Source organism: Nerophis ophidion, linkage group LG12 (assembly GCF_033978795.1).
Source record: "Nerophis ophidion isolate RoL-2023_Sa linkage group LG12, RoL_Noph_v1.0, whole genome shotgun sequence".
Classification (NCBI taxonomy): domain Eukaryota; kingdom Metazoa; phylum Chordata; class Actinopteri; order Syngnathiformes; family Syngnathidae; genus Nerophis; species Nerophis ophidion.
In genome coordinates this window covers 23,604,644-23,676,732 of record NC_084622.1, presented here as the reverse complement: position 1 = coordinate 23,676,732, position 72,089 = coordinate 23,604,644, and the positions used below count along the sequence as shown (strand labels likewise).

The window sequence follows — 72,089 nt, the reverse complement described above, 5'->3', positions numbered from 1 at the left end:
ACGTATTGAGACAGGGGCCTAGTTACTACATGACAGTGAAATTCATGTTATGTAAAGTGTTGCACAGCAATAAGTGTTTTATTCATTATTCCTTTAATATAGCAAAAATATGATGGAGTCCCACACCATGTCGAGGACCTGTTTTATCCTGAAAATCTTGTAACTGTTAAAAAATGAAAACATCTGTCAGCCCCTGAGTATAGAGATCCTACAAACCCTTTATTTATTAAATCACAATTATTTAAATTCAACGATTTGGTGCATTTGCAAACAGCTAAAATGATGTACAAAGCAAATTATAACCTGCTACCCAAGAATGTACAACAATTCTTCTCAACAAAAGAGGAGAAATATAACCTTAGAGGAAAATCTAATTGTAAACATTTTGTATGCTCGTACAACACTTAAAACCTTGAATATATCAGTAAAGTATGTCTGATTCTGATGTGGAATTATATTATGGAACGGTTAAACAAAAAAAAAACAAAGGACCAATATGATGTAGTTTAAGAGACAGTTCTAACTAAAAGTTCACAAAGTATAGAACAAGAATTATGATGAACATCTTGAGCCCTTTTTTTATTGAGACAAAGATTATGTATATATTTAATGTGTATGCTTACATCCATTTTCTACGACTTATTCCCTATGCGTTCGCTGGTGCCTATCTCAGCTACAATCGGGCGGAAGGCGGAGTATACCCTAGACAAGTCGCCCTCTCATTGCCCCCTCATCGCAGGGCCAACACAGATAGACAGACAACATTCACACTCACACACTAGGGACAATTTAGTGTTGCCAATCAACCGATCTCCAGGTGTATGTCTTTGGAAGTGGGAGAACATGCAAACTCCACACAGAAAGATCCCGAGCCCGGGATTGAACCCCAGACTACTCAGGCCCTTCGTATTGTGAGGCAGACGCACTAACCCCTCTCACACCGTGAAGCCCACTTACTATGGTATATTATTGTACTTATTTGTTCATTGTTCTGTTGCAGAGAACAAGACAATTGGAAAACATTTCTATGGTATGAAAAGGGGTAGGATTAAATAAACTCTGCTTTTTCCTACTCCATTTCGGACGTGCTGTAATGAAACAACTGGGATTGTGTGTGCATTACATTTAAAAGAAATAAACTGAAACTGGACTGAACTAAACAGGGGAATATTATAAAAGCTTATCAAAGTAAATGGCCTAGCATATAGTGCTCGACTAATTCGATGACCAAGCTTTTCGTCAAGTGGTAAAATGAGACTGTCGGCGTTGTAATTAACTAACTATGCGTTATTCACAGCAAGGTTGTAGGCTTGGCAGACAGTAATGTAGTGTATTTAGTTTTTCGTGAATCGTTATTTTTATTCAATTGATAAACTAGTTGGGAGTTAGCTATTTAGCAAGGTGGCTAACTGTGAGCTAGCATTAGCTTGGCAACTTCTCAATAGGGATTAGACTACTTCCTGGACCGACATCAGAAAGGAAGTGGTTATGTGCATATATGTTGACATTTACAACATAAAAGAGTGAACTGAATGAAGCAATCGTCAATAACTTGAAGTCCGCGTTCTTGGCTATTCGTTAGTGAACCTGTCAACTTCCAGCAAGTAAACTACACCTAGTAAGCTAAGGGCTAAGCTAACATCCATGGCCTGTTTAGGGTTCACCGGAGCCTGGACTTCGGTGTTTCCTGAACGTGACGTCAAAGGAATGTTAAATACATACCTGGATGATCTCGTTGACCTCCTTGATACACTCCACCATATGTTGGAGGATCTGCTCAGCAGTCAAAACCTCGAAGCTGTAGTCCTCCTCCTCTTCGTCGCCGGGGCCTTGGCCGCCTCCGACGGTATCGCCGCACTCATCTCGTTCCCCGCCGGCCACCACCGGATCGACCAGCTCCACCTCGCCGAGCTCCAGGGTGTCGTCCTCGGGCTCCTCTTCGCCGCTGTCCTCGCTACATTCCTCCTCTTCGTCGTCGTATTCATAGTTATAACCCTCGTCTGAGTCCATTCCTAGGGTGGTTATCAACTTGTGACAAACTCACCTATGGTGGTTAACGCACAGTGTGAAAAAGCGGCTGATGGCGGAATAAGACGAGGAGCGAAGTGATCCCAGCTTGTTTTTCCGGCAGCTGCGAAAATAACAACAAAACGTCGCCGCTGTTAAGCCAACAAAGAGAGACGGCGTCACAAATTGACGACGCGCTGACGTCACACGGACTGTACAGGAACCCACGAAGCGGATTGTATTCAAAATTAAAGCCGCCTGGACGTGACGATACATGTCCTGCTTCCACAAAACGTTTCCAAGTATTTCATATTTTTGCTGACTAAATTAGAGTAAAATTAAGCAAAACGTCAACCCTTTATTTAAGAAGTGCGGTGGTTTCAAATTGTACCTGCATTTAATCGCAGTAACACTAAAATAATGCTATTCGGAAACAACAAAAGAGAAAGAAAAACACAAATGCAAATTGACGGAGTTAAAATTAAAATAGTAAAATAAATCACATTTTGTGTTTAATAATAGATGATACAAATAACTGAAAAACTCATAAAATATGCAACATCCATCCATTTACTACCGCTTGTCCTTTTCGGGGTTGCAAGGGGGTGCAGGAGCATATCTCAGCTGCATTCGGGCGGGAGGCGGGTACACCCTGGACAAGTCGCCACAAAATCGCATGGCGGCAAAAAAATATTTCTAAATGGAATAGAATAGAATAGAAAGTACTTTATTGATCCCTGGAGGAAATTCAGCACCACAGTTCGCTCAAAATAAACAATAAACATGTAGGTATTTTTTACAAGTGAAGGTATTTTTTACATGTAAATAATATAAATACAGTCAATTATACATCCCTATTCACATGTAAATACTATACATAGTCTATTATACAGCCTTATTCACATGTGAATAATATAAACAGAGTCTATTATACAACATCATTCACATGTGAATAATATAAATAGTCTATTATACAGCATTGTTCACATGTGAATAATATAAATACAGTCTATCATACAGCCGTATTCACATGTGAATAATATAAATAGTCTATTATAGAGCCTTATTCACATGTGAATAATAGTGGGTTCCCTCCGGGTACTCCGGCTTCCTCCCACCACCAAAGACATGCACCTGGGGATAGGTTGATTGGCAACACAAAATTGGCCCTAGTGTGTGAATGTGAGTGTGAATAGACATAGATATAGAACCGTTATTTAACCAGATAAGAAACCCATTGAGATCAAAATCTCTTTCACAAGGGTGACCTGGCCAAGAGGTCAACGGCACATGTCACAGAGCAGTTTCAAAAAAGTAATACAAGACATACATTTTTCAAAATAAATAAAATAGAACTGTAAAACAATAAAGATTTACACCTTTTAAATACACAGGCGCTGTGCAAAAGTCTCTTGCTCCACTGTCCCTCAGGACAGAAAGGAAGTAGTTAAGTGAGTTTCAGTTTCATCTGCAATGCATTCCATGCCATAGGGGCAGCAATGCCAAAAGCTCTTTTGCCAAATTCAGACCATACATGGGGAACAGTTAAAACATACAAATTGTTAGAGCGTAACGCATAAGAGCTGTTTTTTCTTTGTAACAAAGTACAGAAGTATGGAGGTATTAAACTTAAATGATGGTCAGCCAATGTGTGTATCTGCATGCACTCAATGAAGATAAGTCTGACTTCATATACAGTTGAGAGTGGTGGGTGAGACTACGACAGCCAGTAACAAATCTTAGTGCTGAGTGAAAAACAGTGTCCAAGGACTGGAGGCATTTAGATGAAGCACTAAAATAAAGCACGTCTCCATAATCAATTACGGGCAAGATAGACTCTGTCACCAATCTTTTTCTGACTTTAAGAGAGAAGCAGTTTTTATTTCTAAAAAGGAAACCAAGCTTTACACTAAGCTTAGAGACCAAGTTGTTAAAGGCCTACTGAAATGAGATTTTTCTTATTTAAACGGGGATAGCAGGTCCATTCTTTGTGTCATACTTGATCATATCGCGATATTGCCATATTTTTGATGAAAGGATTTAGTAGAGAACATCCACAATAAAGTTCGCAACTTTCGGTGCTAAGAGAAATGCCCTGCCTCTACCGGAAGTCGCAGACGATGACGTCACCCGTGTGATGGCTCCTCACATATTCACATTGTTTTTAATGGGAGCCTCCAACAAAAAGTGCTATTCGAACCGAGAAAACGACAATTTCCCCATTAATTTGAGCGACGATGAAAGATTCATGTTTAAGGATATTGACAGCGGCGGACTAGAAGAAAAAAAAAACACGATTGCATTGGGACAGATTCCGATGTTATTAGACACATTTATTAGGTTAATTCTGTGAAATCCCTTATCTTTCTATTGTGTTGTTAGTGTTTTAGTGAGTTTAATATTACCTGATAGTCGGAAGGGTGTCTCCACGGGTTTCTTGACGGGCAGTGTCTCAGGGGAGTCGACGGCAGCTATGGACGGCACAAGCTCAGCTTTTCTCCGGTAAGGACTGACTTTTTAACCACAATTTTCTGTCAACCTGCTGGTTGACATTTGGATAGGATCCATGTTGGCTTGACCACGCTCTGATCCATAGGAGAGTCACCTCCAGGAATTTTAAACAAGGAATCACCATATGTTTGTGTGGCTAAAGGCTAAAGCTTACCAACTCCATATTTCTACTTTGACTTCTCCAATATTAATTTAACAAATTGCAAAAGATTCAGCAACACAGATGTCCAAACTACTGTATAATTATGCCATTAAAGCAGACGACTTTTAGCTGTGTGTGTGCGCAGCGCTCATACTTCCTAAAAACCCGTGACGTCTTGCGTCCACGTCATCATTACACGACGTTTCGAACACGAAACTCCCAGGAAATTTCAAATTGTAATTTAGTAAACTAAACCGGCCTTATTGGCATGTGTTGCAATGTTAATATTTCATCATTGTTATATAAACTATCAGACTGCGTGGTGGGTTTCAGTAGGCCTTTAATATGGGCTTTAAATGAAAGTTCCTGATCAAGAGTAAAACCCAAGTACTTGCAATTTAAGACCTGCTCTATAGGGTTTCTATTTGATGTTACTATTATAGTAACAAATATAGTATATTTGGAATATTTTCCAGTAGCACCCTTGAATGAGAGAAAACCATAACCTTGAATGTTGTCTGTTTATCTGTGTTGGCCCTGCGACTTGTCCAGGGTGTACCCCGCCTTCCCCCTGATTGTAGCTGAGATAGGCACCAGCGCCCCCCACGACCCCAAAGGGAATAAACGGTAGAAAATGGATGGATGGACAGTCTATTGTACAGCATTATTCACATATGATTAATATAAATACAGTCCATTATACAGCCTTATTTACATGTGAATAATGTAAATACAGTCTATTAAAAACTAAAGAAAATAATGTTTGAAACCAGGGTCTGCAACCTCCATGCACCTCCCCTGGCTCCTTGTTGTGACTCCCTCATATTTAATTTGCCCGGAAAGAGAAAAGTTAGCTGTGACGGACTTCCTGCCATCCGTGTGTGGGTTGCAGTGACGATGGACACATGACGCATCATAGCAGGTTTGACCCATGTTTATTATTTCAATCCCCATGATGTCTTCTTGCCTGTCTGTCGCGCCACTTTTCAGTGCGCAGGCTCTTCCTGCTGGTCGTGGCGGCGCACCTTTCGGTGGCCGCTGGGTGCGTCTGTTGCGGGGGCTCATCGTCTTCCGGGTCTCGTTCGTCGTGCTCGTGGTCGGTCTTGTCAGGTGGTTCCTTCTCCTACTAGTGCCACGATTGTTCCTCCCTCGCCCTTTTTATGCTGCAGCACAAGATGCAGGTATTGAGCACAGGTGTGTTGTGTATGCACCTGACCCTGATTGCTGCTGCAGCGTCCCTCCGAGTGCGTCACGCCTCTCCTCTCTGCTGCATTCCCCGCCTCCTGGCCTCCATATTGGTCAGGACCGCTGCTCCTCTCAGCCCGCTGTCGGATCGTCAGCTCCGTCTCTCCACATTAGCTTTTTTTTTTTTTTATTCTATAATCTCCTACTGTCCGTGAGGCTGTGAATGCACCAATGCCGAGTCCTGAGACGCAAGGAAGGCATGTAAAGGACACTGTAAGCCTGCGTGTTGAGTTCAGCTTCTTCACTGTGCAAGCCCTTGGATAAAATAACCATGAATACTTGCCAAAATAGTACGGAGTATATGAAAAATAGTTTAATTCTACATGCAAAGATTGCTTTTCCTGTAAAATAAAATAAAAAAACATAAAAACTTTTAAAAGTTGTTATGTTTTGCAGCTCTATACTATATTTATTTAGTGGAAGAGGTGGCAAAATATATTTTCTTATAGTAAAGGTTGCACTCCCCTGTTCTAGACCAAAAATCACTACACATTCTTTATTGCTAGTGTTACCATATCAGAGTTATTGTGTGGAAAAGTTCCCAAATGTTTTTCACCAAGAAAACACTTGGCCCTCCAAGTACCACCATAATGACCAACAATAAAATACCGTAGAATAGTAGGCTTAAGTATTCATGAAAAACAAAGCAAATTCATTTTTAAGCACTATTTTTATATTTTTGGCCACTGTAACATAAAACACAGTTGTTTGAATATGAATAAAGTGATTATTTGGTGTACTGCTAGATGGAGCCCCAGTACCACAATTTGAGAATCACTGGTGTATAGAAATATAGGGATGTAACTCAAATAACAATAGGTAGTAATTGGATGGATACATTGAACTACAAAAATATATTCACTAATTGTGTTACAAAAAAGATTAGTTATACAAAACGTTTCCAAGTATTTCATATATTTGCTGACAAAATTAGAGTAAAATTAAGCAAAACGTCAACCTTTATTTAAGAAGTACAGTGGTTTCAATGTGTACCTGCATTTACTTCACTCTTCATTACATTTAAGACTGCTTTTGCTATGCTTGAATCACAGTAACACGAAAATAATGCTTTTCGGCAACAGCAGGAGAGAAAGAAAAACACAAATACAAATTCACGGAGTTGGAATTGAAAGAGTAAAATAAATCCCATTTTTGTGCGTTATGATAGATGATAAAAAATAATTGAAAAACTCCTATAAAATATGCAACATATGGCGGCAAAAAATATTTCTATATGGAATAAAGCAAATTGTGTTCGAAAACAGGGTCTGCAACCTCCATGCACCCCTTCTGGCTCCTTGTTGTGGCTCCCTCATATTTATTTTACCCGCAGTGAAAAAAGTTAGAATTTTTTAAAAAGAGTTCTGTAATTTTTGACTGTCCGTGAGACTGTGAATGCACACACGCTGAGTCCTGAGGCACAGGGAGGCATGTAGGTTAGCTGGACTGGTCACTTTGGGACCTGTTTTTTCCGCCAGGTGACGCGCCATTGTGACAGACCTTTCTTGCAGCCAACAAGAATGTGTTTGACGTTAGCTAGAAATGGACACAGGGAGCATGTGGGGTCTTCTATGTACCACTGTTTGAGGTAAGTGGGGGAGGGAAGGACATCATAAGTGGTCCGTAAGATGAAGCTGATGAGAACTGTTTTTTACCTTTCTCCTCTGTTTTTTGATTGATTGATACTTTTATTAGTAGATTGCACAGTACAGTACATATTCCGTACAATTGACCACTAAATGGTAACACCCGAAAAGGTTTTTCAACTTGTTTAAGTCGGGGTCCACGTTAATCAATTCATGGTAACTCCTTCCCAGCACCTCCACTGTCCTTGCTTGGCTTTTGAGAAAGCCTTTGCACATATTGCTTCCTGCTTGTGGCGACGTACCTCCTCCACAACCAGCCGGCGTTGCTAAGCTGGAGCAGACGTATGCCACAACGGTCTGCTCTCACCAAGGCCCAGGCCTTCTCTCCCCTGAGTAGTTGCCGCTGCAGTCCATTTCTTTCCATTCAACAGGGTAGGAGCTGTTTGGGAAACGCATGGGTCACAACACTACCTTTGCACACTTAAACTCCTCTACTAGGCTGAAAACAGTAAGCTCCAGAACACCTTTTCCATACAGTCTGATGTTACTGAAGCATTTGGGAAGACCCAGCCACTTCCTGGCAAATAAGCTAACCACCCTCTCCAACTTTTTTGCCTTTGTGTTTGGTACGTCATAGATGGTAAGAGGCCACTTTAGCCTGGGTAGCAACCCAAATTGGAGGCACCACAGCTTCAACCGGCCAGAAAGCATGGTTTAATCGATGTTTTCAAGGCCAGTTATGGTATCCTGCTTGAGCTAGTCCACCTGCTCTGTGTCTTTGAGGGTGTCATGATAGTAACATCCAAGACCTTTGACAGGCTTTTCAGACACTGTTGGTATAGCCTCCTCACCCACACAGAATTGATGTTCCATCAGCTTACCTCTCACAACCGAGAGGCTTCTGGACTTGCTTGGCTTTATTTTCATCCGGGCCCTCTGGATGTTTTCTTGCAGCTTGTTCAGCATCCGCCCCGCACGCACCTTAGTTGTGGCAAGGATGGTCATATCATCCATGTAGGCTCTGATGGCCAGGAGACGAAGAACTGATTTAATCTTCTGACCTTCTATCACCCACCTAGAGGCTTGGATGATAACCTCCATAACCATTGTGAGCGCAAGAGGTGAGATGGTACACCCTGCCCTTATTCCTATTTGAAGTCGCTGCCATGCTGTGGGAGATTTACAGGCAATGCTGTAGGTCCCAGAAATAGGCTTTGACGAGGCCAGTTATGGCATCGGTACACTGAAATAATGGAATGCCACCCAGAGGAGATCATGAGGAACTGACCCAAAGGCATTTGTTAGGTCCAGGAACAAAACATGGCGATCTCTTCCACCCTTTTTGGCAGCTTGAATTTGACTCCATATCATGTTCGTGTGCTCCGGGCACCTCGAGAAGCCTGGTATCCCTGCATTTTGCACCAAACTATCAATGTATTAGTTATTTTCCAGGTAGGTGGCCGCCTGCGAACCACTACACTGAAGAAGATTTTTCCTTTAACATTGAGAAGGTCAATTTGGCGAAACTGGCTGATGTTCACAGAGCTATTAAAAATATACAGGGTAGTGCGAAAGAGTCAGACAATCTGGTTTTGTAGAACATGCAGAGTTGTTTACCTACTCGCGTGAGTTTTTACATGATACTTTGGTTTCCTCCCATATTCCCAATATATGCATGCTAGGTCAGTGGACACTCTAATGAAGGGGAGACCAAGGTAAAAAATTGTCAATAGGCCGCGGGCCAAATAGTAGCAGGAGTTAAGTTCCATACCACCACACATAAGAGAGTGGAGATCATTATTTTGACAAACTGACAAATGATATTTTTCAAGTCATTGAACTATTAACCTTCTTGTCATGATTGTGTGAGCTTGAAAGACCATTAAATTGTCACATCAATTGTTTGTGTGGTTAACTGGTGATCACTCCAGGGTGAATCCTGACATGGAAGGATACAGCCCTAATAAGGACATTTGGGTATAGAAAATAGGTTAATTAAAGTAGTAAATGTATTAATTGTACACCCTCGATTTTTCCGGGAGACTCCCAATTTTTAGTGCCCCTCCAGGGATAATCATTCTCCGAAATTTCACCCAAACAACAATATTAAGGGGACACCGTGGAGGCACTGCCTTTAGCGTCCTCTACAACCTGTACAAACAGCGTGCCAGCCTAGCCACATGTTGTATTTGGCCTCTGTAGACGCACTAAGCGACTGCAAGACATAGTTGATCAACAGCCACACAGGTCACACTGAGGGTGGCCGTATAAACAACTTTAACACTGTTACAAATATGTGCCACACTGTGAACCCACACCAAACAAGAATGACAAACACATTTTGGGAGAACATCCGCACCCTAACACAACATAAACACAACATAACAAATACCCAGAATCCCATGCAGCCCTAACTCTTCCGGGCTACAGTATGCACCCATGCCCTCCAACCCCGTCCCCCACGGTAGCCCGGAAGAGTTAGGGCTGCATTGGATTCTAGGTATTTGTCTGTTGTGTTTATGTTGTGTTACGGTGCGGATTTTCTCCCAAAATGTGTTTGTCAATCTTGTTTGATGTGGGTTCACAGTGTGGCACATACATGTAACAGTGATAAAGTTGTTTATACGGCCACCCTCAGTGTGACCTGTATGGCTGTTGATCAAGTATGTCTTGCAGTCACCTCCGTGGGTCTGCAGAAGCCTCATACAATATGTGACTGGGCCGGCACACTGATTGTATGGTGGAGGAGCGGACGAGACGGCAGGTTGCAGAGGACGCGAAAGGCAGTGCCATCACGTCACGCCCTTGATATTGTTGTCCGTGTGAAAACCGTGAGAATGAATGCCCCGGGAGATTGTCGGGAGGGGCATTGATATTCGGGTGCTTCCTGGAAAGATCGCGAGAGTTGGCAAGTGTTGCTAGGGCGGGAAAGCCATTCAAAGAAGGTGAATTCATTAAAAAGTGGTTGCTAGATTTTTTAAATAAATATTTTCTTGCGGCCCAGCCTCACCCAGTTTCTGCATCCAGTGGCCCCCAGGTAAATTGAGTTTGAGACCCCTGATACAAACGTAATGCATATGAAATGTAAAAACATGGTTTGGTTTGGAAAAGTGAGGTGAATCTGCTCTAAAATGCGCAAAATCGTTCAAAACAAGATTTTGCAGCCTTATTTTAAAGAATCTGAAATTAAAGTCTGACTATGTATCTGCAATGGAATAGCTTCACATAATTTCCCACAAGCTCGTCACAACATTTCCTATGTTATTAACGTGTTCCTTGCTATTAAACAGGGCTGACATGACTTTGTTCTGAAGCGAGACAAGTGAATTACTCCTTGTGTGGATTACATTAGTGCCTGCAGAAGGCAAGGTAGGGCAATCATCGCTGTAGTATAGTGCTGACACCTCAGTCCTCTTCTTCATCTTGGTCAACCATTCCCTGTCACTGCCTGGGATCAACTGCTGAGCGATGCACAAGAGAAGATTATTAAATTAATAGTGGGGATCAATGTTCTGTCTTAGCTGTAGAGTTTCAAAACAATACTTTTTAGGGTAAACAAGGTTGTTTTATGCTAAATAATAACCCATAATGTCATTCATGGCAAGAACTTTTTGAACAATGTTGTGAGATCCATTTGGCGGACGCATGCTTGCTCAGTTTGGTGTGAACTCAAACTAAATTATTTGACCTATTTGTCATCTTTGAGGTTTAAAGTCTATGGTCTCAGTCACCATAAAGTATACACTCAACATCTATAGTGCATCGTAACCACATCTTGATCTGCATCTGCAGGAGCATCACAGAGGCTGCTATTTCATCTTTCAGGAGGTATAGCAGCCTCTGTCACCAATCAAATTGTGAGGTTAAAGGCCCCCAAAACCAGTGAAGTTGGCATGTTGTGTAATTTGTAAATAAAAACAGAATACAATTATTTGCAAATCCTTTTCGACTTATATTCAATTAAATAGACTGCAAATACAATATATTTAATGTTCAAACTGAGAAACTTATTTTTTCTTTTTCAAATAATTATCAACTTAGAATTTAATGGCAGCAACACATTGCAAAAAAGTTTGCACAGGGGCATTTTTACCACTGTGTTACATGGCCTTCCCTTTTAACAACACTCAGTGAATGTTTTGGAAATGTAGGAGACCAATTTTTGAAGATTTTCAAGTAGAATTCTTTCCCATTCTTGAGTAAGCTTAAGTTGTTCAACAGTCCGTCTCCGATCTGGTATTTTACGCTTCATAAGGCGCCACAAATTTTCGATGGGAGACAGGTCTGGACTACAGGCAGGCCAGTCTAGTACCCGCACTCTTTTACTATGAAGCCACGCTGTTGTAACACGTGGCTTGGCATTGTCTTGCTGAAATAAGCAGGAGCGGCCATGATAAAGATGCTTGGATGGGAACATATGTTGCTCTAAAACCTGTATGTGCCTATCAGCATTAATGGTGCCTTCACAGATGTGTAAGTTATCATGCTTTGGGCACTAATGCACCCCAATACCATCACAGATGTTGGCTTTTGAACTTTGCGCCTAAAACAATCCGGATGGTTCTTTTCCTCTTTGTTCCGGAGGACACGACGTGCGCAGTCTCCAAAAACAATTTGAAATTTGGACTTGTCATACCACAGAACACTTTTATACTTGGCATCAGTCCATCTTAGATGAGCTCTGGCCCAACGAAGCCGGCGGCGTTTCTTGGTGTTGATAAATGGCTTTGATTGATTGAAACTTTTATTAGTAGATTGCACAGTACAGTACATATTCTGTACAATTGACCACTAAATGGTAACACCCAAATAGGTTTATCAACTTGTCCACGCTTTCGCTTTGCATAGTAGAGTTTTATCTTGCACTTGCAGATGTAGCGACCAACAGTAGTAACTTACAGTGGCTTTCTGAAGTGTTCCTGAGCCCATGTGGTGATATCCTTTACACACTGATGTCACTTTCTGATGCAGTACCGCCAGAGGGCTCAAAGGTCTGTATTATCATTGGTTACGTGCAGTGAGTTCTCCAGATTCTCTGAACCTTTTGATGATATTACAGACCTTAGATGGTGAAATCCCAAAATCCCTTGCAATAGCTCGTTGAGAAATGTTGTTCTTAAACTGTTCGAGAATTTGCTCACACATTTGTTCACAAAGTGGTGAACCTCGGGCCATCCATGTTTGTGAATGACTGAGCATTTCATAGAAGCTGCTTTTATACCCAATCATGGCACCCACCTGTTCCCAATTAGCCTGTTCACTTGTTGGATGTTCCAAATAAGTGTTTGATGAACATTCCTCAACTTTGTCAGTCTTTTTTGCCAGTTGTGCCAGGTTTTTTTTAAACATGTTGCAGGCATCAAATTCCAAATGAGCTAATATTTGCAAAAAATAACCATGTTTTCCAGTTCGAATGTTAAATATTTGGTCTTTGCAGTCTATTTGAAAAAAGGATCAGCAAATTATTGTATTCTGTTTTTATTTACAATTTACACAACGTGCTGACTTCACTGGTTTTGGGTTTCGTATTCTCCACCACATATTTAAGTTTGGGGTTCACAGGTAAGCTGGAGCCCATCTCAGCTGACAGGGCAAGAGGCTTGGTTCACTCTAAAGTCTCAATTACAAAATTTCACAGTTACGGACAATTTACTGTGTAGTGTCCTGGGCATTATGTTAAAGTGCATCCGACAGTGGAGGCTCCTCTATGGGGTCTTAGGGCACTAGGAGGTTAACTCCTTTACTTCTGTTACCCCAGGTGGCCCTTGGAAAAGACCTAGTACCTGACTACACCCTAGCCAGGGATACGGCGGAGCAGGCGGAAGATGGTAGATTTAAGAACTGCACAACGGCTGCGATGGCGGAAGAAGGCTGCCTCAGAAAAGGGTCCCCAGTCGTCATTGGACTCTATGCCACTGGACCCTGACCCGATTCGGTCAAGGGTCGTGTGGTCACTGTCTGTGCACCAGTCTCCCCACATTAAACAAAGTCACGCACAGGCATCCTCCATAAAGGGATACACCCCTACCAGGAGGATTGTCATACTTGTTCGAGTGACCGCCGATGATGATGACTGTATAGTCTGAAATAAACCTGATTTGTATTTTATTGCTTGCATAGTTTCCAGAACCACCTATAAGTGAGGCAAACCACCGCGCTTTCTAATATCAAGCATCTGGAAAATGTTTTGCGACTCATACAAGACCCATTTCTTTATGCCCTTCCAAAAAGTTTGGTGGCAGGTTAGGCTGCTTTGCTGGTTTGGGGTGCAGTCTTTTTACCTTAGGTGGTTAGTTTCCCTGACAGGGCAAACTGAACATGTTTCTGCATACCATGTTATTACACACATAAAACTCTGCTTTGGATAGGTTCAGTGTTCTGTACAGAATTGTCAGTGAAAGGTACACATATGTAACAATATCATTTAAATATACATTAGTGTATTTACTCTCATTCATGTTCATAAATGGCTAATTGGATAGCTGTGGACGTGCAACCTTAAATAAATCAAACTGTTAGGGAACAAATTATAGGCAGGGTTCAAAAAAGCACTAAGTAAAGTAATTTAATACCTAAACGTACGATCTTGATTGGTTCTGTAATGGAGCTCTTAACACATTGAAATTAATTGGAATAAATTTAGTTGGTGCTTGTCCCTCCCCTGACAAAACAGCAACATTTTAACATGTAACAGGCTTTTGAAAAAGAAAAACTTTTAGATCAGCAGTATTGTATAAAACAATAAAATAGAATGCACTACTAACAACTACAGTAGTTTTATGAAGTAGTGTACTAATCATGTACATTATCCACCATGGAGAGTCATTTTTCATTCAGCATGATGCAGACCAGCAGTGATATGCTTTTGATGATTTCTTTTTTTAACTCAATGAGTATAATCCACTGCTTTCCAGCAATGTCCTTCACACCCACTTTCTTTCTTTCCACGGTTGGAAAACAAAGTCTTGTCCATCTCCAGCTGTAAGCTAATGCCAGTCAGTAAGACCAGATTTAGGTGGATTTTACGGGCTTCACTGTGACATTTGCTACACCAAATAAGTGAAGTGAATTATATTTATATAGCGCTTTTCTCTAGTGACTCAAAGCGCTTTACATAGTGAAACCCACTTTCTAAGTTGCATTTAAACCAGTGTGGGTGGCACTGTTAGCACATGGGTAAAGTGTCTTGCCCAAGGACACAACGGCAGTGACTAAGACGGCGGAAGCGGGAATCGAACCTGCAACCCTCCAGTTGCTGGCACGGCCACTCTACCAACCGAGCTATACCGCCCCATAAATAATGGACAGAATGCTTGTAACTCAGGCTTTTGCTTGCAATTTAAAGCATAACAATTCGTCGAGAAACAGCTTTTATCTCAGAACACTCTTAAGTTGGGGCACTCCTTTTACTGTACAGTGAAAATCACAAAGATGGATATGTTGCATATTAAATGTGGTGTCTAGGGTTTGTATGGTATAGTACCGCGATACCATATTCGGTACTATACCGCCTCTGAAAAGTACCGTTCCTCCACACCCCCGCGCGACAAGGAAAGCCGGTAGAGCACAATCACGGCGTACTTACAAAGAGAGAATGGGCCCCATTCAGAAGCTGTTCTTAAGAACAGATTTTGTTCTTAGGCCCACTTATGAAGTTTTTAAGGAGATTTTTGTATTCACCAATGTTTTCTTAGCTGGGATTTGTTCGTAGGTAAGAACAAAATCTACAAGTGCTCCGGAGCACTTTTAGGGTGTCCTATTGGTTCTTAAGTATGACAAGTTCCCTTCTATTGTCCATTGTTAAATTAATATCATAGATAGATAGATAGATAGATAGATAGATAGACAGATAAGATAGAGTTTGATGCATAGATAAATAGATACAGATAGATAGAGATATCTATAAATATATAGAGATAGATAGATAGATAGATAGATAGATAGATAGATAGATAGATAGATAGATAGATAGATAGATAGATAGATAGATAGATAGATAGATAGATGGATACATAGCAAAATGAACAATGGATATTTCAAAATAGTGTGTGCGTGCGCACACACGCACACACACACACACACACACACACACACACACACACACACACACACACACACACACACACACACACACACACACACACACACACACACACAATGGCAATGCTTTTGCTGCTACTGCAATATACTGCTACAGCAAGACGGCACGGATCGTGCCCCGGGGAAGGAGCACATACTTCACGACCATGTCGACCTATTTGCCCGAAGTGACAAATATTCATTTGATCGCTGCAGTCCCCCCTTTCTTAAACTTATGTTTTGACAATTTGTATATCCCCCACGGAGATACAAATTTCTCCTCTGGAATCTGTGTTTTCTCTATGTATTTGATGTTTGGCTATTCCGCCGGAATTATGCCCTTATATGGGGAATTAAGGGTGTTTACCTATGTAAATTACGGAGTTAAGGGCGTTTACCTATGCATATTGGGGAAATAAGGGCGTGTTTAATTGCTAATTATGACAGACACGCACGCGCTAACCATTTGGCATTCAGCAACTTAAGAACAGCAGGTGGGAACAATTGGGCGGTTTAAGAACACGTCAGGGCTTCACGGTGGCAGAGGGGTTAGTGCGTCTGCCTCACAATACGAAGGTCCTGCAGTCCTGGGTTCAAATCCAGGCTTGGGATCTTTCTGTGTGGAGTTTGCATGTTCTCCCCGTGAATGCGTGGGTTCCCTCCGGGCACTCCGGCTTCCTCACACTTCCAAAGACATGCACCTGGGGATAGGTTGATTGGCAACACTAAATTGGCCCTAGTGTGTGAATGTGAGTGTGAATGTTGTCTGTCTATCTGTGTTGGCCCTGCTATGAGGTGGCGACTTGTCCAGGGTGTACCCCGCCCTCAGCCCGATTGTAGCTGAGATAGGCGCCAGCGCCCCCCCGCGACCCCAAAAAGGGAATAAGCGGTAGAAAAAGAATGGAAGAACACGTCATGAATTTGAATGGACTCCTCTTAGGAAATCACTTAAGAAGGAAGATAAGAGGAAAGGTTAGGAACTTATTGCTGAATGGGGCCCAATGTGTGTAGACAGAAAAGAGAGAACGGATGGATTTTGGCTTGAAAACTAACATTAAAGGTGAAGTTATTACACTGAAACGGCAAACAGAAGAGGTGCTTTAAGACATGGCTAGGTAAAATTCAGCCGCAGTCGGCAATGTTTTAGCTACTTCTAAATCACTAATCCTCACCTCCATAGCAACAAATAAAGTAAGTTTCTTACAAATATCATCCCTGCAGGACGAGTAATAGCTAAACATGCTTCACTACACACCGTAGCTCACCGGCGTCAAAATGTAAACAAATGGCTTTGGTGGATCTACACTTTGACTTGTAATGATACCAACTACAGGAGTGTATCTAGTCGATACTACTATGATAACGTCAATATTTTTTGGCATCACAACATCCTCTTTCGTATTTTTTTTCAAATTATATTATGTTTTTAAACTCAGGAAATATGACCCTGGACACATGAGGAGTTTGAATAGGACCAATGTATGATCCTGTTACTACTTAGTATCGGATTCATACCCAAATTTGTGGAATCATCCTAAACTAATGTACATTTTAACAGAAGTGTACATAGAACATGTTAAGAGAGAAAGTAAGCAGATATTAACAGTAAATGAACAAGTAGATTAATAATTCCTTTTTTTTTAATCACTTGTCCTTAATAATTTTGACAAAATAATAAAATGGAAAATGACACAATATTTTACTGCATATTTCAGCAGACTAAATTAGGAGCCTTTGTTTGCTTACTTACTACTAAAAGAAAAAGTTGTCTTGTATGTTCACTATTTTAAATAATGCAATTCTTTGGGGCCCCTTTATTTAGAAAACTATCGAAAAGTATCAAAACCATTTTGGTACCGGTACCAAAAATTTGGTATCGGGACAACACTAGTGGTGTCGGATTGATTTGCAAGTGTAGACAGTAGAGATTAAGAGGATGACAAATTAGCATTTGTTTACACAGCATTTGGTGCCAATCTCATTGTCTCCTTTCAGAAAGGCCCCAGACTATAGGCTCAGATGGTCATGATTGCACTGTGAAAGAACGAATACAGGGGAAAAAACTTTAAAAAAAAACTGTAAGCTTTAGAAAGTACAAAGAAAACAGAAACCCCCCATGAGGAGATTAGGTCAAACACCTACACAGAAAGTACCTCACACTGTGACACAGGGAGGCTTTGGGGGTGGGGGTGTTTTTTCACTTGATAACTCAACGGACTTTATAGGAACGCACGCAGGTAAGCAATGCTCTTTTTAGATAGAGCATATTCGTCCAGACTCTTGTTCTAATGGACGAGAGGTGACAGCTAAGGTGAGGTAAAATCAGAATATGATGTACAGTTAGATCAGTGTATTTGTTTCTTTACGACATAATACGTTATTAACAGTACAGTAGGAACACTAAACGCTTGAAAATGTTGCCTTTTGTAGCTAAATCCATCCTTCCATTTTCTACTGCTTGTCCCTTTTGAGTGTGCTGGAGCCTATCCCACCTGCACTCAGGGAGAAGGCGAGTACACCCTGGACAAGTCGTCACCTCAAAGCAGGGCCAACACAGCTAGACAGACAACATTCACACTTTACGGCCAATTTAGGTCATGTCTACACTAAGTTGGTTCACCCCTTAAACAAATAATTATTTAGCCTAAGCCCCGTTTCAGCCACACTAAACCAGCGTTTAAGGTCCCCCTCCTCGGGCAAATTTTTACCCGGGTAAGTCAGCCGTGTAGTTCTTGAATTTTCGGCAATTAGCTTTGTATGGACGCATTGGTCGTTTACAAAGTAAGTTCAGAGAGGAAGTAATGCCAGAAAGACCCCGCCCACACAGGAAGTGACGCCAGAAAGACTGCATCATAGTCAGCTTCATAACAAAGATGGAGGCAGATCATGCAGACATGCCCGTGTTTTTCCTTCTTCTACATGATCAGGCGCTTTTGGAAATTACAAATCAATACCTCAAGAGAAGGCAACGGGCGATTGCAGCTATCTCAGATACAACATTTCTCAGGAGGCAAGATAACTTTCAAATGTCTGGGTCAGCTGTGAGTCTATTGACCGAAAACTTTGGTCCCTTTCTCCCGTGGATGTGAGATATAGGCAGTGTGTGACTACAAATATTGCTTTATGGATGTGACTGTGAAATGGCTAGGCAGCGCGCATGATGCCCGCATCTTCACTAACTCCGCCATTAGCGCGCAGCTGAACAATGGAACCATCCCCTCGTGTCCCAAACAACTGCTGGAAGATGAAGTTCCGCTCCCTGATTTTCTTTTGGGTGACCTAGCTTATCCCCTGACGCCATATCTCAAGAAAGAATACCCCAACGGCGGTGTCAACCCACAACTACAATACTTTGTGTATTCTCTGTCTAGAATAATGGTGGTAAAATGTTCTTTATCGCATTATCTACTTTCTAATGTCAAATAAGGATTTGATTAATTTATGATGGCTCAGGTGTGATTCACTACATTAGGGCCCCACAGCACACTGGATTGTAGTTCATTTAAATACCACAACACTGGATATTGTTCAAAGGAGATACATTTTAATTTAAAAACTTGCACTTAAAACACAGCAAACAAATGTATAATGCACAGTGTACTATTGACAAAATAGCTCTTTTAAATAACTAAAGTCATCTACTGGAGAGTTTGGAGCAGATGGACGCTCAGATGGATTTTTTTTTTTCTCCGCGCATGCTTACTAGGTTGCGTTGCGCCGGTAGTCCCAGGGTGGCGGGGGTCTTAAACGGTGGCATTGTTGTGTGTGAACACGGATAAGATTGGGTGAGATTTATCCTGGATAAATTTATCCAGGATAGTGTTGCCAATCAACTTATTCGCAGGTACATGTCTTTGGAAGTGGGAAGAAGTAGAGTACCCTGAGGGCCCTAGGCTGGATATGGCTATCCAGGTTAAATCCCACCTAACCTTATCCGTGTCCACACACAACAATGCCACCGTTTAAGACTCCCGCCCCCCTCCGTCGGCCAGTGCAACACGACCTAGTATGCATGCACGAAAAAATGCTAGCGTCATAGTCACCTCTGACCTGGAAGTGTATCCTTACCCTGTCTTTCAATGTAGCCTGTTGCCACATTTATTTTAACAGTAACCCTTGCTTGCCTCACCATCAGAAGCTGTTAGACTAGCCCTATAGTAATGAATCACACCTGAGCCATCATACATGAATCATATCTTCAATAGACGTGTGAAAGTAAACAATGTGATAAAGAACATTTTACAACAATCAATCTAGGGATCTAGATATCTGGTAAGGACACTGTGCTTGTAGGCTGAAATTGGTGGTCGTACTTGACGCCCGCAACCACCTAATGGCTTCACAATAGTTATGGCGTACACAACTAGACGTTGAGTAATCGCTCGGCATACATTGCGGACAATAACTTGTAATAGTCTGCTTTGCCAGTCCAAATGTATTTAATATTTTTCGTAGTCTGCCATTGTCCCCTTCGACTGAGTAGAATCACAGCTGACCTGGACATTCGAAAGTTCTCTTGCCGTTCCTGTGGCACAACACACTCGGTGACAAACATATCCCACCAGGTTGCCGTTCTTCTAGGCCTTATCCAAAACCGTCGCTCAACCGTCTATGTTGCCGTCTGAGATGTGTTGTATCTGAAATAGCTGCAATCGCGCCTTTGCTTCTCTTAAGGTATTAATTTGTGATTTCCACATGGGCATGTCTGGATGACTCGCCTCCATCTTTCGGACATCACTTCCTGTGTGGGGCGCGGTCTTTCTGTCGTCATTTCCTTTCCTAAATCAGTATATAAACGATCGATGAGTCCATACAAAGAAATAGACGGCGCACTTACCCATGTAAAAAATTATCAAAGGAGGGGGACTTTAAACGCTAATCTAGTGTGGCTGAAAAGAGGCTTAGGCTAAATAATTATTCGTTTAAGGAGTTATCTGGCTTAATGTAGACAAAGCCTGAGAGAACTCATGCAGTCACTGGGAGAACATGCAGACTCCACACAGGAAGACCCCGAGCCCGGGAGTTGAATCCCGGACCTTCAAATTGTGAGGCACAAGCAAACAACTGCGCCACCGTGGAACTGTAGCTAAATCGTCTTGCTATGAACATAGATGTGCCCCATGGTTCAAACCTGGGGCCACTTTTATTTAGTCCAGGTACGCAGATGCTGCTCTGATCTATGTACCTGCAAAGGACAAAAGAGAAGTAGTAAAACAACTTTCTAGAACTATGAAGTCTGTTTCCAAATGGTTGTACAACTCATGTCTACATTTAAATGTTCAAAATACTGTTACGGCTAGGACTCCTGCCTACGCCGTTCATCCATCTGTGCGCTCCTCGGGACACGCCCACGGCCGCATATATCCAGGGACGCGCCATGGGCGTCTCCGCCCTGCAGAAGCCACCAGGTGCAATCATTTTCCAGCAATCAACACACCTGTCCTTGATGAGCGATCTGCCTTCTTAAGTCTGGACAACCTGCCATCGCTCGCCGGAGTATAGTCTTCTGTACATGAGTAAGCATCCCGTATGTGGCTTCCATCCCGCGTACTCGCTCTTCCCCTGCAACTTCCGTGTTTCTGTTGTGTCTGATGTTCCTGTTGCCTTCCCGCAGCACTCCCAGTGTTCTCCTGTGATCCCCTGTTGTTCCCCTTGCCTCCCGGACTGCCCTTTGGGATTCTCGACCCCCCGCTGGCCACGTTTTCTCTCGACGCCTCTCGTTCGCCCTGGATCCTCTTCCTGCCCCACGTACTTCCGTATTCTTCGTCTCTTCACAACATTTGGTAACACACACCTCAGCTAAATACTTCACATAGTCTGTCACCCATTCCCTTTTGGATCTAGTTCACACTCCATTTCTTTAGTATGTTTTCTATTGTTAGATTATTATATATATATATATATATATATATATATATATATATATATATATATATATATATATATATATATATATATATATATCTGGTTAATATATATATATATATATAATTCTTTGGACATAACTGCCACCTAGTGTCAGTCTGCCATCATCTCCCCCTGTTTAAACCATAACAAAAACAGAGTGTATGTTTTTTACTTGAATTAAATCTGAGGTGTATATTGCAAGAGAAAAAAACAATTGTGTTGTAACTGGGTATAATACTCGGGAATCCTTCTCGATTCACAATTTACTTTTAAAAGCATGTCAAGAAAGTAATTTGCACCATTACACTAAACTTAAAAGATTTAAGGTACATCAGACAATACAGATGCTGCTAAAAAAATAATATGCCATGAGAATGCCACATCTGTCGTATTTTGTCACAAGCTGCTCTCAGGGTTGTAAGACAAAACTGAAACCAATCTATATCGTCTATAAGCAGGCTCTGAACGTCCTGGGCATGAAACCTTTCTGTTATCACCACTGCAATATATTGGACTAATATAAACTGCTTCAATGGGAGAATGTAAAATTTCACTGAGCTAATATGGTTTTAAAATCTTAGATGGTTCAGCCCCAATACCACTTTATGATTTTGTCAATCTGAGCAGGAGGAAAACTAGGTCCGCCTCCTCTATCAACCTGATTGTTCTCTTCAGGAAAAGTGCTTTTAGCCAGTCAGCTTTCTCAGTGAGCACAGTCCAGTTTTGGAACAATATCCCTTCTCATATACTATCATGGCTACTTGAAAATCAAACTGCTATACATCATCATGTATTTTATTTCCTGCTGCTCTGTGCTACCTGCCTGCTACCAGTTAACTATATGCCTGTGTGTAATTTTTCATGGTGCTGTTGAAGCACAACGGGTAGTGCTTGTGCTGAATGTTGCCGTATGTGTGAGTCTGTGTAAGATATTAATTAATTGTTTAATTATTTTAAGTGGGCTATTAATGGTTGTTGTTGTTATTCTATATTGCTTGCTGCTGGCGAGCTACATCTTGCCCAGGGACTACGGTTGGAAACTAGCTTTGTAGCTGATTGATTGATTGATTGAAACTTTTGTTAGTAGATTGCACAGTACAGTACTGTGACAGTCTTGTGCCGTGGGGTTCTTCAGGACCGATTTATCACAAGCAAGTAGGTCGCCAAGTTTTCCAATTCTTTTATTTTGTTTTATCACAAATGTCTTTTCTTTCTTATTTTGTTCTCTTACAATATTTCTTCTTTTGTTCGATCACAATCTCTTTCTTTCTGCCAGTCCTTCGTGCTCCTTCTTCTGGCTTTTCAGCCCCCTCCTGCGGTCACCAACGCTGCTAATAAAGAGAAAGGTGATTAGATAACTCGTTCCAGCTGAGGTATCCACTCACTTGTCATCTGCTTCCAGCCGGCTCTTGCGCATGCCCCGTCCACAGGCGATGCGTGACCACGCCCCGCCTCCTAGAAGTACATATTCCTTATAAATGACCAACCACTAAATTGTGACACCCGAATAAGTTTTTCAACTTGTTTAAGTCGGGGTCCACATTAATCAATTCATGGTACGACTAATGGTAAGCTAAAACTGCCTCATTTACAGCAAAGTGTATTAATGTGCATTTTCCCTGTTTAAATAAACAGTTAAAATTCAAATTAAATTAATAAGTTAGCTAAAATATTAGAACACAACCCTTAGTATGATGCTGGGATGTTTTCAGCTTCCAGGAATTGTGTTCAGAGCCTTGCAACATGGGGCCGTGCTTTGTCATGCTGCACCATGAGGTGATGGTCTAGGGTGAATGGCACAACAATGGGCCTCAGGCTCCAGTCATGGTATCTCTGTGCATTCAAAATGCCATCAATAAAATACACTTGTGTTAGTTGTCCATAACAAACGCCTGCCCAAACCATAACCCCCACCATGGGCCACTCGATTCACAACATTGACATTAGCAAACCACGCTCCCACATATCACGACACGCTGTCTGCCAACTGCCCTGAACAGTGAAAACCAGGATTCATCTGTGCCAGACGTCATCGAATGTTAACATTTTTGTAACGATCTGTCACTTACTTTCTGATAGTTTTTCGTGTTTTGTACTTTATTTCCTGTTCAGTGCTCTTATTTTGTCATACTTCCTGTTTACTCCGCTGAGCATTGTTTTTGTCACACTCGCCGTTGATTGGCAGCGGTCCTCAGCTGCTGTCAATCAACATAGGTCTATTTATGTTTCACTCGAGCACTCCTCAGTGCTCGAAGTTAAAACCATGTTGGGAACATCTCCATGCAAGACTGCTTTCTGTTTATATCTTTTACTTTGATGAAATTAAAATCATCTTACCGGCTTTCTGCTCTCCTGGATTTTTGCATACTTGAGGTCACACAACTGCAGCCATGCGACATCCCAACAGTAACTTCGAGCCAGAAAATTGTGACCTCGCGAGAATCCCTGTCGGCAATCCTCAGCCGACGTTCTGGACCGCACAATTCCTGGAGGACTTGAAGGCCAGGTTTGTGCGGTCCCAGCCTACAGACGCGGACCCTCTCCCCGCGGCAACGCCACCGGCTTCGGCTCTCCGACCGGCGCGTCCCCCGCCGCCATCCTTCCTCTCGGCAACGCTGCCGGCTACGGCTCACCGACCGGCGCGCCCGCCTCCTCCTTCACGTCTCGCGGCTCCTGCGGCTCCGTCGCCGACTGCGGCTCTCCGACCGGCACGTCCGCCGCCGCCATCCTTCCCGTCGTCTGCTGAGCTGCTTCTCCCTACTCCTACGCAGCTTCCAGCGGCTGCTCCCCGGCTGCTCTTTTTGCCAGCTCCCGCTCTCTTTTTTGGTTCGCCGAGAGCTCCAGTGGAGCCCACAGTGAGGTCGCTTTTGTCCTCCTGCTGGGACTCGGCACGGGACGTGTCTTCGTCCCTCCTCCTGGTCCCCTCCCGCCCGTCCCTGGTTTTCGCACCGGGGGACTCCGACGAGCAGGCACGTTTTCCCGCATGTGTGAACGGTGTCTGGCAGCCACCTAGTGGAGGGGGGCCCACTATACACTGCGGTGCAGCCAGGCACACACCGCTGTCATCCCCGCCAGCGTCTCCTTCCACGGAGACATCTACGTCCCTAGCGGGCTTTCGCACAGCTCCAACGCCGGCTCCACGCCTAGCCCCAACGCCGGCTCCACGCCGAGCCCCAACGCCGGCTCCACGCCGAGCCCCAACGCCGGCTCCACGCCGAGCCCCAACGCCGGCTCCACGCCGAGCCCCAACGCCGGCTCCACGCCGAGCCCCAACGCCGGCTCCACGCCGAGCCCCAACGCCGGCTCCACGCCGAGCCCCAACGCCGGCTCCACGCCGAGCCCCAACGCCGGCTCCACGCCGAGCTCCAACGCCGGCACTACGCACGGTTCCAACGCCGCCAAGAGCAGCACCACGCCGGGCTTCGTCACCGCCGGCATCCGCTATTCCTCGGCCAGCATTTGCTGCTCCTCGCCCGGCGTCATCTGCCGCTTTCACGCCGCCGATGACATCTGCAACAATCACGCCGTTGATGACGTCTGCCGCTTTCACGCCGCCGATGACGTCTGCCGCTTTCACGCCGCCGATGACGTCTGCCGCTTTCACGCCGCCGATGACGTCTGCCGCTTTCACGCCGCCGATGACGTCTGCCGCTTTCACGCCGCCGATGACGTCTGCCGCTTTCACGCCGCCGATGACGTCTGCCGCTTCGACACCGCCGATGACGTCTGCCGCTTCGACACCGCCGATGACGTCTTCCGCTTCCACGCCGTTGATGACGTCTGCCGCTTCCACGCCGGCACCAACATCGGCTCCTCAGCCGCCTCCTGCAGAGGTATCTGTTTTGGCTGCAGCCCCCGCCGCTTTGTCTGCTGTCTCCGGGCCTGCTTCAGCGCGCCCGCCTCCACGTCAGCCGCGGATGTGGCCGTGCCCTGGGCGTCCTCCTCGCGGGATGCACTCGTCTCTTTTTCGGCCAATGATGTGGCTGTTCCGTGGCCGCCCGCCCCGCCAGTTCCAGCGGCGCTCTACGCGCCGTCGCCACCTGACTTTCCCTCGCTGGCTGCGGGGACACGAGGTTTGGCGACCTTCCACCAAATCCTCCTTCCATCCTCCCTTACTTTGTGGACATTTTTTTTCCATTTTTCTTTTCCAGGGAACATCTGGTATCTGTTCCTTGAGGGGGAGGTCCTGTAACGATCTGTCACTTACTTTCTGATAGTTTTTCGTGTTTTGTACTTTATTTCCTGTTCAGTGCTCTTATTTTGTCATACTTCCTGTTTACTCCGCTGAGCATTGTTTTTGTCACACTCGCCGTTGATTGGCAGCGGTCCTCAGCTGCTGTCAATCAACATAGGTCTATTTATGTTTCACTCGAGCACTCCTCAGTGCTCGAAGTTAAAACCATGTTGGGAACATCTCCATGCAAGACTGCTTTCTGTTTATATCTTTTACTTTGATGAAATTAAAATCATCTTACCGGCTTTCTGCTCTCCTGGATTTTTGCATACTTGAGGTCACACAACTGCAGCCATGCGACATCCCAACAATTTTCACACTGAAGTTGGTTACGACGACGAATTGCAGTCCGGTCGAGACCGCGACGAGGACGACATGTATGCCGATGAGCTTCCCTGAGACGGTTTCTCACAGTTTGTGCAAAAATTATATGGCTATGCAAACCAATTGTTGCAGCATCCGTCCGGGTAGCTGGTCTCAGACAATCATGGAGGTGCACCTGCTGAATATGGAGGTCCTGGGCTGGTGTGGTAACTCGTGCTCTGCGATTGTGAGGCTGGTTGGATGTACTGCCAAATTCTCTGAAACGCCTTTGGAGACGGTTTATGGTAGAGATTTCTGGTGGACATTTCTGCAGTCAGCATACCAAATGCACGCTCCTTTTTCTGTGTGATAAAACTGCACATTTCAGAGTGATCTTTTATTGTGGGCAATCTAAGGAACACCTGTGCAATAATCCTGCTTTTTATTCAGCATCATTATATGCCACACCTGTGAGGTGGGATTGATTACCTTGGCAAAAATTAAATGCTCTCTGACACGGATTTAGAATATTTGCGACCAATATTTGAGAAGAACCTGTAGGTAGAACAGGGGTTAGTGCATGTGCCTCACAAAACGAAGGTCCTGAGTTCAATCCCGGGCTTGGAATATTCCTTTGTGGAGTTTGCATGTTCTCACCTCCAAAAACATGCGCCTAGGGATAGGTTGATTGTCAACACTAAATGGTCCCTAGTGTGTGAATGTGAGTGTGAATGTTGTCTATCTGTCTGTGTTGGCCCTGTGATGAGGTGGTGACTTATCCAGGGTGTAGCCCCCCTACCGCCCGAATGCAGCTGAGATGGGCTCCAGCGACCTCTAAGGCAGTGATTTTCAACCAGTGTGCCGCGGCACACTAGAGATCATCATGAGTGCCGCGAGAAATTATGTAATATCTCCTAATTAACCATTGTCGGGTGCCTGCTGTAATAAAGTGAGGCAGATAATGTAATACTCTTCTATTTCAGTAAGTGGCAGCAGAGGGCGATAAATACCTGTAAAGACAATCGAGTTATCGCCGCGTGACACGTGACAGTGACAGTGTGGGATCGCAGCAAGAGGAGGCGAGCGGGTGACACTGATGGAGAAGTTTTTGAGAAGGGAACATGTAAATGTTGGACAGGGTCCTGCCTGGACAAAATTCTGACCCAGATGAAGGCCCCAGTATGAGTGGTCGACAAAATAAAAAAGACAAGACGGTGAGCTCGAGGCAATACAGAGAAAGCTATCTTTCATTTGGATTTACTTTTACCGGGGATGCGACAGCACCGACTCCGCAGTGCTTGGTGTGTGGTGAGAAGCTATCCAATAGCGCCATGGTGCCCAGCAAGCTTAACCGCCAACTCCAAACAAAACACCCTTCCATTCAAAACAAGCCAATGGATTATTTTGTACGCTTACGTACAAACAATGAGAAACAGGCAACTTTTCTGAGAAAAAACACAAAGGTAAACGAGAGAGCCCTCAAAGCTCGCTACCTTGTTGCTGAACTCGTAGCTAAATCAAAAAAGTCCCACACTGTGGCAGAAACATTAATATTGCCAGCTTGTAAAGCCATTGTAAATTAGACACGGCCAGAGATCGCTAAAGTGCCTCTCTCAGATAACACAATTACCAGACGTATTGATGACATGTCTGCGGACATCGAAACTATTGTTTTGGAAAAGATGCGCATCTGTAAGAAATTTGCCTTGCAAATTGATGAGTCGACGGATATTAGTGGACATTGTCAGCTCTTGGCCAACGTGCGTTTTGTGGATGGAGAAGCCATTAAAGAAAACTTCCTATTTTGCAAGGCACTGCCAGAAAAATCAACAGGAGAGGAAATATTTCGGGTCACGTCGGAATATTTTGACAAAAGCGGGCTTTCGTCGTAAAAACTGCACAGGTGTCTGCACTGATGGAGCCGCAGCCATGGTCGGGCGCGTCAAAGGCTTCGTAAGTAGGGTCAAAGAAAGAAACTCGGATGTTATTGTTACGCACTGTCTTTTGCACCGTGAGGCACTCGTTCCAAAGACCTTACCAGCAGGCCTAGCTCCTGTGTTGGATGATGTTGTGCGCATAGTGAACCTTGTGAAGACGCGACCTTTGAAATGTCACTTATTTGCGCCTTTGTGTGAGGAAATGGGAGCGGAACACAAAGTGTTATTGCTCCACACGGAGTGCTTGCCCGTGTGTATGAGCTGCGAGAGGAACTTAAAGTATTTCTGACAAACGAGAGGTCCGATTACTCAAAGCTGCTTGCAAGTAATGAGTGGTGTGCAAAGCTGGCATACCTGGCTGATATATTTCATCAAAAACACGGATGCAAGGCCGAAATGAAAATCTGCTTACAAGCACTGATATAATGAATGGATTCCGTTTAAAGGTGCAGCTCTGGCAACAACATGTGCAGCGTGGCAACCTTGACATGTTCCCATTCACCGAGAAACTGCATGATGGCAACACTGCTGCAATGTGCGAAGTGATTGGCACACATTTGAAAACTCTTGTGGAGAAGTTGTTATTTTATTTCTCTTCAGCCTTCACAGAGTGCCTTGACTGGGTCAGGGACCCATACAGCTCAGCATCCATTGCTGGTAAGGACATGACTTTAAAGGAGCGAGAGGAACTCATTGAACTGAAACAAGATCAGGGTTTAAAGCTAAACTTTGCTTATCTTCCTTTGGACAGTTTTGTTGCCAAGGAGTTCCCTATTCTGGCCAACAAAGCCATTTTGACATTGCTCCCATTTTCAACCACATATCCATGTGAGCTGAGCTTCTCAAGCTTGACTGCGATAAAAACTAAAAACAGAGAGAGACTGAGAGCTGTTGAGGAAGAGCTTTGTGTGTTTCTTTCTACCATTTCTGACATCATATCCATTTTGTGTTCATCTAAACCGGCCCAGGTTTCACACTAGGTGAGTATAAATACATTTAGAAACTATATTATTAACTATATGTATTATATACTGTGTTAACAGTGTCAATTTCTGTCATTTTGGTTGGTGGTGTGCAGCAGGATTTTGTAAATGTAAAAAGTGTGCCACGGCTCAAAAAAGGTTTAAAATCACTGCTCTAAGGGGACAAGTGGTAGGAAATGGATGGAGGTATTTTGTGTGTATAGTAAAAGTTTTAGATCTTCGAGTTTAACTCATGAAAAATCGGAGCAAAAACGTGCAAAAAGTGTTGCGTTTGTTCTTGTGCAGAGTATTTCCCCCACAGATAATGTTAATAAACACTTTTTCTGCAGGTTTAATTGCGTTACTTTGCTTTAAAGCAGCTATCACTGTGCATTTAGGATCTGTGTAGATCTTTCGTGGCCAATAAAAAAAGAACTTTGGGCTCAAAAAAGCCAAGGAATGCACATACTGTTCGTTTTATTGCAACTCTAATTATGATTTTTTCTTGTATCTTATTTCTCTGTTCATAATAAAATGTAATTAAAGGCCTACTGAAACCCACAACTACCGACCACGCAGTCTGATAGTTTATATAACCATGATGAAATATTAACATTGCAACACGTGCCAATACGGCCGGTTTAGTTTACCAAATTACAATTTTAAATTTCCTGTTGAAAACGTCGCGCAATGATGACGCATATGATGACGCATGTTTGTGACGTTATTGGTTGGAGGGGAAATATTAGCCCAGCACCACTTACGGCTAAAAGTCGTCTCTTTTTATCGCGCAATTACACAGTATTTTGGACATCTGTGTTGCTGAATCTTTTGCAATCTGTTCAATTAATAATGGGGAAGTCAAAGTAGAAAGATGGAGGTGGGAAGCTGTTAGCCTTTAGCCACACAAACACACGGTGTTTCCTTGTTTAAATTTCCGGAGGTGAAGCTTTACTATGGATCAGAGCGGTCAAGCGAACATGGATCCCGACTACATGTCAACCAGCAGTTTTCGGTGATAAAAGTGTGGTAATAAGTCGCCTCTTACCGGAGATCAGCGGAGCTTCTGTCCTGCTGCAGCTTCGTGACTTCCCTCAACACACCTGTCTGTAACGATCTGTCACTTACTTTCTGATAGTTTTTCGTGTTTTGTACTTTGTTTCCTGTTCAGTGCTCTTATTTTGTCATACTTCCTGTTTACTCCGCTGAGCACTGTTTTTGTCACACTCGCCAATGATTGGCAGCGGTCCTCAGCTGCGGTCAATCAACATAGGTCTATTTATGTTTCACTCGAGCACTCCTCAGTGCTCGAAGTTAAACCTATGTTGGGAACATCTCCATGCAAGACTGCTTTCTGTTTATATCTTTTACTTTGATGAAATTAAAATCATCTTACCTGCTTTCTGCTCTCCTGGATTTTTGCATACTTGAGGTCACACAACTGCAGCCATGCGACATCCCAACAGTAACTTCGAGCCAGAAAATTGTGACCTCGCGAGAATCCCTGTCGGCAATCCTCAGCCGACGTTCTGGACCGCACAATTCCTGGAGGACTTGAAGGCCAGGTTTGTGCGGTCCCAGCCTACAGACGCGGACCCTCTCCCCGCGGCAACGCCACCGGCTTCGGCTCTCCGACCGGCGCGTCCCCCGCCGCCATCTTTCCTCTCGGCTCAACGGCTGGCTACGGCTCTCCGACCAGCACGTCCGCCACTTCCTGCATGCCTCGCGGCTCCCGCGGCAACGCTACCGGCTACGGCTCTCCGACCGGCGCGTCCTCCGCCGCCATCCTTCCTCTCGGCAACGCTGCCGGCTACGGCTCACCGACCGGCGCGCCCGCCTCCTCCTTCCCGTCTCGCGGCTCCTGCGGCTCCGTCGCCGACTGCGGCTCTCCGACCGGCACGTCCGCCGCCGCCATCCTTCCCGTCGTCTGCTGAGCTGCTTCTCCCTGCTCCTACGCAGCTTCCAGCGGCTGCTCCCCGGCTGCTCTTTTTGCCAGCTCCCGCTCTCTTTTTTGGTTCGCCGAGAGCTCCAGTGGAGCCCACAGTGAGGTCGCTTTTGTCCTCCTGCTGGGACTCGGCACGGGACGTGTCTTCGTCCCTCCTCCTGGTCCCCTCCCGCCCGTCCCTGGTTTTCGCACCGGGGGACTCCGACGAGCAGGCACGTTTTCCCGCATGTGTGAACGGTGTCTGGCAGCCACCTAGTGGAGGGGGGCCCACTATACACTGCGGTGCAGCCAGGCACACACCGCTGTCATCCCCGCCAGCGTCTCCTTCCACGGAGACATCTACGTCCCTAGCGGGCTTTCGCACAGCTCCAACGCCGGCTCCACGCCGAGCCCCAACGCCGGCTCCACGCCGAGCCCCAACGCCGGCTCCACGCCGAGCCCCAACGCCGGCTCCACGCCGAGCCCCAACGCCGGCTCCACGCCGAGCTCCAACGCCGGCACTACGCACGGTTCCAACGCCGCCAAGAGCAGCACCACGCCGGGCTTCGTCACCGCCGGCATCCGCTATTCCTCGGCCAGCATTTGCTGCTCCTCGCCCGGCGTCATCTGCCGCTTTCACGCCGCCGATGACATCTGCAACAATCACGCCTCCGATGACGCCTGCCGCTTCAACACCGCCGATGACGTCTGTTGCTTCCACGCCGTTGATGACGTCTGCCGCTTTCACGCCGCCGATGACGTCTGCCGCTTTCACGCCGCCGATGACGTCTGCCGCTTTCACGCCGCCGATGACGTCTGCCGCTTTCACGCCGCCGATGACGTCTGCCGCTTTCACGCCGCCGATGACGTCTGCCGCTTTCACGCCGCCGATGACGTCTGCCGCTTCCACGCCGCCGATGACGTCTGCCGCTTCCACGCCGCCGATGACGTCTGCCGCTTCCACGCCGCCGATGACGTCTGCCGCTTCCACGCCGTTGATGACGTCTGCCGCTTCCACGCCGTTGATGACGTCTGCCGCTTCCACGCCGTTGATGACGTCTGCCGCTTCCACGCCGGCACCAACATCGGCTCCTCAGCCGCCTCCTGCAGAGGTATCTGTTTTGGCTGCAGCCCCCGCCGCTTTGTCTGCTGTCTCCGGGCCTGCTTCAGCGCGCCCGCCTCCACGTCAGCCGCGGATGTGGCCGTGCCCTGGGCGTCCTCCTCGCGGGATGCACTCGTCTCTTTTTCGGCCAATGATGTGGCTGTTCCGTGGCCGCCCGCCCCGCCAGTTCCAGCGGCGCTCTACGCGCCGTCGCCACCTGACTTTCCCTCGCTGGCTGCGGGGACACGAGGTTTGGCGACCTTCCACCAAATCCTCCTTCCATCCTCCCTTACTTTGTGGACATTTTTTTCCATTTTTCTTTTCCAGGGAACATCTGGTATCTGTTCCTTGAGGGGGAGGTCCTGTAACGATCTGTCACTTACTTTCTGATAGTTTTTCGTGTTTTGTACTTTGTTTCCTGTTCAGTGCTCTTATTTTGTCATACTTCCTGTTTACTCCGCTGAGCACTGTTTTTGTCACACTCGCCGTTGATTGGCAGCGGTCCTCAGCTGCGGTCAATCAACATAGGTCTATTTATGTTTCACTCGAGCACTCCTCAGTGCTCGAAGTTAAACCTATGTTGGGAACATCTCCATGCAAGACTGCTTTCTGTTTATATCTTTTACTTTGATGAAATTAAAATCATCTTACCTGCTTTCTGCTCTCCTGGATTTTTGCATACTTGAGGTCACACAACTGCAGCCATGCGACATCCCAACACTGTCAACACACCCGTGGCCACACCCCTCCGACTATCAGGTACTATTTAACTCACTAAAACACTAGCAACACAATAGGCAGATAAGGGATTTCCCATAATTATCCTAGTAAATATGTCTAAAAACATCTGAATCGCTCTCACTGCAATCGCCTTTTTTTTTCTTTCTAGTCCTTCGCTCTAAATTTCCTCATCCACGAATCTTTCATCCTCGCTCAAATAAATGGGGAAATTGTCACTTTCTCGGTCTGAATAGCTCTCGCTGCTGGAGGCTCACATTATAAAGAATGTGAGGATGTGAGGAACCCTACAACCAGTAATGTCACTCGCACATCGTCTGCTACTTCCGGTAAAGGCAAGGCTTTTTTATTAGCGTCTAAAAGTTGCAAACTTTATCGTCGATGTTCTCTACTAAATCCTTCAGCAAAAATATGGCAATATCGCGAAATGATCAAGTATGACACATAGAATGGACCTGCTATCCCCATTTAAATAAGAAAATCTCATTTCAGTAGGCCTTTAAATACAATTAGATTGGACTAAAATTATTTAGTTGCAGCTGAGATAGGCTCAAGCACCCCCCGCGAATCCGAAATGGACAAGCGGCTGAAAAATGGATGGATGGATGGATTTAGTTAAACGTTTAACTCAAAATTAATAATGTTTTAACACTGAACCTGCTATGTTGTTGTAACACCTCCTGAACGACGTTAGATGGCACTAGGGGTCAATGTGCTGTTTTATTTCACGAGGAAGAGCTGGCACAAAATACGGAAATGCCAGCAAACGAGTTAACAAAAATGAAGACGTCAGATGAAACATGTTTTTAACAGTGTACAATTGTGCGCGTGTTTTTATATAAGAAACGGGTGATTTTAACTTCGCAATGTTCGGTAGCAAGTCTTACCAGCTACTTCCTCAGAGTAATCCGAGAACGTCGAGGACTCCTGGACTGTTTGTATCCGGCGACAGCTTCTCACAGCCCGGCTACCTCAGCAAAGGACTCTCGTTCGATTACATCCCCAATGTTTCTGAAAACGACTTCAGTGGTAGGTATCCCTACAAACCCACTATAAATAAGAGCTACATTTCTTGTATTTGTGGTGTAAAATGCTCGCCTGGTCCAACCCTGCTTCTGTTCGGCCCCTGGCTCGAACCTGGATCCTTCGATTAAAAGTCCAGAGTGTTTTAGACTAGTGTCAGTATAAAACTAATCATCATAATTATTGAGGGAAAATCAAGTGTATTAGTGTATTATATACTGTGGCATGTGCACAATTTAGAATATGGCAACTGTTTATCGCAGTGCAATATATATAGTTGAGCCTGGAAAACATTATTACCTCCCTTAATGAAATCAGATACAAATCCCTTTGTTTTCAATTAAATTGATTATAACCCAAAGTGTCATAGTTTGCATGCCTGCTGTAACAGTGGCCAGGAAGGCCTTCTCTGCTGGCCTAACATACTGTAACCATAAATCATGACCATAATCAAAGTTGAAATTAATTTTTAATTTACTTTCCCTTAAATATCTAAAAGTATCCATCCATCCTTCTATTTTCTACCGCTTATTCCCTTTGGGGTCGCAGGGGCGCTGGTGACTATCTCAGCTACAATCGGACGGAAGGCAGGGTACGCCCTGGACAAGTCGCCTGTCATCGCAGGGCATATCTAAAAGTATTCATATTTTATTCATGTCATATTATGCTCCCTCCAGTGCTGTTAGAATTTGTATCCAATCAGAATTCAGCTAGCTTATGTTGCCATGCTGTACAAAATCTGCCCGGGGCCTTCAGAATCAACAATGCGTACGTCTGTGCACTCAAAGTGAACAGACACAAACAGATGATAGACAATTGGGACAAGTTGTTGTCAGTAAGGCCTTCTAGCTGGCTTCAGGTTGAACGTGACATTTACGCATGCTTAGTGGGATGTTAGCAGATGAATTTTAGAACATACACAGTTGATAGATAGTTGTGATAGCCAATCAGATAACAAGTTGTTCACAGTAGCCTCTCTCGTTGTTAACGAGACTGTGATTGGATACTCACTCGCCATTCCAAAGTTAGTATCCAATCACAAGTTGCAATTTAGCAGAAAGCAGTTAGTGTTGACCCACAAAGAAGGAGAACAAAACGTTGATTAGGTGGCATTTTCAAGGCCAGTTTCAAGAAGGATATTTAAAGAGAAACCACATCTTGTGAGACGATGTCGGCGATGAAATGGACAAATGCCCGCCATTTCCACTCGGCCGACTACGAGGGGTACCACAGGCTTATACGACGTCAAATGGGTCCTACAAATTGTGAGTTCAAATATTTATTTTTTCACGTTTAATGTTTTTTTGCACAGTACCACATAAGATATGTTTTAAATGCTGATGCGGGTTAATTGATTTTTAAATGCGCCGAAAAATAACCTGTTTTGTACACTGTTGATGTGATTCAATATTCAGTAGTGCGTAAATGTGTTTCTCTGTAGTATTTTTCCAGCAATGGTCATGCGGTGACATAAATGATGGTATTTTGAAAGATAATTGTTGAAGTCGGACACGCACGGCCCGCCACTGCGCTATGACAAAGTCTGCATAAGGATAATTAATAGGCAATATGATATATGGCTTTCTGATTCAAAAATGAAAACAATGTCATGTAATAGTTTTCAATGAGGGATGTTGATGATAACAATAATCCATCCATCCATTTTCTACCGCTTATTCCCTTCCGGGGTCGCGGGGGGCGCTGGCGCCTATCTCAGCTACAATCGGGCGGAAGGCGGGGTACACCCTGGACAAGTCGCCACCTCATCGCAGGGCCAACACAGATAGACAGACAACATTCACGCTCACATTCACACACTAGGGCCAATTTAGTGTTGCCAATCAACCTATCCCCAGGTGCATGTCTTTGGAAGTGGGAGGAAGCCGGAGTACCCGGAGGGAACCCACGCATTCACGGGGAGAACATGCAAACTCCACACAGAAAGATCCCGAGCCTGGATTTGAACCCAGGACTGCAGGGCCTTCGTATTGTGAGGCAGACGCACTAACCCCTCTGCCACCGTGAATAATAATAATAATAATAATAATAATGATAATGATAATGATGTGCACCGAGCATGGACCCTCACCTTCCACTCCCTCCACAGATTCTCAATAAGATCAAGAACAATTTCCCTTGTGGATCAATAAAGTTTGTCGAAGTCTAAGATTTGGACTCTGATGTGAGTCAGCGTATGTTTTGTTCAACATATATTTTTGTCATGAATGGCAATTGAGAAAGGAACAATTGGTTTATTTGAAAGTGCATATTATTCAGTGTCAGGGAGCAACAATAATTACATCTATAAACGGTTTGATTTAAAAACAGATTCCATATAATGAAATGAAAATTACCAGTCAGCAGAAACAAATAAACCAAAAACTGATGTTTTTACATATATTGACGTGAGAACCAAAAGTTGCTATTGATAAACAATAACGCTGACTGTGCTATAGAAAAAAAATAATTTGGTGTTGTATCCTGCATTTACAGTAAGTATACATACAAACATATTGATCCATGATCATCTGATGCGATATATAACACCACACCATTTTTTTCCTGATACAGGTCAGTCTATGGTCTTGTCTTTAAATAGCAACTTCCTAAAAATAGCACATTGTATAACCTTATTTGGTGTATTTTTTCAAGATAGTTCCCAGGGATGGCTGTCCTGGATTTGCAATCAAATTGTCATCTTCCTCGTACACATCTGCACCTTTATAACCTTTCCCATAACGGGATGGTTTGTATTAAAGGTAAGGCACTAAAACTTTCTAAACCATGTCCTCTATATGTTGATTGTGGTGATAACCAACATAAATTATGCCTTTAGACCGTGCCTAACTACCAAAGGATAGTGGTCTTTCGCCTGGGTCGCATCTGTCCTTCAAAGGGTCCTGGTATTGTCCTGCTGCTGCCCCTCATTGACCAGTGGCAGAGGGTAGACTTGCGCACACGTGCTTTCAATATACCTCCATCCCAGGTAAACCAGCTATAAAATAATTGGCGCACAGCATTATTTTATATTTATTGTATTTTAGAAAACGTGTGGCTGTGGTTGTTTACCTAACGACAGAGGGTACAAGGTAATTGTTGGAATGTAAGCATTTATTTCATCAAAATATTTTTAAATTAATATATTACTACATAATGTCAAAAATGATAATTAAATAATATTTCATGCTAAGAAAGTTACAGTTGAGTGATTTGTCCACTAAAACAAATAATGCCAGTGGGCTTTCTAAGAAATATGGTCATTCAGAATGCATGCACTGCATCTATTATCTACACTCTGTTTTACTTTCTCCTGAAGGTGGCAGTCTTGAAGCACATGCTCACTGTATTCATTTATCATATTTGCTCCTACTGAATGTATCTATTATACTATTTGGTGGTGTCAAGGTAGTGGAAAACTGGGTTGGATGTCACACACATCACACGTAACATTGTTCAAAGTCATTCCTAAATTAGATTGAAGCTCGAAATGTGTATCCCTCTCATTTTCTAACTAATTGTAATGAAGAGTTAATGAACTGTCATTGGGAGTTTGTGACAACCAACCACATCATGTGGAGGGTTGTCACAATGCTAATTTTATTGTGAACAATATTTTATAGAAGGCATGTTTGCAGAAGAAGTTTAATTGCATTGACAATTTGACTGCACAGCCTAATATTAGCATCTTATCACAAAAGGAGTAAAAAACATTATTAGTAAACACATCGTTAGGACAGCTTACTCTGTGTACTGTGTAATATGATTATGTGATATGTAACAACCAACCCCGAAAATAATTGATACAACATTAAAATAAATCATGAATGAAAAGGATGATAAATAAGTGTAAACTTAAATTGTCTGCCGCCATTCAATCAAATCCAACTTTAGCTGTTCAACTCAGACCACTTTTAAGGCCATAGTTGTATTTCATTACATAAATAAACAATAACATTAACTTATTCAAAGTCATGTCTTTTTAATATCATTATCTTTAATTTTTTCCTAAAGTGCAACTTCACTTATTTCTAAATGTTTATCATTTACAATCCCTATGTAAGACAAGAAGACATCTCTTTTTTTATGTATTCGACCTCGTAAATAAACGTTCGCAAAAGTCAGCCAACAATAGAACCAATGGGAGTGTCTTTTTTTTTTCTTTAGAGTTAGGTTAGGTTAAATTATTTCAAACTTGTATAAAGTTTAAATATGATACATCACATATTATACACATTTTAATATATTTTTTTCCTTACAACATGTCCGAAATGGAATAAAAAGTACCAAACCTTATTCAATCCTTCCTCCTTTCCACTTCACAGCAATTATTAACACATATATTCACTTCCTATTTTCAATTTGTACACAATAGACGATACAGAATGTGCAGCCGCAGTATTCAAGGATTTAACAAAAGCATATGACACAATTAATCATGATATTTTAATAGAAAAACTAGAACGATATGGCATCAGAGGTTTGGTATTGAACTGGGTAAGAAGCTATTTAACCAACAGGAAGCAAAATGTGAAGATGGGTGAAAATATGTCAACACAGTTGGATATATCTTGTGGTGTACCCCAGTGATCAATAAACAACATTTGTAAAGTTACAAAGGACTTGAAGTTAGTTTTATTTGCAGACGACACAACTGCTTTCTGTTCAGGAGAGAACACACAGAAGATAATACAAATAGTAACGGAAGAAATGAACAAATTAAAAAATGGTTTGATAAAAACAGACTATCTTTGAATCTCAGTAAAACTAAAATATTGCTATTTAGTAACAGTAGAAAAGAGCATCAGACACGAATACAAATAGACAGAGTAGATATTGAAAGAGTAAAAGAAACCAGATTTTTGGGAGTATTAATAGATGATAAAATGAACTGGAAATCTCATATACAAAACATACAACATAAGGTGGCAAAAAACATTTCAATAATGAATAAAGCAAAATATGTCCTGGGCCAAAAATCACTTTATATTCTCTACTGCTCGCTAGTGTTACCATATCTGAGTTATTGTGCAGAAATATAGGGAAACAACTACAAGTGTGCGCTACATTCGTTAACTGTGTTACAAAAAAGATCAATTAGAATAATACATAAAGTTGGATATAGAGAACATACAAACCCTTTATTTATTGAGTCAAAAATATTAAAGTTAGGTGATTTGGTAAAATTGCAAACAGCTAAATTGATTTACAAAGCAAATTAAAACCTGCTACTGAAGAATGTACAACAATTCTTCCCAACTAAAGAGGAGAAATATAACCTTAGAGGAAAATCTAATTTAAAACTTTTGTATGCACGTACAACACTTAACACCTTTAGCATATCAGTATGTGGAATTAAACTCTGGAATGGATTATGTAAAGAAGTTAAACATTGTACTGATACAATCCAGTTTATGGGGCTGTTCAAATTAATAGTGCATACAAAGTACAAAGAAGAAGGATTATGAGAAACACTTTCAACCTTAATGAAAATAAAATATTCTTCATTTCAGTATGTTAATAATGATTGAAATAATTAAGTACATATTACAAAACTGTTGTGTTACTCATTCACGGATGTCATTTTGCTATTTTGCTATTTTGCTGTAAAGAAGGTCAGTAAATGAATGAACTGTATATATTTGTGGCCCCTCTGACTTGGGAAAGGGGTAGGATTACATAAGCTTTGCTTCTTCCTACTCCTTTTTGGAGATGATGTATTGTGAATTGTGAAATGATGAAATTGCCTGATGTATAATGTTGTAGGTATGTCATGTTTGAAATAAACTAAGAAAAGAAAAAAAGAAAACATTTACATCAATGAATTCTAAACAGAACAGTTTTCTTCATAAATAACTAAGTCAGTTATGATTTACCCAATGGGATGAATGATATATCATTTTCAATAAGTTGAAGACATTTATCATAATTCTTCTTCTATGTATTTTGTTAACACTTGATTTGAACAGTTTCTTGAACCGGATCATATTAGTACCTTGTTTGACTTCTCTGCTTAATCCATTCCATAATTTAATTCCACATACTGATATGCTAAAGGTTTTAAGAATTGTATAAGACGCTGTAAAAAAACATCCAACAACCTCCATCAACATATGCGTAATATGCACGTTGTAAGTATATATGGAATGTAGTAAAAGGCACAATCATAACATGTCATCGTTACATATTTTGCTAATTTTAACCACACTGTAGTGCATTAATTTCATAGGTGCATCACCATTTTCCTTCAACACATACACTGACAACAACTGACTTTGAGAGCCCACAAACATAATAAAGCAATCCACTACTGTACAATGTCTGCTCGCAGTGGGATGCCGACTGATTGGATGTTCATATCTTGCCGTTTAGATGAAAAATTAATCATAATCCTCACAAAGGGTTAAAAAAAATGGTGGGTGCCAATGAACGTTTTTTTGTGTCTGTTACCCATGCTGCTACCTCTCTACTCCGCAAAGGCGTATACGTATGTGACGTATGTAAGAAGGTGCGCTTGCTGTCTGTGAGGAGGAGAGACAACAAAGAGTGGGAATAACCTGTAGTGCAGGGGTCTCAAACATGCGGCCCGCGAGACGTTATTTTGCGGCCCGCACTTCGATATGACAATTTAATGTTGGTGCGGCCCGCAAGTTTAATATAAACGGCGCTTGACAGCGACATACTTGCCAACGTTCCCAATTTTCCCAGGAGTCCCCCTGAATTTCAGGGCATCCATTTTCTCGAAATCCCTGCCGATTTTCACCCAATCAACAGTATTCAGGGGGTGCCATAATGGCGCTGCCTTTAGCGCCCTCTACATCCTGTATAGACAGCTTGCAAGCCCAGTTATATGTTGCAGATGGCGGTGCAGTACGCACGTGTGATATTGCAAGACATATTTGATCAACAGGTACATAGGTCACACTGAGGGTGGCCGTAAAAAAACTTTAACACTGTTACAAATATGTGCCAGACTGTGAACCCACATTAAACAAGAATGACAAACACATCTCAGGAGAACATCGTAATACAACATAAACGCAACATAACAAATACCCAGAATCCCATGCAGCCCTAATTTTTTCGGGCTACAATATAAACCCCCCCGCTACCACCAACCCCCCATACCCAAACCCTCCCTACTTGCGTCGGTTGAGGTGGTGTATGTAGCCCGGAAGAGTTAGGGCTACAAGGTGTTTTGGGTATTTGTTGTCTTGTGTTTAAGTTGTGTTAGGGTGCGGATGTTCTCCCAAAATGTGTTTGTCATTCTTGGTTGGTGTGGGTTCAAAGTGTGGCGCATATTTGTAACAGTGTTTAAATTGTTTATACGGCCACCCTCAGTGTGACCTGTATGGCTGTTGACCAAGTACGTCTTGCAGCCGCTAAGATTGTTGTGCACAAGTCTCACACAACATGATACAAAGCTGTCACTATGGTTGTGTGATGTAAAAGCGTGCGCGATGATAAGTTGTTGAACAGTAGTCCTCTTTTTGAGAGTACGCAAACCCCTGGGGGTACGTGAAGATATGCCAAGGGACAGGTAAGATTTATTTAACATTTTCTAAAAAAATAGCAGCGATTCATAAATATTGTATAAATATATTTATTGGATAATACTTCAACAAAATATGAATGTAAGTTCATAAACTATGAAAAGAAATGCAACAATGCAATGTTCAGTATTGACAGCTAGGTTTTTTGTGGACATGTTCCATAAATATTGATGTTAAAGATATCTTTTTTTGTGAAGAAATGTGTAGAATTAAGTTCATGAATCCAGATGGTTCTCTATTACAATCCCCAAAGAGGGCACTTTAAGTTGATGATTACTTTTATGTGTAGAAATCTTTATTTATAATTGGATCACTTGTTTATTTTTCAACAAGTTTTTTAGTTATTTGTATATCTTTTTTTCTAAATAGTACCATAAAGACCACTACAAATGAGCAATATTTTGAACTGTTATACAATTTAATAAATCAGAAACTGATGACATATTGCTGTATTTTATTTCTTTACCTCTTTTTTCCAACCAAAAATGCTTTGCTCTGATTAGGGGGTACTTGAATAAAAAAAAAATTCACAGGCGGTACATCACTGAAAAAAGGTTGACAACCTTTGTTGTAGAGGACCTTAAAGGCAGTGCTGTCACCCATCCATCCATCCATTTTCTACCGCTTATTCCCTTTCGGGGTCGCGGGGGGCGCTGGCGCCTATCTCAGCTACAATCGGGCGGAAGGCGGGGTACACCCTGGACAAGTCGCCACCTCATCGCAGGGCCAACACAGATAGACAGACAACATTCACACTCACATTCACACACTAGGGCCAATTTAGTGGTGCCAATCAACCTATCCCCAGGTGCATGTCTTTGGAAGTGGGAGGAAGCCGGAGTACCCGGAGGGAACCCACGCATTCACGGGGAGAACATGCAAACTCCACACAGAAAGGTCCCGAGCCTGGATTTGAACCCAGGACTGCAGGACCTTCGTATTGTGAGGCAGACGCACTAACCCCTCTGCCACCGTGAAGCCCAGTGCTGTCACAGCAGCCCTTAATAATGTCGGCCGGGTGAAAATTGGGACAAATTCGGGAAAATGGTTGCACCGGTAGATTGTCGGGAGGTGCACTGAAATTCAGGAGTCTCCCGGAAAAATCGTGAGGGTTGGCAAGTAGGTTGCTAGGGCGGGAAAGTCATTTATAGAAGGTGAATTCATTAAAAAGTGCATGTTAGATTTTTTTAAGAAATCTTTTCTCGCGGCCCAGTCTCACCCAGTTTCTACATCCAGTGGCCCCCTGGTAAATTGAGTTTGAGACCCCTCTTGTAGTGTAATGCCGGCAGTTAAAAGCAACTGCATGAGAACGTATACTTGAATATCAAGATATAGTAATTTTCTATATCGCACAGAGACAAACCTGCGATATATCGAGTTTATCGTTATATCGCCCAGCCCTATGTTGCAATGCAGGTTTTTACATAGAGCAGGGGTCTCAAACACGCGGCCCGCGGGCCAATAGCGGCCCGCTAGATGTTATTTTGTGGCCCGCACCTTAATATGAAAATTTAATGTTGGTGCGGCCCGAGAGTTTTGTATGAATGGCGCTTTACAGTGTCATAATTGTACACCCTCGTTTTTCCAGGAGACCCTCAATTTTCAGTGCCCCTCCAGGGGTAATCGTTCTCCCGAATTTCACCATAACAACAACATTAAGGGGGCACCGTGGAGGCACTGCCTTTAACGTCCTCTACAACCTGTACAAACAGCATGCCAGCCCAGTCACATGTTGTATTTGGCTTCTGTAGACGCAGTAAGCGACTGCAAGACATAGTTGATCAACACCCACACAGGTCACACAGAGGGTGGTTGTATAAACAACTTTAACACTGTTACAAATATGTGCCACACTGTGAACCCACATCAAACAAGAATGACAAACACATTTTGGGAGAAAATCTGCACCGTAACACATTATAAACACAACAGAACATATACCCAGAATCCCATGCAGCCCTAACTCTTCCGGGCTACAATATACACCCCCGGTGCCGTCAACCCCGCCCCCTATTGTAGCCCTGAAGAGTTAGGGCTGCATTGGATTCTGGGTATTTGTTCTGTTGTGTGTATGTTGTGTTATGGTGCGGATGTTCTCCCAAAATGTGTTTGTCAATCTTGTTTGATGTGAGTTTACAGTGTGGCACATATTTGTAACTGATAAAGTTGTTTATACGGCCACCCTCAGTGTGACCTGTCAGATTGCTGTTGATCAAGTACGTCTTGCGGTCACTTCCGGGGGTCTGCAGAAGCATCATACAATATGTGACTGGTGTATGGTGGAAAGGTGGACGAGACGACAGGTTGTAGAGTACACTTAAGGCAGTGCCATCACGGCACGCCCTTAATATTGTTGTCCGGGTGAAAACCGGGAGAATGATTGCCTCGGGAGATTGTCGTGAGGGGCACTGATATTCAGGTGTTTCCCGGAAAGGTGGCGAGAGTTGGCAAGTATGTTGCGAGGGCGGGAAAGCCATTCAAAGAAGGTGAATCCATTAAAAAGTGCATGTTAGATTTTTTTAAAGACATTTTTGCTTGCGGCCCAGCCTTACCCAGTTTTTGCATCCAATGGCCCCCAGGAAAATTGAGGTTGAGACCCCTGACATAGAGTAACTGAAGTAAAATGTAATGAAAAATAGTAATAAATACTACATATGCTAGATCTAAAAAGAAACCCCGCATTTCCTTTCCAGTTCCAGATTATGACGTTTCTTATAAATCTGTTTTGAATATTGTTTGGTAGAATCTTTCTATGTTATTTATTCAATAACTTTGAATAAGGTTTGTGGTTTCCCTGTATACATTTCCCTAATGACTCTCCGTTAAGGCTAATAACCTTGCCACAACTAGTTAGCTATTTAATAATCTAAACCAGGGGTGTCAAACTAATTTTAACTCAGGGGCCGCATGCGGGAAAATATATTCCCAGGCAGGCTGGAGTGGTAAAATCATGCATTAAATCTTTAAAGTAAAGACAACTTCAGATTGATTATGTAACTTTGGCCAAAAATTTACACATTACAAATAATCTTCTTGACAAAACACTTCAAGTTAGTTGAAAATTCTGAGGAAAAAATTGGTGCAGTTTCAAAAACACCGTTAAAAAACACAATGAACTTTGACTTTGTCTCAGTGTATTTACAAAGCCATTAAACTTTAAGGACTTCCTGTTTTGAATTCTTATGTTGGCAGTTCATCAAAAAAGTTTTGAAAAGCAACCGAGTGTTTCCTCAAACCACCGCTTTGATGAAATCCGCATACTGCCACAACACATTCATTTATCATCATTCAAATACAAACAAAACAGTTAACGACACCATAGAAGAAATCAAGGTAACATAACTACAAACTCAACCAATGTGAACATGGTAAATTTAAGTATGAAAAAAATTGATCGAACACATTTTTTTACGAGGAAGTCTGGGCATGCACATTGTGCATTCAACCAATTGCAAGTGCTGCATGGTACTCTAACGACAAAGATGATGGTCAAGTTGACTTAAGTCTATAAATCTTACCGTTCCGTTATTTTATCCGTTGATGGGGTAAATTACATTTAAAGAAGGTATTGTGCGTCGATACTGCTGCCATTTGCTGCCATCCACAACAGCAGCATCTGATTGCTTGAACCTGTGCTAATTGAAGTAGCGGCAGCCAATTCCAAAGGGCGCTTGGGTGTCAGCTGACATGTCATCTTCAAACACTGTCATGTGGTGATGTAGGTTCCACTTGAATTGCTATTGCGACACCTAGTGGACACATTTAGAAGAGCAGTTTCTTTCATTTAAAATAATGCATCTTATTTTGATATTTAGCAAACTGATCTTGCGGGCCGGATTAAACCTGTTCATGGGCCTAATATGGCTTGCAGGCCGTACATTTGACTCACCTGGTCTAAACTATAGCGCACCCTTCACACATTTTCAACGATTAACAATTGTTTTGTTATGTCCCCAATGTGTAAAAGCCAAGAAGAAAAATACTTAGGCGCTTAATATTTACAAATTTACATGAAACCCACAAACAGTCTTCTCACCTTAACTTCAGCCATGTTACTCTAGCCAAGACTATGTAGGTTAGCTCTGATCCTAATTGCGTTAGTTTTTTCTACCACAAATTTGGGTTGCACGATTTTTCAGAAAAAAACCTAATTGCGATTTTTCTGCCAAAAATTGTGATTGCGATCCAATTTGCTATTTTAAAATTTTATGCATACAACAAATTGATGAGTGAAGAAGTCTAGCTACTTTTAAACTGTCAATCAACAATTGTCCCAAGTTGCTACACATTACAACAATATGCAAAAATCTATTTTCAAAAATATTTGAGTACATGTAGACAACACCCCATTGTGGACTTCTGAAAATCCTGTAATGTTTATTATTCCCGGGCGTGGCCACCGCTGCTGCTCACTGCTCCCCTGTGGGGATGGGTCAAATACAGAGGATAATATCACCGCACCTAGTGTGTGTGTGTGTGTGTGTGTGTGTGTGTGTGTGTGTGTGTGTGTGTGTGTGTGTGACAATCATTGGCACTTTAACTTTTATTAGTGCACTTGCTACAGCGCACAGCTGTTTCTTGTAACCACTTTTGATTGGCCAGCAGACCAAGGACACAAGGCTCAACAATTCTTCTAGTTAAACACGGAGGAAAATACAAAAATAAATCCTGCCTTTTGCTGTTGTTTTATTGCAGTAATAAAACCTCAACAGTGATTGGCTGTCTAAACCTTGCAGACATACCAGTTTAAAAAGACAGCACCCTTTGGTGGTAATGTGGGAGTCTGACGACCAATCCATTTCCTCTAACTCAGTGGTTCTCAACCTTTTTTCAGTGATGTACCCCCTGTGAACATTTTTTAAATTCAAGTACCCCCTAGTCAGAGCAAAGAATTTGGTTGAAAAAAAGAGATAAAGAAGTAAAATACAGCACTATGTCATCAGTTTCTGATTTATTAAATTGTATAACAGTGCAATATATTGCTCATTTGTAGTGGTCTTTCTTGAACTATTTGGAAAAAAATATATAAAAATAACTAAAAACTTGTTGAAAAATGAACAATTCAATCAATCAATCAATTATATTATAAATTATAAATACAGATTTTTACACATAGAAGTAATCATCAACTTAAAGTGCCCTCTTTGGGGATTTTAATAGAGATCCATCTGGATTCATGAACTTAATTCTAAATATTTCTTCACAAAAATAAAAATCTTTAAAATCAATATTTATGGAACATGTCCACAAAAAAATCTAGCTGTCAACACTGAATATTGCATTGTTGCATTTCTTTTCACAGTTTAAGAACTTACATTCATATTGTGTTGAGGTATTATTCAATAAATCTGTTTATAAAGGATTTTTGAATTGTTGCTATTTTTAGAATATTTAAAAAAAATATCACGTACCCCTTGGCATACCTCCAAGTACCCCCAGGGGTACGCGTACCCCCATTTGAGAACCACTGCTCTAACTCATGGGTGTCAAACTCTGGCCCGTGGGCCAAAATTGGCCCGCCGTGTAATTAAATTTGGCCCTTGAGGCAATATCAAATTAACATTAGAGCTGGCCCGCCGGTATTATACAGTGGTGGTGCCGCTGTAACACCGCATTCACCGCTAACACTCATACTTGCCAACCCTCCCGATTTTCCCGGTAGACTCCCGAAGTTCATTGCCTTTCCCAAAAATCTCCCGGGGCAACCATTCTCCCGATTTCCCCTCGGACAACAATATTGGGGGTGTGTTTTAAAGACACTCCCTATAACGTTCTATACAACCTGTGGCCATGCCTGCTTTTCCTCCAGTCACATAATATATGTGGCTTGTACACACACACAAGTGAATGCCATTCATACGTGGTCAACAGCCATACAAGTCACACTGAGGGTGGCCGTATAAACAACTTTAACACTGTTACAAATAAGCGCCACACCATGAACCCACCCAAAACAAGAATGAAAACACATTTCGGGAGAACAACCACACTGTAACACAACATAAACAAAACAGAACAAATACCCAGAACCCCTTGCAGCACTAACTCTTCCGGGACGCTACAATATACAACCCCCACTACCACCAAACCCCGCCCCCAACCCCGCCCACCTCATTATTTTATTTTTAAATTTATTAGCATGTGGAAAAAGTTAATGTTGATATTTACCTCAGAAGGCTGCAAATAGAAAAGAGGCATTACATTTTTTATTTTAATTGTATTTAATATACCATTGATGTTTTTTCATTTGTTTTTGAAAGTTGATTTTGCACTATTAAGTTATATAAGCGTTGCTTGTTCCATTTTCAGTGTTAAAGCAAATCAGTGTAGCAAACTGAGCAATAATTAATGTTTTATTCATGCACTTTCTCTTGCTACTTCAAGGCTTGAATGTTTGATTCATTCATTATTGTTGTTATATTTTAAAATGTGGTGGGCTCTCCTATTTCTAAGGCTGAGGTTGCTGAGGTAGTTAAAATTTCTCCTCGGTGGCAAGGCACCGGGGGTGGATGAGATCCGCCCGGAGTTCCTTAAGGCAATGGATGCTGTGGGGCTGTCTTGGTTGACAAGACTCTGCAGCATCGCGTGGACATCGGGGGCGGTACCTCTGGATTGGCAGACCGGGGTGGTGGTCCCTCTCTTTAAGAAGGGGGACCGGAGGGTGTGTTCCAACTATCGTGGGATCCCACTCCTCAGCCTTCCCAGTAAGGTCTATTTAGGTGTACTGGAGAGGAGGCTACACCGGATAGTCAAACCTCGGATTCAGGAGGAACAGTGTGGTTTTCGTCCTGGTCGTGGAACTGTGGACCAGCTCTATACTCTCGGCAGGGTCCTTGAGAGTGCATGGGAGTTTGCCCAACCAGTCTAGATGTGTTTTGTGGACTCGGAGAAGGCATTCGACCGTGTCCCCTGGGAAGTCCTGTGGGGAGTGCTCAGAGAGTATGGGTCTGATTGTGGCGGTTCGCTCCCTGTACGATCAGTGTCAGAGCTTGGTCCGCATTGCCGGCAGTTAGTCTGACACGTTTCCAGTGAGGGTTGGACCCCGCCAAGGCTGCCCTTTGTCACAGATTCTGTTCATAACTTTTATGGACAGAAATACGGCGTGGTGCAGTACGAGAGTGGCCGTGCGCAACCCGAGGGTCCCTGGTTCAATCCCCACCTAGTACCAACCTCGTCACGTCCGTTGTGTCCTGAGCAAGACACGTCACTCTTGCTCCGGATGGGTACTGGTTAGCCCCTTGCCTGGCAGCTCTCTCCGTCAGTGTGTGAATGTGTGTGTGAATGGGTAAATGTGAAAGTAGTGTCAAAGCGCTTTGAGTACCTTGAAGGTAGAAAAGTGCTATACAAGTACAACCCATTTATCATTTATTATAATTTCTACGAGCAGTCAAGGCGTTGAGGGGTTCCGGTTTGGTGGCCGCGGGATTAGGTCTTTGCTTTTTGCAGATGATGTGGTCCCGATGGCTTCATCTGGCCGGGATCTTCAGCTCTCACTGGATCGGTTCGCAGCCAAGTGTGAAGTGACCGGAATGAGAATCAGCACTTCCAAGTCCGAGTCCATGGTTCTTGCCCGGAAAAGGGTGGAGTGCCATCTCCGGGTTGGAGAGGAGACCCTTCCCCAAGTGGAGGAGTTTAAGTACCTCGGAGTCTTGTTCACGAGTGAGGGAAGAGTAGATCGTGAGATCGACAGGTGGATCGGTGCAGCGTCTTCAGTAATGCGGACGTTGTATCGATCCGTTGTGGTGAAGAAGGAGCTGAGCCGGAAGGCAAAGCTCTCAATTTACCGGTCGATATACGTTCCCATCCTCACTTATTGTCATGAGCTTTGGGTCATGACCGAAAGGACAAGATCACGGGTACAAGCGGCTGAAATTAGTTTTCTCCGCCGGGTGGTGGGGCTCTCCCTTAGAGATAGGGTGAGAAGCTCTGCCATCCGGGAGGAGCTCAAAGTAAAGCTGCTGCTCCTCCACATCGAGAGGAGCCAGATTAGGTGGTTCGGGCATCTGGTCAGGATGCCACCCGAACGCCTCCCTAGGGAGGTGTTTAGGGCATGTCCAACCGGTAGGAGGCCACGGGGAAGACCCAGGACACGTTGGGAAGACTATGTCTCCCGGCTGGCCTGGGGACGCCTCGGGATCCCCCGGGAAGAGCTGGATGAAGTGGCTGGGGAGAGGAAAGTCTGGGCTTCCCTGCTTAGGCTGCTGCCCCCGCGACCCGACCTCTGATAAGCGGAAGAAGATGGATGGATGGATGGATATTTTAAAATGTATTATTAGCCTGTGGAAAAAGTTTGTTTTGATATTTACCTCAGAAGGCTGCAAATAGAAAAGAGGCATTACATTCTTATTTAAATTTTATTTGATATGCCATTGATATTTTTTAATTATTATTATTATTATTTGAAACTCGATTTTGCATGTCACTATAAAGTTATATAAGCCTTGCTTGTTCAATATTCAATGCAAAACTTGTTTGGGTCCCTATTAAAAGGTTAATTTGTTCAACCTTAGCCCGCGACTTTGTTCAGTTTAAAATTTTGTCCCTCTCTGTATTTGAGTTTGACACCCCTGCTCTACCTCGTGTCATCTAGGTGAATACCATGGATGGTGGCCTCATGTCTGTAGGTGCAGACATTCAGTTCAGAATTTGGAACCCAGTCTTGTCAGTGGTTTCAGTTCAGGACCTCAACGCCTCTACCCGGATGACCGCACAGAATGCTTTAACTCACAGCCTTACCAAGAAGACGATCAGGGAGATTCAAACAGAGAGAGTGAAACTTGGAGAATATCTTGGCGTAGGAAGACACTTGACATTCCTTTTAAATGGCTGCCTGACGTCAAACCTGAATCCTCTCCTGCTCTCTGCAGATGGACATAAATGAAATGACTCGACCATGGGGTCTGGAGATAGACCGGGTAGAACTTACACCAGGATCTCTTCTTAAAGCTCCTGAGGGTGCACCTTCTGGACCTGTCATGGTTCCTCCATCTGTACCAGGCATGGAGGGTCTCGCAGGCCCCCTTCAGCAGCTGGCCATGCACTTTATCAGCAACAGCTCGCAACAACAAGGTAGCCGCACACGAAAATTTGTTACACCGCTGCTGTTTAACGCAATCGTGTCGTTTTATTTGGATAGAGAGCAGTGTCACCTTTATAGATGAGCAGACATCGCAGACATCTGTTGAAGAGCTGCTCCACAAGGTCAAACGTGTCCTTTCTGAAGCTTTGGTGAACCAGGTGGGCGCTTGCTTCCAGTTTGACATCAGCTCAGAAGATGGACAGCATCACAGCTACTATGTGGATTTGAGCCAAGGTATTTCACTGAGAGGAACTTATAAAAAAAATCATTTTAGCTGCACAATAACATCTTTTTGCTTGCATGGTTTAGGCTGCGGTGCGGCTGGAGAGGGGCCCCTGTGTGGAGAGCCTGACGTAACACTGACCATGTCTGAGGACGACCTTCTGGCCATGTTCCAGGGTAGGCTGGGACAGTTTGCGGCTTACAGCTCTGGTCGACTTCAAATTCAGGGAGATGTGAGCACAGCTATGAAGTTGGAGGAACTAATAAAGCTGCTCCAGAAATAATGTTTGAATATGATATTCATTGAATGTTTAAGTTGACGTGAAAACATTATTTTTTGTATACATGATTGCTATATATTGCTTTTTCCTTTATGGAGATTCTTTGTGATCAGCTTTATTTAACATTACAATATGTTATTATAATGGTAGTATTTTGCACTGAAGTACACGCAGACTTTTTCAGTGTTTTAGCTACAAGGTTGCAATAAACAGTTTGGAACTTGAAGTAATAATGAGTGTAGTTTGTACCCTAGCTTATAAAGACATACTGTGCTGCAACTTGGAGAACCTTGAGAGCAAAGAGGCGTGTAGGAGGACTATTTAGACCAGCCTCCTGCTCTTGAACCATACATCTGACTCTGGACGGCGCAGATTACAGAAGAGTTGCAGGAATGGCCAGGTGGACTTTGTGGCGCCAACCCTCTGTGCTCTCCGCGACCTTTTGGGATGAGCTGATGGCAGCAGGTGTACGCAAGAGCAGCAGCAGCGTGCCGATGGTCAGACAGGCCTTCACAGAGAGCAGCAGCATCGTCAAACCCTTCGCAGAGATTCCTGGGCTGTGGAAGAATGGCGTGGCCAACCTGTACAATTTTTGGAAGCTGGATGGCTTCAAAAACCTTCATCGGATCATGGTGCAGAATTTTAACACTTTTGGACCCATTTACAGGTATGACGATGTACTTTTAGTTATACTCTTGAGAAAATCGAATCAGGACTTCAACGTAGGTCGTTGTTTTTTGAACAGGTGGATGTGTGGTCGAGAATGTGGTCAGTTCTTCCACACCTTCACAAACACCGGCAGTTATTCAACAATACACCAAAGCCAAACAGGACATATGCGTTCTTCAGTTTGGATTTATATATACTTTTTGCTTAAATGTGTCAAATTCAGCCCAATGACTAACATATAAAATGTTTTTTTTTTCTTTTTAAGCATTAAAATGTCTTTTGAATGAACAAATGTCACAGTTTTCAATTACGATAATTCCTCGTTTAATGCTGTCAATGGGTTCCGGACATGACTGCGATAAATGGATGTTTGCGCAGTAGGAATCATTAATTGTAAATTGAATATTTTCATAGCTAGAGCATATACATCTTTTTATTACCTTATAAATACATTTTTCAACATGATGGAAGCCCTCTAGAGCAGGGTTCGGGAACCTTTTTGGCTGAGAGATCCATACAAGCCAAATATTTTAAAAAATTTTCACGTGAGAGTCTTATAATATTTTTTTTAAGACTGAATAAATCTAAATACGTCCATTTTTAAGTAAGACCAACATTTTTAGAGTATAATAAGTGTCTTATTCTTTTTAATAATATTGTTATTATGAAGCTAACCAACAATAAATACAATAATTCTTACCATTAATGCGACTTGAACAGGTGCGGTAGAAACCAGATGGACGGATTAAAATGCATGAGAAAGTTTTATATTTTGAACGTTATTTTTGACACTGTGATTACCATAATAACTAAGATTTATCTGAGAGCCAGGTGCAGTCATCAAAAGAACCACATCTGGCTCTAGAGCCATAGGTTCCCTACACCTGCTCTAGAGTCTAGACATGAAATAACAGTCACATTTACACTCTTTAATCCAATATGGCTACCATGAATTGATTAACGTATACCCCGACTTAAACAAGTTGAAAAACTTATTTGGGTGTTACCATTTAGTGGTCAATTGTACGGAATATGTACTGAACTGTGCAATCTACTAATAAAAATATCAATCAATGGCAATGCTGTCTGAAGCTGAGTCAATAAGTGGCCACAATACTGAACATGATGACCTGGTTTGGTTCCATCTAGTTGTCAATATAAATAAAAACAGAATACAATGATTTGTAAATCCTTTTCAACCTCTACCTAATTGAATAGACTGCAAAGACAAGATACCCCACGTTCGAACAGGTAAACGTTATTTTTTGCAAATATTAGCTAATTTGGAATTTGATGCCTGCGATGAGGTGGCGACTTGTCCAGGGTGTACCCTGCCTTCCACCCGAATGCAGCTGAGATAGTCTCCAGCGACCCCCCCGTGACCCCAAAAGGGACAAGCGGTAGAAAAAATGGATGGATGGATGTAATTTGATGCCTGCCCTGCAACATGTTTCAAAAAAGCTGGCACACGTGGCAAAAAACACTGAGAAAGTTGAGGAATGCTCATCAAACACTTATTTGGAACATCCCACAAGTGAACAGGCTAATTGAGAACAGGTGGCCGGGTCCCATGATTGGGTAAAAAAACAGCTTCCATGTAATGCTCAGTCATTCGCAAACAAGGGTCACCACTTTGTCAACAAATGCTTGAGCTAATTGTTTAAGAACAACATTTCTCAACGACCTATAGCAAGGAATTTAGATATTTCCCCACCTACAGTCTATAAAATCATCAAAAGGTTTAGAGAATCTGGAGAAATCCCTGCACGTAAGCAACAAGGCTGAAAACCAACATTTAATGCATGAAATCTTCGATCACTCAGGCGGTACTGCATCAAAAACTGACAGGAACATTTAAGAAAACCACCGTCAGTAGCTACAGTTCGTTGCTACATCTGTAAGTGCAAGTTAAAACTTGTGAGTTCAAATCCCGGCCGAGTCATACCAGAGACTATAAAAATGGGACCCATTACCTCCCTGCTTGGAACTCAGCATTAAGGGTTGGATTTGGGGGTTAAATCCCCATAAATGATTCCCGGGCGCGGCACCGCTGCTCTCCACTGCTCCCCTCACCTCCCAGGGGGTGATCAAGGGTGATGGGTCAAATGCAGAGAATAATTTCGCCACATCTAGTATGTGTGTGACAATCATTGGTACTTTAACTTTTAACTTTACTGTGCAAAGCGAAAGCCATTTATCAACAACACCCAGAAACGCCGTCGGCTTTGCTGGGCCCGAGCTCATCTAAGATGGACTGATGCAAAGTGGAAAAGTGTTCAGTGGTCTGACGAGTCCACATATCAAATTGTTTTTGGAAACTGTGGACGTTGTGTCCTCCGGCCCAAAGAGGGAAAGAACCATCCGGATTGTTATAGCCGCAAAGTTAAAAAGCTAGCAGCTGTGGATTTATACCCTTTGAAAAATGAGGGACTAATATGTACTGTTTGGCTTTGAGTATACCGGTAATAAAAATTGAACATCCCCACAGAATTAAACAAATACATCAGACAGAAAGATATAAACCTGAAGGAACTCTCCTGAAGGAATCAATAAAGTACTATCTATCTATCTATCTATAAACATGTTGCTGATGTGTAACTCTAATTCTCACTCACAATGTGTCTGTCAGAGAAAAAATCGGATACTATGAAAGTGTAAACATCATCAACCCGGACGATGCTGCCATCCTCTTCAAAGCAGAGGGATATTATCCAAAAAGGCTGAAAGTTGAAGCATGGACCTCATACAGAGACTACAGGAATCGCAAATATGGAGTTCTACTGAAGTGGGTATCATTATCTTCCAGATACGTGTCTTCAGATTTACCAGCGCTTTGGACACTTGCAGGGATGGGGAGGAATGGAGGTCCAATCGGGTCATCCTCAACAAGGAGGTGATCTCGCCCAAGATGCTGGCAAACTTTGTTCCCTTGCTGGACGAAGTGGGCCAAGACTTTGTGGCCAGGGTCCACAAGAAGATAGAGCGAAACGGACAGAGCAAGTGGACCACTGATCTCTCTCAAGAACTCTTCAAATATGCACTGGAATGTGAGGATACTTTGTTACTGGTCACAACATAGCTCAGTTATTCATTCAACAATGGGTTCATTGTATCGGATCTCCTTATTTTGAAGGTGACTACACTTGACTCTATTTGACTATTTTCTTCATCCTTTAGCTGTGAGCTCAGTTCTGTACGGCGAGCGTCTGGGCTTGATGCTGGACTACATCGATCCAGAATCTCAGCACTTCATTGACTGCATCACTCTCATGTTCAAGACTACCTCGCCCATGCTGTACATCCCGCCTGCTCTGCTCCGGCGCATTGGAGCCAAAGTGTGGCGCGACCACGTGGAGGCTTGGGATGGAATCTTTAATCAAGGTATGACACTCTCTTAATAACTCTAGATCAGGGGTGTCCAAACTTATTCCAGGGAGGGCCGCATACATAAAAACTGAAGGATGTGTGGGCCACTTTGATATATTTTGTATATGTAAGGTACAAAAACAAATACAGTGTAGGTCACTGGTGTCAAACTCAAGGCCTGGCGGCCAGATCTGGCCCGCGACATCATTTTATCTGGCCTGTAAACACCTGGGAATGATATGTGTTAATAAAGTACTTATAATTTTCTCACTAAACGTAATTAATTTATTTCATTTTGACAGAAATGCTATATGTACTGCTTGAAATTGCATACCTTTTTAAACTTTAATAGTATCCAATATTGCAACAAATATATTATCAAACTTTCCAAACATGTTTTTGTCTAAATAAAAATACTTAACTTCACTGCAAAATACCGATCAAAATAATAAAAATTACAATACATTTTGAGTTGTTCTTTACAGCATATTACTGTAAATTGAAAAAAAAAACTACTACTGTTTTTTGCGTTAAAATTCTGTTGACTGAGCTGCCAGTTTTTGACTGTAAAGTTTATGCTGTTGTTTTTAACGATGTATTACTGTAAAAGGAAGGACGGTACATTTGTTTTTACGGTAGAAAAACTGGCAGCGAAGTTACCAAAGTAAAACAAAAAACGTGTACTGTTTTTCCATTAACAATATAATGTTATGAAAAAAACTATGTAAATTTAACACAAAAATTTTAGTAACTAGGCTGCTAGATTTTTCCGTAAAAACCCTCCCAAAAAGCCGTGGTAGTTTTTCCACATACTGTAAAAATTTGTAAAAAATTAAAAAAAACACTATTTTACAGTAACATTTTGTAAATGTTACGTTTTTACTGTAAAATCGCCAGTCTACTTAAAATCATTTATATAATTAATTATGAAATCCAGAGTTAAATTCATACAATATTTGCTGTTAAGAAGCAGCCATAACTGCGATGTGGCCCTCTATGAAAACGAGTTTGACATCCCTGATGAAGGTCAATCAATATATGCTAAACTATGTGAACAAAACCTCCACATCTACAGGTATATCTATTTTTTATCTTACAGGTAACGAAGAAAATGTGTGTAATATCCAATCTAAACTTCTCGATATATTTAATTTCTTTGTATTATTCTTTACTAATTGTAGCGCAAACTAAAAACTATTTTGAGAGCTAAGCTATCATTTCTTGCAAGAAATGTGTACACAGGTTCACTAAGACAGGATGCACCCAAACCAGGTCATTGCCCATTTTGGTAGTCGGGTCCTGTTTTATTGAGGGGAATTGGGGGGATTTTTTTTGTGTGTGTGTGTCAACATGTTCCAATCCCGGACATATTTATTTTGTCTGCAAGCATGTGTTTTAAGCCAATACAAATGAGTCACAGGCCTTAAATGGACCCTCTTAACCCAGTGGGCATTAACTTTCAAACGTATTTTACACAGAAGGTCTATAACCCGCCCTTTTACGCCTTCTAGGACGTAATGATATACATAATTATAATGAAATACAGTACAGGCCAGAAGTTTGGACACACATTTTCCTTCTTCAATGCGTTTTCTTTATTTTCACGACATTGTAGATTGTAACTGAAGGCATCAAAACTTTGAATGAACACGTGGAGTTATGTGCAAAAAAAGGTGAAATAACTGAAAACTTGTTTAATATTCTAGTTTCTTCAAAATAGCTACCCTTTGCTCTGATTACTGTTTTGCACATTCTTGGTATTCTCTCGATGAGCTTCAAGCACACCTGTGAAGTGAAAACCATTTCAGGTGGTGACTACTTCTTGAAGCTTATCGAGAGAATGCCAAGAGTGTGCAAAGCAGTAATCAGAGCAAAGGGTGGCTATTTTGAAGAAACTAGAATATAAAACATTTTTTTAGCTATTTCCTTCTTTTTTTGTTAAGTACATAACTCCAGATGTGTTCATTCATTGTTTTGATGCTTTCAGTGATAATCTACAATGTAAATAGTCATGAAAATAAAGACAACGCATTGAATGAGAAGATGTCTCCAAACTTTTGGCCTGTACTGTATACACTACAGGTACACGAGCATAAGCTTGTGTGCTATAAGCTAGTGTTAGCTGTCATTGAATGGATATTATATCATAACAACATGTCAGCAAATTATTTGTTGCTATTGTTGGATCTATTTTGGTATGTGTGCACACACTTCCTGCGCATTCTTGTGGGCGAGACAGGTTTAGTGACCGGGGTAAACACTAAAACCTTTTGGTGTTTACCAGTAAAATGTTTTTTTTTTTACCATAAATAGAAATTGTGAAAAATACTTTTGTATATAGACAATTGTAAAAGAAATGTGTTCAGTCAAACCAATGGTGATTTTGTTAAAGGTTTTGCTTTGACAAATGTAACTGTGAGCAAGTTGCAAACAGCCCCTTTAACTGGCCCCCAGGCAATACTTCAGACACCCCTGCTCTAGAGATCAAAATAGATATCAATATGATTTACCAAGTCCAATGCAATAACAGAACTCGTTAGCGGCAGCTTTGAAAATGTTGCCAGCAGCTTAAATAAAATAAAGAAAAATGTGCTAACCTTCCTTCAATTATGTATACAGGTAAAGTGCAATGATTTTTGATCCATTGTGAGAGTAGAAAGATGCAAAATATGCTTTCATGTGGGAGGGGAGCATCCATCCATCTATTTTCTATAATGATATATTTTCTAAGAGGGGTTGGTGGGGGGCTCACTTTACTACTAGTCACATATTTACAATTTTAATAATAATTTTCAGTGATGGGCAGTGCCAGTAACAATCTACATGTAGCTAAGCTACGTAGCTTAACTAAATTTTCCAGTAGCTTGGCAGTAGCTTAGCTCCTTTAACAAGTAGCTTTTTCTGTAGCTTAGCTACTTTTAAAACCATGTAGCGAGGTAGCTTACATCTAAGCTACAAAGAGAGAAAATGGACTGCGAATCCAGGCCCCCCCAAAAATGGAGAAAATACAATGACCTGGATGAATGACAACATCCATACATACTGGGAAAAGCCATGATTGTTTGATTGGTGTTCTTTTGATGAGTCACAATTGGCTAAGGTTAGAGCGAAACATTACGGACAAGCCAATCAGCGGCAAGATAAGGGCAGGTCCTCGAAACTAGTAAGCAAAATCATAACTGTCACGCACTCATGTCACATGACGACGAAGTAGTCGCAGACAAGCTGACTCAAAAATAAATATAAGAACATACTTGAAAATGACAGAGGAATTTGCTCCCGCAGATTCGATTATTCTTTTAGTGATGAAGATGAAGTGCAGGAAACCCACTATAATGCGTGTCCTTGGCAATATTTAGACAAATGTATGCGTTTAGAGAAAACAATACTCAGAATGAAGAAGCATACGTAGCACTTGGTTTCACTGGAACCATGGCGGAAGATGAGGAAAAAACGGTGTGTTGTTTCCTTTAATGCTAAAAAGGTTATATTGTTATGCAAAGGTAAACTAGTTTCTTCTTCCTAGGGAGGGGGGTTGCGTTCATGAAATGTTTTACTGCACATAAACCTTACCAACTGTTCCCAAACAACACACAAGTCATTGTTGTTTGGTCAAGATACAGATAAGATGCTGTTTTCTTTTTACTGGAGCTAGAGAAAATTATTAACATTATAGGGGTGGGCCAAAGAAAAGGCAAACTAAAATAGTTAAAATACAGTGGTAGTTGTAGGGTGACAGATAGTTAATAGTAATGGACCATTATTGGGTCCGTTTGTACACTCTCAGTTACATTAACATTGATATTATACCAGTGACGTGCGGTGAACTAAACACCAGGTGAGGTATACATTCTTTTTTTTCTTCTTTTTTTTAAAACTTAAATTCATATGTGCAGCTCTAGTCATTGTTGATTTAGGTTGCACATTAGAGTTAAAGGAAAAAAGGGGGTTATTCGCTTTCATAAAAACGTTATCATAATGATATTATGATATGATAAATGGTTCCAAAAAGTATTTAATAAAGTTGTTATTAAATACGTATTGTGAATAAGTAAATAAGTATTGTGAGTGTATCTTAACTTTCTGTATTTGTATCTAAAGCAGCAATAGCTATCCTCCATGAAAACATACTTTGTATGACCACATTCATTTTGTCTTAAAGTCCAGTTTAGAGAAGTATTTCATCTTGGATACAGTATATAATTGTCCCTTTTGGCACACACATTCATTTAATTAAATTTGATTCCCAAAAATTAAACAATATTTTTGCAACTGACAAAAAACACCCACAAACGCTGGCTCACTCTAATAAAAATGCCATGTTTGTTATGAATACAGTTAAAAAAAGAAAAAAAAAAAAAAAAAGGCTGGCTGTTGCTGGAGAGACCTAGCTGTGTTTGCTAGCTTGAGCGCCTCCACTTCTCCCAGTGTGGTGAGTCAGAGTACTGCTGAGGCGTTGAACTGCAAGTTGACAATATATCGCCCCCTACCTTGAGACAGAGGTACTTGCTGCCTCAAAACCTGCCTTTTTCACATGGCAACAAGCATGCGTCCCCTCGCACGCACACGCCCAATACACACTGTGTGTAGCAGTGGAGGCACCGCCTGTGTCTGCCTCACTACTCGCATGCTGCGTTGTTTTGATCAGGAAACAGGGAATTTCCGCGATTTTGATCATGAAAATACAGGAACCATACCAAAATCACATAGAAAGCATAAACTAAAAGATAAATATTAAAACTTATTTTATTTTATTACTTTGTGTTGGGGGCAGTACGGTGATAGAGTGGTTAGTGCGTCCTTCTCACAATACGAAGGTCCCGAGTAGTCCTGGATTTAATCTCGGGCTCGGGATCTTTCTGTATGGAGTTTGCATGTTCTCCCCGTGACTGCGTGGGTTCCCTCCGGGTACTCCGGCTTCCTCCCACCTCCAAAGAAATGCACCTGGGGATAGGTTGATTGGCAACACTAAATTGGCCCTAGTGTGTGAATGTGAGTATGAATGTTGTCCGTCTATCTGTGTTGGCCCTGCGATGAGGTGGCGACTTGTCCAGGGTCTACGCCGCTTTCCGCCTGATTGTAGCTGAGATAGGCACCAGCGCCCCCCACGACCCCAAAGGGTCTGCCTCACTTGCCTCCCCTGACAGCACGTCACTGTATTATACATAGATATATAAATGTTGTTAAATGTAGTATGCTACTTTTGCTGTGTAGCTTGTAATGTAGTTTGCTACAATTCTCCGGGGATAGCTTCCCCTGTAGCTCAGCTACATATAATGGAGAGTAACTTGTAGCTTAGTTTACTACATTTTCCAAGTAGCTTGCCCATCATTGATCATGTTTACCGCCACAAAGCCAGAAATTGTCATAATTGAGCTTGCAGAGACAGAAGGCGGCATGCAGGTCATAAATTCTATACTTCCACAGCATAAAAAGGGTATTACAAGGAATGTAGCAGCAGCAGAGTATCTCATGCACACTGACAAAAGGCAAAAGGGCAACACTATACAATAATCCAGCCTTGGCAAAGATAAACAGGTGAACTAAATAGACTTTTATCATGAATTGATTAACGTGGACCTCAACTTAAAAAAGCACTGAACTGTGCAATCAACTAATAAAAGTTTTAATCAATCAATCAAAACTTGATTAACCAATAGAAAGCAGGTGCGAAGGCAGGAAACTGAAGGTTCAGCAAAACAAGTTCGACAGGAAATTACTACAAACACAAGAGCACCAAGACAGGAAATGATACCAAACAAAGGAAAATGAAGAACAAAATCCTAATTGTGTTTGTGTGGAATGATCTCCAACCCGACATGGCCAAGTTAGCTTGTTGAATCAAAAGGAGCCTTGACAATTCTCCGCAGGAGTGCAAACTTTTTCTGGACGTTTTCATATGAAAGGTCTTAAAGAAAAGTCTAATTTATTTTTTATTTATTTTTTTATTATTTTTTTTTTGTTTCATTTAATTTTTTTTGTCCTGTCCAGCTTCTCAGGCAAATCATATAGTTGATGTAAATGCCCATATCGGCTGTTCAGATTTACTTTACAAAAGAGAAGTGTAAGATACTTCTCTTGTTGTCTTATTTGAATGTGACTTTATCAAATGTATTTATATTATCATTTGGTGCAGCCCAGCCGGAGCAGGAGGGGATAGAAAGAGAAAAAAAGGAAGACAGAGGGGGAAATTGTGGGGATGAGAGGGGGATTAGACAGAGAGACAAAAACAACAACAGCAAATACAACAATAACAACAACAACAATAGAACAACACCAGCACATACATAATATGTACAAATATGATCGTAAAAGTGATAGCAAATAAGCAGTTAGTGAAATAAATAATATAGTAATGACAATGAGCATTTTTACACTAAAACTGGAGCAATACAAATACCAATAGAAAAAGCGCTATTGATCATGAACAAAACCAATAGATTACCTCTATTATCAACAATAACGCTGTTCAAATGCAACGATACGTATACATAATGATAGCTAGAAAGATAATTAAAAAAAATAAATAAATAAAAAAAATAAAAGAAAAAAGAAAAAAAAGGAAAAAAGAAGAAGGAATACCGAAAGATGAAAGGGAAGAGAGAGAGGCAACCTATATTAATCTTGTAGATTGTTGGTTTAAGCCCTGTCAATATGCCTTGTGTTACCCAGTTTACCCTAGGGCAACAGCATTGATATATGTTTGATGAAACATGATTATGTGCATGAGTGTATGTATGTATATGTACTTATATGAACAGAATGTGTATATGAATGTTTGTACAGTAAATGTATATGTACAGTATATGTATGTTTGTTTGTACAGTGAATGTATATGTACAGTATATGTATGTTCGTACCATGAATGTGCGCGTGGATGGACGGACTTGGAGTATGTAGATATGTTATGTATTTGTGTATGTATGTGGGAGCGTAGGTACCAATGTATGGACGTTTGTATGTATGAGTAACGGTGTGTGTTGTGTTAGTATATGTGTGTTTGTATGTACAATATATTTGACCCCTAGTGTGCGTGGGAGCCAGAGTGCGGACCCAGCCGCCCAGAGAGCCCAACCCAAAAAGCAGGTGTGGCGCCCAGGGAACCAGGGATCACCCGCCCCACGCAGCCAGGCCGGCCAGCGGCGGGAACCCCAGAGCCCGGCCCACCGCGCCGCCCGGAAGAGCCGGCAGCAGCCCGCAGACAGACACGCCCGGCGGAGGACAGGGCACAAGAGAAGCAGCGGACGGCCAGACCCCAAGCCAGTGAGAGAGAACCCCCCACACGGGCAGAAAGACGGGACGCCCCGCCCGGGGGAACCCAGAGACTCCCCGCAGCCGGACGGGAAGACCGCCCCCGCCCCACCAGCACCCGGGCCCCCCCGACCCCACCCCCACCCCCGGGGAGCATGGTGCGGCCCACACCAGGCCACCCCACCCGAGCCGGCCGCCACAGGACCACCCAGCGCAGGGCCGCGGGGACCACCCACCCCACCCGCAGGGACCCCAACGATGGAGATGGAACAACCAGCAACCGCCCTGTCGAAGTCCCCCCCTGAGAGAGGGGAGAAAAGGAAAAAAAAATTTTTTTAAAAAACAAAACAAAGCAAAAAAACCCAAAATAAATACATTAAATTATATATATATATATATATATATATATATATATATATATAGAAAAAGTCTAATTTAGAAATAGGTTGCCTGCGCAAAAAGCGAAAGTTGTCATGAGATAAAATTACTAAACATAAGGCTAAAGTTCAAACGGTTCTGAACGGTTTAGGTCCTTTCCACAGACTACATTGCTTCTAAAAAGAGCCTTAACACTCATCTTTTTAGAATGCCTTCTGCAAATTATTATTATATATTTTTAGATGTTTTATGTGTTTTGAACTATTCTATTCTTTTAAACTCTGTAGCGCTTTGAGGTTGACAAAGGTAACATATGAAATGTATTATTATTATTATTATTATACTTTTTCCAATTTTCTTGTAATCAAACAATATTATGTGAACACTAAATTATTAGTACCGTTTTAGTAGTGGTTATCCTTAAATTAGATAAGAAAACATTAAATAGAAAAATGAATGTGTAAGTAGCATTTAAGAACAAAATAGTGGTAAATATTTGTATAAAACATCATTATTTTTAATTTATTTTTGTTGTTGTTATTAGCAGATACAAACCCCGTTTACATATAAATTGGGAAATTGTGTTAGATGTAAATACAAACGGAATACAATGATTTGCAAATCATTTTCAACCCATATTTAGTTGAATATGCTACAAAGACAACATATTTGATGTTCAAACTGATAAACATTTATTTTTTGCAAATAATGTTTAACTTTGGAATTTGATGCCAGCAACACAGGACAAAGAAGTTGGGAATGGTGGCAATAAATACTGATAAAGTTGAGGAATGCTCATCAAACACTTATTTGGAACATCCTATAGGTGTGCAGGCTAATTGGGAACAGGTGGGTGCCATGATTCGGTATAAAAGCAGCTTCCATGAAATGCTAAGTATTTCACAAACAAGGATGGGGCGAGGGTCACCACTTTGTAAGCAAATCGTCGAACAGTTTTAGAACAACATTTCTCATCGAGCTATTGTAACGAATTTTGGGATTTTACCATCTACGGTCCGGAATATCATCAAAAGGTTACAGGTTTTGGAGCAACATATGTTGTCATCCAAGCAACGTTATCATGGACGCCCCTGTTTATTTCAGCAAGACAATGCCAAGCCACGCGTTACAACAGCGTTGCTTCGTAGTAAAAGAGTCCAGGTACTTTCCTGGCCCGCCTGCAGTCCAGACCTGTCTCCCATCGAAAATGTGTGGCGCATTATGAAGCGTAAAATAGGACAGCGGAGACCCCGGACTGTTGAACGACTGAAGCTCTACATAAAACAAGAACGGGAAAGAATTCCACTTTCAAAGCTTCAACAATTAGTTTCCTCAGTTCCCAAACGTTTATTGAGTGTTGTTAAAAGAAAAGGTTATGTAACCCAGTGGTGAACATGCCCTTTCCCAACTTCTTTGGCACGTGTTTCAGCCAGGAAATTCTGAATTAATTATTATTTGCAAAAAAAAATAAAGTTTATGAGTTTGAACATCAAATATCTTGTCTTTGTAGTGCATTCAACTGAATATGGGTTAAAATTAGCAAATGATTGTATTCCGTTTATTTTTACATCCAACACAATTTCCCAACTCTTATGAAAACGGGGTTTGTACATCTACAGTACTAAATTCGAGGGGCCACATTTTTAGGAAGCTACATTGGTTCCATCCCTATTATTGTTATTTTTGAGAACCACATTTGACACATTTTGTTTTCAAGGTTACAAATATCAAAAACAAATAGCCTTGTTATGGAAAATACAAGTTCCCACTGCAGTGGAAGCGGACTTTTGTGTGGTTAAAATGTCCATGTAAGGATTTTCCAATGTGTTTACACTGTTCCTCCACACAACAGGAACTCAAGTGGTTTTAGGAATTTTCCTCAAGTCTTTCCCAAGTTATGAACAGAACTCGAGGGCCAGTTTGGTGTCATTCCAGGGCCGGACTTGTTTGAATAGCCCTGACCTACTAATCTGCAAACATTTAATGTCCTTTTCCTCTTCAGCTGACCGCTGCATCCAGAACATCTACAGAAAGTTACGACAGGAGAGCGACCAAACGGCCAAATACCCAGGAGTACTGGCCAGCCTACTCATGCTGGACAAGCTGTCCATTGAAGACATCAAGGCCAGTGTCACCGAGTTAATGGCTGGGGGGGTTGACACGGTAATAAACAGTCCTAACGCTTTCCTCTCAAAAGCTAAACTTTCTTAAGTAAGCACTGGTGTTATCCGTCATTCCAGACTTCTATCACATTGCTGTGGACTTTATATGAGCTGGCCAAACATCCTAACCTCCAGGAAGAGTTGAGGGCAGAGGTGGCCTCAGCCAGGGCCCAATGTCATGGAGACATGGTCGAGATGCTGAAACAGATTCCTTTGGTCAAAGGAGCTCTGAAGGAAACACTAAGGTTAGTATTAGCTAACCGGTACAGTATGGAGGGTATTCATACAGCCCCATTCCTCGCGATTTACCGAACATGAAATGTGACGAACTGTGGAGGCGGGATGTGCACTAGATGGCAGTAGAATGTTAATATTTTATGTGTTTTGTGGCAATTTCAACTTCGACCACAGCGTGAGTTGAAGAGTGGCGCTTTCCATCGTTTTCAGCAGGCTGCATTGCAAAATGATTAAGCCCCCATCTTCCTCTCACGCGAGAACCACACAGGAAGAGGCCATATGAAATCCTTCCCAACTGACGGTACAAACATATGAGTCACGCCCCTTTGAGTTGTGTGCTTACTTCGCTACTCGGGACCAATTGCCAGCAGGGTATTCTATTTTTGTGGTCACCAAGACAAGAATGGCCACACATTGTTCTGCAGAGGATTGTAACACATTCAATTGTGTGCTGGTTGCACATTTTAAGACAGACAAAAAAAATTGGTGTGTTCTTATGGTGCCTTTGAGTTTTTCACAAAATGACAGTATTGTGCCCACTCAAATAAACATCCATTTTCTACCGCTTATTCCCTTTTTTGGCTCGCGGGGGGTGTTGGCGCCTATCTCAGCTACAATCGAGCGGAAGGCGGGGTACACCCTGGACAAGTCGCCACCTCATCGCAGGGCCAACACAGATAGACAGACAACATTCACACTCACATTCACACACTAGGGCCAATTTAGTGTTGCTAATCAACCTATCCCCAGGTGCATGATGTTTCCACCCCCATGCTTCACAGTAGGTGTGGTGTTCTTGGGATGCAACTCAGTATTCTTCTTCCTCCAAACACAACAAGTTGAGTTTATACCCAAATGGATACATGGATGATACAGCAGAGGATTGGGAGAATGTCATGTGGTCAGATGAAACCAAAATAGAACTTTTTGGTATAAACTCAACTCGTCGTGTTTGGAGGAAGAAGAATACTGAGTTGCATCCCAAGAACACCACACCTACTGTAAAGCATGGGGGTGGAAACATAATGCTTTGGGGCTGTTTTTCTGCTAAGGGGACAGGACGATTGATCCGTGTTAGGGAAAGAATGAATGGGGCCATGTATCGTGAGATTTTGAGCCAAAACCTCCTTCCATCAGTGAGAGCTTTGAATGGTTGACCAAATACTTATTTTCCACCATAATTTACAAATAAATTCTTTAAAATTCCTACAATGTGAATTACTGGATTTTTTTTCACACTCTGTCTCTCACAGTTGAAGTGTACCTATGATGAAAATTACAGACCTCTGTCATCATTTTAAGTGGGAGAACTTGCACAATCGGTGGCTGACTAAATACTTTTTTGCCCCACTGTATATATGTGTATATATATATATATATATATATATTGCATTGATATATATATATATATATATATATATATATATCTCCATGCAAAGATATATCTACTCTCCATATACGTATATAAGTAGATATGCAATGTCTGTGTAGAAACATAGATATAAGTAGATATGTTTCTTCTCAGATGAAAATAAAAGTATTAATACATCTACTTCCAGGTATAGGTAGTTTTACTTATAAATAAAAGTAGCTGTTTGGAAAAAGATATCTAACTAATATTACCAACTACCGTATTTGCTCTGCGGTCCATAAACCAACGCTGCGAAGCAGGCTGTCACTGATTTGTCGTTAGTGTGTTTCATATTGAGAAAATCCATCAAAGTGGTCGCAGCATCCTTTAGGTCTTTAGTATTTGACTCCCATGACTCCTTCAGGTTGCATCCAGTAGCAGTGAGCTTGCAGAGATACACAGCAGAGGACATCATCATTCAGAACTACCATGTCCCAGCGGGGGTAAATTATACACTAATATGTCAACATGCCTATGCAAGCACATTGATTTACTCATGAATATGTCTGTATAACATAATTAGACCCTGGTGCAGTTAGGTCTCTATGCAATGGGAAGGGACCCGAAGGTGTTTTGTCGCCCCGAGCAATATCAGCCCTCTCGCTGGCTCAGGACCGAGACCCACTACTTCCGCAGCCTGAGCTTTGGCTTCGGCCCGCGCCAGTGTTTAGGACGCAGGATAGCTGAGACGGAGATGCAAATCTTTCTCATCCATGTGAGATAAACATGCAAAAGTATCACCCTATTTATTTATATTGTAGATCTTATTAATGCACAATGACCTTATTTCTTTGCAGATGCTTGAGAACTTCAAAGTGGAGAAACAAAGACACGCAGAAGTGCGGAGCACCTTTGAACTCATACTCCTACCAGATAAGCCCATACTTTTAACTCTGAAGCCTCTGCACAGTAGTCCATAGTTTGTTTCAATAATAACCAATAATCTTTAAATATTTTAGTTTAGAACATGCATTTTTTAATTTATTAGCACGCGAGCAAAGGCGTTTGTTAGGTCATGGCCCTGTTTAAGTATAATCGGGAATCATCTCTATTCCATGTGTGCAATGCATTTGGCCAAATAAAATACTGCAAATGACACACAATACCTTGTCCTGTGTCGCCATTTACTTAAAGGGTTTTACGCTGCTTATTCTGATACCATCTATCCGTGAACGAGATGGGAGATAGGAAAAGATTAAAGTTTCCGCTTATCTGAAGTCGAGTCGTGGGGGCAGCAGCCTAAGCAGAGAAGCCCAGACTACCCTCTCCTCAGCTACTTTGTCCAACTCTTCCCAGGGGATCTTCAGGCATTCTGAACACATTAATTTTGCATCAACTCCTTGTAGAAAACCCAAAACCAGTGAAGTTGGCACGTTGTGTAACTTGTAAATAAAAACAGAATACAATGATTTGCTAATCCTTTTCAACGTATATTCAATTGGATGGACGGCAAAAACAAGATACTTAACTTTTGAACTGGAAAACTTTATTTTTCGCAAATATTAGCTCATTTGGAATGTAATGCCTGCAACATGTTTCAAAAATGCTGGCACAAGTGGCAAAAAAGACTGACAAAGTTAAGGAATGCTCATCAAACACTTATTTGGAGCATCCCACATGTAAAGAGGCTAATTGGAAACAGGTGGGTGCCATGATTGGGTATAAAAGCAGCTTCCATGAAATGCTCAGTCATTCACAAACAAGGATGGGGCGAGGGTCACCTCTTTGTGAACAAATGTGCGCGCAAATTGTCTAATCCATCCATCCATCCATTTTCTACCGCTTATTCCCTTCCGGGGTCGCGGGGGGCGCTGGCGCCTATCTCAGCTACAATCGGGCGGAAGGCGGGGTACACCCTGGACAAGTCGCCATCTGTCTAATAGTATAAGAAAAACATTTATCAACGAGCTATTGCAAGGAATTTAGGGATTTCACCATCAAAGGTCCATAAGGTCAAAAGGTTTAGAGAATATGGAGAAATCACTGCAAGTAAACAGCTAAGCCCGTGACCTTTGATCCGTCAGGCAGTACTGCATCAAAAAGCGACATCAGTGTGTAAAAAATATCACCACATGGGCTCAGGAACACTTCAGAAAACCAATTTCAGTAACTACAGTTTGTCGCTACATCTGTAAGGGCAAGTTAAAACTCTACAATGCAAAGCGAAAGCCATTTGTCAACAACACCCAGAAATGCTGCCGGCTTTGGTGGGCCCAAGCTCATCTAAGATGGACTGATGCAAAGTGGAAAAGTGTTCTGTGGTCTGACACACACGCATTTCAAATTGTTTTGGAAACTGTGGACGTCATGTCTCCGGACCAGATCCGGATTTTTATAGGCGCAAAGTTCAAAACCCAACATCTGTGATAGTTTGGGGGTGTACTAGTGCCCAAGGCATGGGTAACTTACACATCTGTGAAGGCACCGTTAATGTTGAAAGGTAGATACAGGTTTTGGAGCAACATATATTGTCATCCAAGCAACTTAAAATTTGGACGCCCCTGCGTATTTCAGCAAGACAATGCCATCATAGTAGAAGAGTGCGGGTACTAGACTGGCCTGCCTGTAGTCCAGATCTGTCTCCCATTGAAAATGTGTGGTGCAATATGAAGCCTAAAATACCACAACAGAGACCCCGGACTGTTGAACAACTTAAGGTGTACATCAAGCAAGAATGGAAAAGAATTCCACCGGAAAAGCTTCAAAAATTGGTTTTCTCAGTTACCAAACGTTTACTGAGTGTTGCTAAAAGGAAAGCGGTAAAAATGCCCATGTGCCAACTTTTTTTTACAATGTGTTGCTGCAATTAAATTTTAAGTTAATGATTATTCTTAAAAAAAAACAAAAAAAAACAAAACGTTTCTCAGTTCGAACATTAAATATCTTGTCTTTGCAGTCTATTCACTTGATTATAAATTGAAAAGGATTTGCAAATCATTGTATTCTGTTTTTATTTAAAAATTACACAACATGCCATCTTCACTGGTTTTGGGTTTTGCATAAGGGAGAGCACCGCCACCCGACAAAGAAAGCTCATTTCGATCGCTTGTACCCGTGATCTTGTCCTATCGGTCACACCCCAAAACTCATGACCATAGATGAGGATGAGAACGTAGATCGACCGGAAAATTGAGAGCTTTGCCTTCCGGCTCAGCTACTTTTTTCCCACAATGGACCGATGCAGAGTCCGCATTACTGCACATGCAGCACCGATCCGCCTGTCAATCTCACAATCCACTCTTCCCTCACTTGTGAACAAGACTCCGAGGTACTTGAACTCCTTCAGCTGGGGCAGGATCGCCTCCCCCAACCCAGAGATGCCACCCTTTTTCGGATAAGCGGAATAAAATGGAAGGATAAAGTCTATTCATCAAAGAATTGTGAAATTATGTGGTTGAAATGTAGATTCAAAAAATAAGGTGAAAAAACTAAAGACCTTTTCAGTGGCCTTGTGGTTAGAGTGTCCGCCCTGAGATCGATAGGTTGTGAGTTCAAACCCCGAGTCCGAGTCATACCAAAGACTATAAAAAAAATGGGACCCATTACTGTACCTCCCTTCTTGGCACTGAGCGTCAACTGTTGGAATTGGGGATTGAATCACCAAAAATGATTCCCTGGCACGGCCACTGCTGCTGCTCACTGCTCCCCTCACCTCCCAGGGGGTGAACAGTAGTGAGCATGTGTGTGAGACAATCATTGGTACTTTAACTTAACTTAACTTAACTAAAGGGAAACATTAAAGCGCACAAAGCTGCTGCCATTTCAGCAGTGCCCTTTTTACATACAGCAACAAAAGTAAAATGCAATCAAAAACTAACATGTTTAGCCTCATCCTTCAAGGATAATGATACTTGATAATGATACTTAAAATTCTAAATCTAGTTTATGTGTTGTAATGGATGTGATTATTATTAATTTAGGGAAGCGGCTCCACACTGTAGGAATTAGCTGCTAGCTGCGTGTCAGACGGGAGTTGCGTTGGAGATTGGCATTGAAAGGCATACATCAGCAATGACAATCACATGATTTTTTAAGAAAATGGGCCTATTTACCGCATGTGTTGATGGAGGGATGACTCCTGTCCTTCTTAGCAGATATGATGGGTCCCCTGCAAGAAGTAAACGAAAATAAGATATGGTCACATCCAGCATAACCGAGATAAAAATGACTAGACACCAAACTGACCAAGGACCACTGGAGAAGATTCCAAGTGTCGGACGTTCTTATCATGCCGTGTCTGTGCTCCTTTAGTTGACTCAACATGTCCTGTTTTTATCTCCTCTACAGGACTTAGAGCTGTCATCCAGTTCTACACATGCAAACAATGTTATTGTAATACTGAGTACCACCTTTGCCTCCCGAGTGTGAGTTCCCCCTCAGCCTTCTCCAGCTTATTTATTAAAATTAATCTGTCCTTGGCCACTTTTGTCTGGATAAACACACACATTTAAAAGATAGGGTACAGGCCAATAACTGTTTTTAAGTAATATTTAAGCAATGAGAAAAAAGTGTGACAAAGGTGCGTGCCGTCGATTTGGCGGGATCCCAGGATGCAAAGAAGGCAGGCAAAGTGTTGATTAGGTACCAGGCAGAAGAAAAGTAACAGGTCTAGCAGGAAGAGAACATATTAACATACGGAAGATAATGACGCAACACTGAAGGAGGGAACAGTGTGAAGCTAAACAAAACTAATCAACTATGAGGAACAGGTGTGCCTTGTGGGACGAGGAACACAGGGTAAAAGTGCTCCAAAACACAGATACTAAATAGGAAATATTACCAAAACAAGAGCAGAAGGACAGGAAATGATTCCAAACACATAATAATAAAGAACACAGTCCAAACTGTCATGTGGGATCATGACAAAAAGTACCACTATATAGGAAAATATAGGAAAGAATGAATGAAAAAAGACTCCCCACCATAAACAAACAACAATAAAAGCACTAGTTGTAATCTGACAGTTTTAATCAACACAACATTGTCATATAGTGAATATAATAAAGACAGCATTTTTGTATTGGATTTTGTCCCATTGTACATTTAATTCTATAGCCTTCAATGTATGACATGTCCACTTCCTGTGTGACCCCAGCAGGTTAGTCTTGTTCTCTGGTGCAAGATTAGACTGTGGTCAGTATCAAGTGGATTAAGATGACCCGCATATACTGTTCTAAACAAGTTTACTCACCCCTTTGTACCAGCTTTTGTTTCTTTACCATGATTATTCTTGCATGCAAGCTGACAGTTTACATCGTCCATCTTTGCGGTGACCTGAAAAAAGTGTTCACCTTAATAAATGTGAACGTGTTTATATTGGCCTTAACATGAATTTAAGGGACTTCACCATTATTACCATTTGCACACCCCGCTGCTGTTTTTGAACTTTCTGCACCTTGTTTATAATAAACAACATACATCCATTCTAGGTAGACACTGCTGGAATTTTGCATCATTTGCATTTTTTTAACCTTTATCAACTCATTCTGGGGAAGTATGGTTCTGTCTTTTTGTGAGGCGGCTGTACTCGTCTCCCCCTGCAGGTTTGAATATGACGACACAGTCAGGCCCGTCATTTGCAACATTCATACTTGGCCGCAACACAAATGAGATGCAATACAAGAGCTGCATCAATAATTGTGATGTATCATGTTGTATGCATGTTCAACGTAAACTCATAATGCAATTGATGCGATGCACTCCACTGAGGCATTGAGATGATTATTTGGCAGTGATGCCAGCATAGACAAGTCCAGGGACATCCTTTCAGCGAGAGTCACATG

The 72,089-nt window shown here is 42.3% G+C and overlaps 3 protein-coding genes across 4 annotated transcripts in view; 2 read left to right on the top strand and 1 right to left on the bottom strand.

The window, feature by feature from the left end:
* The window catches only part of arih1 (ariadne ubiquitin-conjugating enzyme E2 binding protein homolog 1 (Drosophila)), a 49,550-nt gene extending 47,331 nt beyond the window's left edge, over window positions 1-2,219 (bottom strand). The window contains exon 1 of the mRNA XM_061917112.1: window positions 1,723-2,219. Coding sequence (XP_061773096.1) covers window positions 1,723-2,010 — 288 coding nt within the window. The 5' untranslated portion in view covers window positions 2,011-2,219. The remainder of the gene's footprint in view (window positions 1-1,722) is intronic.
* Window positions 2,220-33,394: 31,175 nt separating this feature from the next.
* On the top strand, window positions 33,395-51,058 carry stoml1 (stomatin (EPB72)-like 1). Of its 2 annotated transcripts, none has more exons than XM_061917110.1 (7): window positions 33,395-33,706; window positions 36,353-36,459; window positions 36,537-36,686; window positions 49,841-50,044; window positions 50,118-50,319; window positions 50,387-50,563; window positions 50,639-51,058. In XM_061917110.1, the coding sequence occupies exons 1-7, from the start codon at window positions 33,544-33,546 to the stop codon at window positions 50,833-50,835; spliced, it is 1,200 nt and encodes a 399-aa protein (XP_061773094.1). In that variant the 5' UTR covers window positions 33,395-33,543; the 3' UTR covers window positions 50,836-51,058. The 2 variants fall into 2 exon arrangements, with proteins under 2 accessions (XP_061773094.1, XP_061773095.1); XM_061917111.1 differs by lacking the exon at window positions 33,395-33,706 and adding an exon at window positions 34,483-34,965 and having other exon boundaries at window positions 36,357-36,459.
* Window positions 51,059-51,204: 146 nt separating this feature from the next.
* LOC133563141 (cholesterol side-chain cleavage enzyme, mitochondrial) lies at window positions 51,205-67,400 on the top strand. The gene is made up of 9 exons (XM_061917109.1): window positions 51,205-51,499; window positions 54,131-54,286; window positions 54,349-54,548; window positions 54,679-54,882; window positions 64,499-64,659; window positions 64,737-64,903; window positions 66,671-66,749; window positions 66,830-67,021; window positions 67,104-67,400. The coding sequence occupies exons 1-9, from the start codon at window positions 51,225-51,227 to the stop codon at window positions 67,224-67,226; spliced, it is 1,557 nt and encodes a 518-aa protein (XP_061773093.1). The 5' UTR covers window positions 51,205-51,224; the 3' UTR covers window positions 67,227-67,400.
* Window positions 67,401-72,089: the final 4,689 nt, after the last annotated feature.

Coding starts and splice junctions, on each gene's coding strand:
- stoml1 (XM_061917110.1), top strand. CDS start 33,544: ATGTTCGGTAGCAAGTCTTACCAGCTACTTCCTCAGAGTAATCCGAGA. Junction 50,045..50,117: donor AACTTGGAGAATATCTTGGC/GTAGGAAGACAC, acceptor TGCTCTCTGCAG/ATGGACATAAATGAAATGAC. Junction 50,564..50,638: donor CTATGTGGATTTGAGCCAAG/GTATTTCACTGA, acceptor TGCATGGTTTAG/GCTGCGGTGCGGCTGGAGAG.
- LOC133563141 (XM_061917109.1), top strand. CDS start 51,225: ATGGCCAGGTGGACTTTGTGGCGCCAACCCTCTGTGCTCTCCGCGACC. Junction 54,549..54,678: donor CTTCAAATATGCACTGGAAT/GTGAGGATACTT, acceptor TTCATCCTTTAG/CTGTGAGCTCAGTTCTGTAC. Junction 67,022..67,103: donor TGCAAATCTTTCTCATCCAT/GTGAGATAAACA, acceptor ATTTCTTTGCAG/ATGCTTGAGAACTTCAAAGT.